Genomic DNA, 72,089 nt, shown 5'->3' with positions numbered 1-72,089 from the left:
CTTATTCCTATTTTTACAATATAATAGGAAATATTCCACCCGTGACCTATAACATGGAGGATAAAGATCCAGTGGAAATAGTGTTAAAAATTAGCCACTCATATTGAGATATCTCAGGGGGATGAAGTGTGTGCCTGGCCTGTGGAAATCCCGAGTTTGACTTCTGGCAACTCACGGGTCCCTGAGCCACGCATGGCCTTAATGGTCCCCAGCACCACCAGGCCTGAGTAGCACAGAACTGCTCAAACATTCAACTGTTTAGCCCACACATCTAGGAATGACTAAGGATGGTGAGGGGGCCTCTATCCCCAAAAAGAAACAGCCATCCACATTGCATCACCAAAAAGAAAAGGTTTAAACCCAATTAATCAACAACAGCAAGAAAACTATGTAAATATACTCTCAGAGAAGGAATCCCTTCCTTTTTTGTTCTCTTTCTTTAAGCATGGCTAAAGGAAAGGAAGAAGGAAGGAAGCACAAGCTTGGCAAAGAACTTAACTTAACAGAAAACTCAGATAAAGTAAACTCTGCCTACTGCCTAGGACTGTTGAGATAATATAGGGCATAAGGCACTTGTCTTCCATGTGACCAACCCTGATTTGATTCCAGTACCACATATAGTCCCTTGAGCACCACCAGGAGTGATTCTTATACCAGGGCCTGGAGGAAGCCCTGAGCATAGCCAGGTCTGGCCCAAAAACCATGAAGAAAACTTCCCAATTTCTCTGCTAGAAAGTACTTTTATAAAAAGAAAAAATCTAGTAAAATAAGAATTAGAGGACAGCACGTTAAATGCAGTCAAGGCCATGCTCTGAATTCATGGAATTTTGGGTCATCTTGCTTGGCACGCAGTTTCCATTTCTTTTCTTTTTCTTTCTTTTTTTAAAATTTGGTTTTCGGGCCACACCCAGGAACTACTCCTGGAAGTCTGGGGACCATATAGGATGCCCAGGATCAAATCCAGTTAACTGCATGCAAGGCAAGTGCCCGACCCACTGTACTTTCACACTGGCCCATTTCCATTTCTTTATCTTTCTTGCATTTGCTACAATTGACTAGTTAGAGGGAAATGTGGACATTCCAGCCATGAATATACGTACTCGGGACACGTCTAGTCAATCCCACCCTATTTCCACCATTCCAGTCAACAAGTGTGAGCCCTGTGGGCTTTCATCTCTCCTGCTGGGCACATGTAGAAGCCTAGGGCACAGTCCCAGATACAAGGACTGTCAGTAATCTCTTACAAAGGAACTACCCTGGAAATACTTTATTTCTGCTTTCCTGACCCCATCTTCATTCCACCTCCAAGATAAGTGTTACTTATTATAAGGAGTCCAACAGCATCTTACTAAATCGTCCAGAACCAAATCTTCTCTACCTCACAAAACTGACATAGAAAACGGAAATAGAAGGGTTTCCCATATACTTAATTCCAAAATCAAATAAGAATAATGCACTAGTGATCTGTCTTCACAGATGAGCAGTAGATCTGTAAATTCTCCACAAAGTATCACTTAACCAAAGAAAGAAAACCAGGCATTTGGAGCTGTCAATTTGATGATCAATGTTAATTTTATTGTTTGGAAACCATGTCAGACTTCTGTATCTGCAATTATATCTACTTTTGGTACTCATCACTTCATCTTGTTTGATTTGGGGGGTAAGCTTGTGGCCGCCTGTGTTGATATTCTTGCCATCCAGCAGAGCTGACAGTGTCAGTTTGATACCTGGCTTTAGGGTCTGAGTATGCCCTACACTTCATTGGACAAGAGTTGTTCCCATTAGCTGAGAACTGTCAGGGTCGATATAATGCTTGGCGGCTATTCTAAAGGGAGTATCAATATTGCCTGTGGTTAAAAGCCATCTCCAACTTCTCGTTCACCTTGTATAAATGGAGCCTTCAAACTCTGTCCCGTCATTTATGTTTATGTGAAGCTGAAACTCATCAGTTTTGTAGTCGACTGTAACACTAATTGGCACCGTCAACTTGGCAGTCTCAAAGTTCATCTGGTGGCCAGCCTGCCCTCATAGCCCAGCACTAAGGCTCCCCAGCCTGACTGTGTTGAAATCCACATCACAGCTCAGGTTGATGTGCTCCGTTTGTGTCCTGTCTTGATTTTATTTATTTATTTTTATTCTTTTTGTTTTGGGGCTACATCTGGTGAAGCTCAGGGGTTACTCCTGACTCTGCACTCAGGAATTACTCCTGGTAGTGCTCTGGGAACCATATGGGATGCCAGAGATGGAACCTGGTTTGGCCGTGTGCAAGGCGAGTGCTCTGCTATAATATCTCTTCAGCCCCATCCTGTTTAGCATCCCCCTGTCACCTCTGTGTTCCCCTTGCACCCCCACCCCACCACAATGTTTGGAGAGAAGGAAGAATCAGAGGACAGCTGCAGGGCAGCCTTGGTGATAGAGTGTGAGAAAGCCACATGTGAGCTGGTCTTCCCGTGATCTTGGTGCCTAGGTGTTGTTTATGTCTTATTTCTTGGTGACCGAGAATATACAGGATACCTAACTCGGAAAGGTTAGGTAGGCAGATCCTCAAGGCTATTCTGATAGCAAAGGTTATTGGGCACAAGCATGAGAAACACCACTTAGGTCTTTGACACCAAACTGGAAATCTATAGGCCAAACTTAGAGATAAAGAAAATCTGCCCATACTTGGCCCACTGGTACTTGGTTTCTAAGCTATCTGTCATCTTGATGGTTCCTGTATTGGCTGAATCTGAACTTGTAAATTCCAGTCCATTCTCGGATTTTGTTTTCAAATCAAGTTTTATTAAGCCAGGGCTGGAGCGATAGCACAGCACAGCGGGTAGGGCGTTTGCCTTGCACACGACCGACCCGGGTTCAATTCCCAGCATCCCATATGGTCCCCCAAGAAACGCCAGGAGTAATTCCTGAGTGCAGAGCCAGAAATAACCCCTGTGCATGGTGGGGTGTGACCAAAAATGAAAAAAAAAGTTTTATTAAGCCAAACCCTTAGCCCTTAGTGAAAACATCCCGGGCTGGTTTGCCAAGCTCAACATATATGGAAGTCATCTGCTTAGAAGTGGTGGTGTGGGGCCCATGGCAGCTACAGTGGGGGTTGCAGCAGGAAACCTGGTTTTGATATCCAGAACTTTATGGTCCCACAGATACTGCCAGGAATGTCTGAGAGAAGGAAGAAAAAGAAAGAAAGAGAAAGAGGGAGAAAGAGAAAAGGAGGAAGAGAGAGGGAGGAAGGGAGAGAGGGAAGGAGAGAGAGGTAGGAGAGGGCAAAAGGAAGGAAGGAAGGAAGGAAGGAAGGAAGGAAGGAAGGAAGGAAGGAAGGAAGGAAGGAAGGAAGGAAGGAAGGAAGGAAGGAAGCAGGGAGGGAGGAAGGAAGCAGGGAGGGAGGGAAGGAAGGAAGGAAGGAAGGAAGGAAGGAAGGAAGGAAGGAAGGAAGGAAGGAAGGAAGGAAGGAAGGAAGGAAGGAAGGAAGGAAGGAAGGAAGGAAATTAAAACTGAAGATCTTGAAAGTTCTCATTACAAAAAAAATTTGTAACTGGATAAATCTAACTAGATTTATTGTGGTCATAATTTCTCAATGTATAGTATATTGAATCATTGTGTTATATGTGTAACACAATATACTATATGTGTATTATTAATATCTTTAAAGGTTTTCTCACCTGGCTCTGTGCTCAGGAGTGACCTTTGGCAGTGCTCAGAGGACCATAAACAGTGCAGGGAACTGAACTGGGGTTGGCTATATGCAAGGCAAGTACATTAACCCCTGTACTATCTCTCTGCATCCCCAACAAGCTTTTTAAAAAGTCTGTTAAGGAAGTATGGATATCGCTGGAGTGGTAGGGTACATGTTCAAAGCCCTGGGTTTGATCCTGGGGGTGCAATATGCACACCCTACTGCCCAGCGGCACAAGGGTGGGCCCGGTGGTCTGTGAGCTCTATTGGACTGAATGTCATCAGCCCCCGCCAGGCAAAGCTTCCCTACGAGTGGTCCAGCTGCCCCCAGCACTGCTGAGTGTTGTCCCTAGAAAAAGACAAAAAATCAATTATGCAGCATTATTTTGATGAAGAGCAAAAGCTAGACAATGTGAGTGGGCAAGAGGATGAAAGGCATGCCCAAGCAGCAGTCACTGTTCCCACCACACCAGCTCCCACCCCTCAGTCTTCCATGACGACAAAGCCACAGAGGAAGCCCAGCTCAGTCCAGTCCAGTCCAGGTATGGCACTGCCAAATCAAACATTAACACTTCGTGTTAATGATGAATATACAGGATGCCTAGCTCAGAAAGGTTAGGTAGGCAGATTCTCAAAGCTATTCTGATAACAAAGGTTATTGTGCGCAACCACGAGAAACACCACTTAGGTCCTTGACACCAAACCGGAACTCTATAGGCCTAACTTAGAGATTTTAAAAAATCTGCATCCAAGAGTAGGGAAGTAATTTGCATAAGTAAGTGGCAGGGCAAAAACTGAGCCCAGGTTCTTTGTCCCTGGTTGCCCTATGGCGAGGCCCAAGAGTCACAACACATTTCCCTGAATTCTCCTAAGTCCATGCCATTAGGTAATTGGCTGAGCTCTTACAAGCCAGCAACTGACTCTGTCACTTTAAATTTGGAATTCGAGTAGATATGCATCAGACACATAGAACATATTTATCTTTATGGGTTTTAAACAGCAAAGGCTCAGAAAATTATTGTCAGGGAGCTGGATATAGTCTCCATTCTAGGGATTCTGCCTGGAGGTGGGCATGGAATGAAGCTAAAACAGAACTTTCTCCCTCCCTCCTTCCCTCCCTTCCTCCCTTCCTTCCTTCCTTCCTTCCTTCCTTCCTTCCTTCCTTCCTTCCTTCCTTCCTTCCTTCCTTCCTTCCTTCCTTCCTTCCTTCCTTCCTTCCTTTCCTGAGGATCAGTCCTATGACCTCACAAATGCTACACATATGCTCTTCCACTAGGCCACGTTCCCAGCTCTTAAAAATTGGGTAGGCAATAGACTCACCAAACCTAAGAATGCTTCCCATGAATCTTGTGTCCCCCAAGATCTTTAAAAACCAAGTAGCAGGTGTTCTCTCTTAACTTGATCAAAATTTTGTTTTTCTGGGACTGGAGTGATAGCACAGTGGGGAGGGCATTGCCTTGCATGTGGCTGACCGGGTTCGATTCTCGGGATCCTATATGGTCCCCCGAGCACTTCCAGGAGTGATTTGAGCACCACCGGGTGTGACCCAAAAAGAAAAAAACAAAAAAGAAAAAAATTTGTTTTTCTGAAATTCTGATACTCAGCAAGTGGATTAAAGTCTAACAGGAGCTGGAGCAGTAGCACAGCGGGTAGGTAGGGTGTTTGCCTTGCATGCGGCCGACCCAGGTTCAATTTCCAGGATCCCATATGGTCCCCTGAGCACCTCCAGGGGTAATTCCTGAGTGCAAAGTCAGCAGTAACCCCTGTGCATTGCCGGGTGTGACCAAAGAAAGCAAAATAAAATAAAATAAAATAAAATAAAATAAAGAACTAAAATAAAGTCTTGACCAGAAATACACAGAAAACGCTACATTCACAGTACGTTTTGCTCTGTATAGAAATTTTATCTCAAATGTTTATCATAACTTTTATACCTTTATCCAATAATACAACACAAGGTTAGTGTGTTTTGTTGAACAAAAAACATTGAACATAAAACTACGTGTCCCTAGTTTTGTGTTCGCAACTAAAGGCTGCAGAACAGAAGTTAGAGTCATGATTTTTGTCTTGGTTCTCTCATGTCCTAACTTAGTGCTCTTGGACCAGAGGCCAATGACATTGAGAGCTCAACCTTCTGAGCCTCTCACCAAGCTCCCCTCTCAATTTGTCGCATGTATTTGCATTGTTTTTTAACCTTTCCTCTGGTTAGACTCCCAGGGTGAATATCAGTACAGGGCTTAAGCTTGGGGCCTGACATTTGTCCTAGCATTTTCTAAGCCATTGAGCCATTTACTGGTATTTTTTCCCCCACCACGGGGACTCCCAATAGCAGTTGTGAATGGCACCAGGGTTTGAACCAAGGACTTGGGCTCAGGGCCAGAGCCATAGTACAGCACATAGGGCAATTGCCTTCCATACAGCCCGCCTGGCTTCAATTCCCAGAACCCCATTTGTTCCCCCCGAGTTTTTCAGGAGCAATTTCTAAGTGCAGACCCAGGAGTAACCCCTGAGCATCTCTGAGTGTGGCCCCCAAACCAAAAAAAAAAAAAACAAACAAAAAAAAAACTCATGCTTGCAGGGCAAAATCTCAAGCCACTGAGTCATCTTCCAGACCGCAGCATTGCTTTTCTTACAGGAAAATTCTGAAGTCACATACACAACTGGTTCTACAAGATCTGATTTGCCTCTGCTAGGTGTAAAGTATTTATCTGCTGCTTTCTCCTCTGTAAAACAGGCATGACTGAAGCAGCATTATCTCATTGTGAGAATTCTACAAGATCATCAGCAGTGAGTGACTCATAGGAAACAGTAAATGTTAGCTATTATCATGACCACGGGCATTGTTAGCAAATGTGGTGTGTCATTTTAACGTGTCATTCCTTGTGTAGCCCAAAGAATCCCTAGAGTTTGGAGCTAAGATCTCTATTTGTCTGAGAATCCCAGTTAGATGGGTCTAAGTCCTTAGACTCCAGAGCAGCTTTGTTTTTTCCTACCAAATCATGAAGCCCCACAGTAACCTAAGGAAATGGCCATTCATTACTGTGGTAGAGATTTTGTTTGAAAAATCTAAGGCCACGGTAAAAGAAAAAAACCAAAATACTGTCTAACTTAATTACTCTGGATAGGCAATGTGTGCTAACAGAAGTCCTATCAGTATGGTTAATCAAATGAACTCTTTTTTGCAATGTATTTATAATTCTTAATAGTATTTCTAAGAATACTATTTTTTCACTAGTTTGCTGGACCCGGGTACCTAGATATACATTTTACATGCCTCCTAGTCAGTCCATATCACCTGAGGTTGGTAAGTGGAGGCCAGAGTGTGTTTTGTTATGAATGCCCTCCTTTGTAGGTTATATAATTCAAGATAGAAAACTGTGGCATTCAAATTTTCTTGAAGAATGTGCCAGAGACATTAACAGTCGTGTGGGTATCTGTGTCCAACCATCAGAGGGCAGAAGAAAGCAATCAAAACAACACCAATGTGGAGCCTGATACGAAGAGACTCGGTGGTTGACTTAAAAAGTCAACATTTACTCCAGCAAAGAAGCCACCCTGAAAAGTCTCTATATAGTAGAATTCCTAGTGAGACCCCAAAGCACTGCCAGGAGTGACCCCTGAGTGCAGAGCCAGGAGTAACCCCTGAGCGTTGCCCAAAAACTAAAGAAGCAAAAGCAAACATACCAACCAAAGAAACTCCAAGATGACACTTAAAACTTAAAATAAAAAAGGAGAGACTGAGTGTGGGAAGTCAGAAAAGGAGAACTGTCAGTTGTGGGGTAAATGAAAACTCTATTTCCAATTTTGTTGTCAACCTAAAACTGTTCTAAGAGCTTAGGTGCCAGAGTAACAGTACTGCTAGTAAAGCACTTGCCTTGCATGTGGCCCACCCAGGTTTAGTGCCTGACATCCCATATGGTGCCCTGAGCACCACCAGGGGTAGTTTCTGAGTGCAAACCCAAGAGTAACCCCTGAACTTACCACCTGTGGCCCCAAAACAAAAAATGATACAAAAAACCCAGAGCCTATTAAATGGGACTGTGGTGGTAGTTCAAAGGGCTGAGCATGCATACTGCTTCTATGGTGCCCCTGCTTCTATTGCCAGCACTACATGGTCCCTGATCACAGCAGAGGAATCACCAAAGCGTTAGGCCAGGAATAGACCACAAACACCACTGGGAGTGACTCCAAATCCCTCCAAAAAATGAAAAGAAAGGGGCTGGATAGATAGTACAGTGGATAAGGCCCTTACCTTGTGTGCGACCAACCTGAGTTTGATACCCAGCATCCCATATGGTCCCTGGAGCACTGCCAGGAGTAATTCCTGAGTGCAGAGCTAGGAGTAACCCCTGAGCACCACAAGTTGGGACCCAAAACAAAACAAACAGAAAAAATGAAAAGAAAAAACATCTGTTAAAAAAAAATTTTTTTAAGCCTATCTAAAACGTGAAACTTCAGCAGTCCAGGGGTATAAGACTGAGGGGCACCAGACTGCACATTCTAGGTACTGGGTTTTGTCTGGCACTGCATGGACTACCTCTCCCCACCCCCATACCCAGCATAGTCAAGTATGGCTTCCATGACAATTTAAGCCACACTTGATCTTAGCCAAAAGCTGAGAATGGATGACAATTAAAACCAAAGAAGAGAGATGTGTTAAAAAAATTTACAGGGCACTTATGGAAGTGACACATATGAAAAGAGGAAAGCATTAACTTAAAAGTGGTGAGTAATTTAGCAACTTGAGAAGCTGAGAACCATGAATAATAGAATCATAGTTCTATAACTATGGTTCTATTATTCATGGATGACATGTGGAGTAACACTGACAATATCTTGATTTATAACCTTTTCAATACCAGTTCCACTGTGTTAGCTAGAGTTACTCACCTCATTCATTTCAGTCATTTTCTTTATTGGGTGTCTTTCAAAAGTGCTAATTCTAAACTTGTTTTAATTTTTTTTTAAATCTATATGCTTAAGCACATATAAAAAAGAGAGGAGGCTGGAGAGATAGTACAGTGCAGAGGACATTTGTCTTGCGCACAGATGAACTGGGCTTGATCCCCAGGACACTATATGGTCCTCCGAGAACCACCAGGAGTGATTCCTGATCACAGAGACAAGAATAAACCCTGATCACTACCAGGTGTGGCCCCCAAATCAAAACCAAACCCCCAAAACTTAAGTATATATATGTATATATATATTATATATATATACACACACAGAGAACAATTGTTAGAGTTTGTGTCTACAACACTAAAACATATATGTGTATATGTATATATACACATATATATGTGTATATATATGTGTATATATGTGTTCTAGTTTGTGTCTACAGAACTAAAACATATATGTGTATATATATACACATATATATACACATAAATATACACACACACACACACATATGTTTTAGTTCTGTAGACACAAACTAGAACCAGACTCTCACAATTGTTCTGAAGGATTCTTTGAGCCCAGCTGGAGGCCAAAACAACTTGATCAGGTGAACCCAGTGGAAATCAGGGTGGTAGCGACATAGCTTTCCAGGGTGCCAAGGAAAGCACAGCGTGGATTGCAGAAAGAGGGGCCCCAAGCTGCCCCCTCACTCCCCGGGAAATGAGTATATGATGAATCCCATCTCTGTACTACTCAGAGCTTTGTGATCCTGGAAAGGCCACAGCTGTTCTGAGCCTCAGTTTCCTCATTTGTAAAACAGGAATCAAAGCTGTGTGTACATCATTGGGTTGTAGTAAGGAAAAGCATATAGTGATGTTTCATGCCAACCTCAGTTTGTTGTAAGTGCTCGGGACAATTTCCCATGCAAATGAATCATGTCAACCTGCTCTGTGCCCTTCCTTCCTCCCTTCTTCCTCTCTTCTTTCCTTCCTCCCTTCTTTCCTCCCTCCCTCCCTCCATCCCTCCCTCCCTCCCTCCGTCACTCCTTTCTTTTTCCTCCTTCCTTCCTTCCTTCCTTCCTTCCTTCCTTCCTTCCTTCCTTCCTTCCTTCCTTCCTTCCTTCCTTCCTTCCTTCCTTCCTTCCTTCCTTCCTTCCTTCCTTCCTCTTTCTTTCTTTCTTTCTTTCTTTCTTTCTTTCTTTCTTTCTTTCTTTCTTTCTTTCTTTCTTTCTTTCTTTCTTTCTTTCTTTCGTTCTCTCTTTCTTATAACCTATGACTCCTTTGTTTAAAATTACAAACTCTCTCCACTCAAATATGTTTTGAATTTTCATTGACTAGGGTGTAGAGTGACCAGAGATTTTCAGTAAGCTGAAGAAATGAAGAAAAGGCTCTATAAATCACAGGGAATAAAAGATTGGATGAGTCAGCCATTCTCAGAAATGTTTTATTGTAAAGGCATCCACATATTATCAGAATCTTCAGTCCAAATTCAGGAAACGAATCAGGAATGGGGAATGGAGCCTAAAATGAAGTGACAGGGTATCATCTGAAAGTGGGCAGAGCATCAGAATAAGAAATCTAAGGGACATATGTCACAGAAAGGTAGTAGACAACTGGAGAGGGGCGCTTTCATTCAGATTGTAAATGTGGGACTGAGTTCTAGAAAACAGAACCTGGCCACAGTCCTTGAAGGAAAATATGAGAGGCAAGAGATCAGGAGAGGAATTTGAGAGTGGTGTTGAGGGCAATGTTGAAAATCAACACATCAGAAGCTCAGGAAGAGAGTGGAGAATGGGGGTAGAGGTGGGTCACCTGCAGAGGCCAGAGGGGACTCCCTGTTAACTCGCTGAATGAATTTCTTTCACAAAGTCTTTGCTTAATGGAGACTAGAAAGCACTTCCTAATATGTTGCAGCAGTCCATGAATAACATAAAAGATTCATCTCTACTCATGTATATGACTTAAGCCAACATGAATAGCCGTTGCAAGGCGAGCTTTAATGCAACTTTTCTGTTATTTACCAGCTGCTAAGGAGCCCTGAAATCCTCCTAGCTGAAGGTTATCAAAGAAGTTACACAACTCAATAAGCCCCTGACTTGTTTAGTTTAAATTCAGGCTAATCCTTTTGTGAGAAGACTGTGGGGGGACAACCTGCTTCTCAGCTGGCAGCAATAAAAGTGAGGAAGAAACCACGACCGGGAGTATAGACAAATGGAGCCTTGGAAATCTGGATCTGCTGGCTATGGACTCTGGTTTCTATTGAAGAGAAGAGAGGATTAAAACCTTCATTTTCCCCCAAGCTTTGAACATTTATTTTCTGAAAAGTTTTCTGAGAGAGCATGTCCAGAAATATTTTTTTAAGGATTGTTGACCAGGAAAGTTAAATCTTGAAAATCATCCCTCCCACCAAATGAGCTTAGAATAGCGATCCGAGTTTGCCTGTCATTTTTTTCTGAGATGTTTGCAAAAGTGTCCGAAATAATAGCATCTCAAAGATTCTCATGGAAGATCCATTTTAGTGGATTCCCTGAAACATGGCATGCTCTTAGAAAGCTGCCACTGAAGAGTATGAGATATAATTTCATTTATGAACCTCTGGTTTGATTTTATCCGGTTTATTCCCATGAGCATCATCAAACATTTATTGATCTATTTCTAGATGCAGCCAGTGTGGTAGGTTTGCAGACTTGAGGCAGTCCATAAGGGACTCACTGTATAGTTGTATAGTTGGACCACCATAAAAAAAAAAAAGAAAGAATAACACGGCTGGAGAGATAGTACAGTGAGGAGAGCATTTGCTTTGCATGTAGCTGACCCAGATTCAATCCCTGGCATCCCATATTGTCCCTTGAGGACTGCCTGTATTATTTCCTGAGTGTAAAACCAGGAATAATCCCTGAGCATTGCCAGGTGTGGTCCCCAAACAAAATAAAAAAGAACAAAAAAGATAAACACTCACTGCCATAGGTAAGGCAAGGAGTAATAAAGTGCTCATGGGCAGTAAGCATTTTGTAAAAGCACTGGAATCCTCTTAAAAATAGGCAGTAGAGGGTTTTGCATAATCTGCTGCCCTCAGCACTACCTCATCTTGGCTAAGCATAGGACTGAGCCAACTTTTTCCATCATAAAAAAGTGTTTGTTGAGCAATTAGGAAGTACCCAATGTATACTTCTTAGGAACTGCTCCACCTACTTCTTTCCAAATAGGGTTTCTTCGGTAGGCCACAGCTATAATCTTTTTTTCTAAGCTTATAAATAAGATAACATGTAAACAAAAAATAGACTATGATGGATCATTCATTCAACCAAGAAGCACTAGGCAGCCTTGGCTTTCACCCATGGCTTGATTCAGCTTTGCTGGGCAGACAGTATTAAGAACTGAGAGCGAAGCAATTAGAGGATGATTTTCACATTACAAAGAGACCCAGGGGGGTTCTTTTTAGTACATCCCAAGAGGATTTAAATATTTAAGTATTGTTTTACAGACCATTAACTCTTGCAGCTGGAGGAGGAGGAGGAGAAGGAGGAAAGGAGAAATGATGTGGGTGGTCAAGAAAAAAAAAAGCAGGTTTAAACCTGCAGGATGAGAGGCTAATGCCAAAAATAAATCAATAATTCCTGCAACTCTTACTTATATCCCACTCATATACCATAGAAAGTCCCCAGAGCATTTTCTCATCATCTTTTCTTTTGTAGTTGTTTTAATGATGGAATGGTAGTTTTAATGATGGTTATGTTACCATACATTTATCCAAACCCACAGAATCTACAAGACCAAGAGTGAACCCTAATGTAAAGTATTGACTGCAGGTGGACCTGATGGATGGATGGAGAGAATCAGGGATTGCAGGGATTACTTTAGTAGTAGGGGGTGCTGATAAAAGGGGGAGTCTCCTTGTGGGGGAGGGTAAGGTGGGCTGAGAGAAAATTGCACCTGTGCCTGGTTTTGCCATGAAAACATAACTCCTTGGGGGTAAAGCTATTAAAAACAAGACTAAAAAATTAAAATAAAAATTTAAAATGTAATGAGGATGAACATTTCAAAAATTAAATTTAACATGAAGATATTTAAAGAGTTGTGACAAAAGATTAAGGAGGAGAGGTAAACAGTCCCCGCTAGCAGAGCTGAAGCTGTAGTGTCCCTTTATTCTCTCCATATTTCTGCACGTGTTGAAGAAGTTGTCCAGCCAACGTTGCATGTGAATATAGAGAAAAGTGTGTATCATTCTGTATGCATGCGAATTGTATGGGAATGCTGGTGCCCAGCATTCCCTTTTTCCTACTGTGAATAGTAGGAAACGGTGGTAGGGGGTGGCAAAGAGAGGCACAAATGCACACACGTTACTGAACACTAGCATGGATCAATGGCCACAAGCCCTCAGCCGCCCGGGTTTTGCAGTCTGGTACTATTGCAAGAGATGAGTGCATAGCCTAGAATTCAAAGCAAAACGGGATGCATACAAGAAAGGGGATCATACAAGAATAGGGGACCAGGATAATGTTTCCTCGTAGTTCTGTGATTCTAACAATGGTTCACCTTTCGGGACGTACCAGGCAACGATCCTGTTGCCCAAGGTTGGACAGCTCGGAGCAGACAGAGGTGGGAGTCTCAGGGCAGTTAGGAGCTCCTTCTGCCAAATTCCTCTTCCCAACAGAAAGGGCTCCCAGTGGGAGGGTCACTGCTGAGACATCCAGCCCCATCTCATTGTTCAGCGCCGGGAGTTTCCTCCTTTGGCAGCGACCCGGAGTGGCGAGCTGAGCGGGAAGGGGCCGGGCCGGGACCGGGCAGGACTCGGCGATGTCTGTTGCTGCCGCTCCTTCCCCTCCCCGGGAGCTCGGGTTTCCCGGGGTGTGTGCGAATTCTCAATAAAAAGGGAAAAGCACGATCCAAGTTAATTTTCCAGCGCCGAGAGGAAATGCTGTTTCCTGCATCGTACAAAACTGGTGCCAACAAGACTGACACAGGAGCCTATTGTCCCGCTAACAATGTGGTGATGGGGGAAGGACGCCTGAGAAAACAGACCTCGGACCGCAGGGAGTGTTTGATCTTTCCCCGTAAGTGTGTGTGTGTGTGTGTGTGTGTGTGTGTGTGTGTGTGTGTGTGTGTGTGTGTGTGTGTGTGTGTGTGTGTGTGTGTTGGAGGGAGACAGGTCAGTCAGTCTGCCCTTTGGCGTGCACTTTTCTCTCCCCGTGAACCTTCCTAAAATGATCAGCTCTGACTTTTACAAAAACCTCCCAAAGGCAACGTGAACAAGTAAAGAATGGCAAGGTAAAGTGCTGTAATGGAAACGAAAGAACGGAACGGGAAAAAAAAAAAAAGACAAGATTCACCCCCAAATTCCTTTCTGGGCTGATTTCAGATCTTCCTCTGGCCCCTAACCAGGCGAATCGAAATTCCGAATCGAGTTTCCCAGCCCTTCTCTCTGTGGACCCGCCGCCGCTCCTCTGGGGAATCCCAGCCTGGAGGTGCAGACTCCAGGGCGTGCAAACTGCAGGGAATGCAAGCTTCAGGGTGTGCAAACTCCAGAGAATGCAAGCTCCAGGGCGTGCAAACCCCGGGGAATGCAAACTCCAGGGAATGTAAATTCTAGGGCATGCAAACTAGGGCGTGCAAACTCCAGGGTGTGCAAACTCCAGGGCGTGCGTACTCTAGGGCGTGCAAACTCCAGGGATGTCAAGTGGCGGCTACACTCGCGCGGCCGATCTTTGTAGGTGCGCGAGCTGCCGGGCAGCGGCTCACGTAGGCGTTGGCGAGCAGCTCGGCGGCGACCCGCAGGTGACTTTGGACGGCGAGCACGGCGCGAGCCCCTCTCCGAGCCGGGCCAGAGTGGCGCCGGGGCCCCGGGCGGGCAGGGCGACGCCTGCCCGGCTGGTGGCACGCGGAGGTGACTTCCGCAGGGCCGGCGGGGGGCGCCGGGGCCCGCGCGTCGCCGTCTGAGTGTCACCTGGGCACGCAGGGGTCAGAGCAGGGGCCTGAGGACACGGCGCCGCGGGCTCCGGAGGGCGCGGGTTCACCCCAGCGCCCAATCGTAACCTCCCCGCCCTTTGCTCGCTCACGTAGTCCCGGGATTCGGGGACACGAAGTGCTGGCGAGGAGGCCGCTCCGGCCACCGCATGGGCTGGGTGATAAACAATCTCACAGGATACACAACACCCTGCACTGTCACAAGTCCCTCGCAGGAAAAGATAAATAACATCTGAGGAGCCGTGGCGCAGCTTCCCCGGGCGGGCGGCACAGAAACTGGGGAGAAGTAAGTAAACAACAGCACGGAGAAGACTCCAGGGGGCCTGACAGCCAGAGGCCACGCCTGAGGGGGCTTCCCTCCCCCCCACCGCCCAGGAAAGCGGGGGAAACTGGATCCACCCGACAGACACACACTGCCCTTCACCCCCAACACACACGGGCAATTTTGTCCTTTACATCCAGGACAGACAGACACACAAGGTTGTATCGTTACCCCCAGCACATATGCACAGGACCTATCTCTCCTTATCCGCCAAGACAGACAGCCTAAATACACACAGACACACAGACACAGACACACACACACACACACACACACCAGACAGCCTCAAGACACACAAGCACACACACTCTTAACGCCCTTCCCCTGAATTTTCCAAAATTTGGTTCTTCAAATACAAATTGGGAAAGAAAAAGAAAAGACCAGGTAACCAGCTTCAGCTTCACAGGTTTAGTATGAAGCACCAGGGACGTCTGTGCAGAAACGAAAAACAAACAAACAAACAAAACCCCAAAACTCACATGACTATAGGCTGTACTAATGTGGAAACTGTGGGTCAGAATCCACTCTGTGTTTACTGGTCTATCAGTACTGGGTTCAGGACTGACCTCCCATATGGGCAAGAGATTAGATACAGCATTCTCCTCTGAGAGAAGGCAGGATGGGGAAGAAACACAAAACTGTCACATGTAAAGATGGTGGAAAGAACTAGTGATGTTTAATCTGGAAGAGAGGAGGCTTTGGGAGAGGTGGGAGCCTTTTAAATCTTTAAAGAGATTTCAGATAAAAAGTAAGAGTTGGGAATTATGCCCGTTCCTCTACCCTAAATATAGACCACTGAGCCCAACCAGCCAGGAAAGAGTTGAGTTTCACAACTGACAATTTCTCGTGACTGTATCTTTTGGTAACAGACAGATTCCTGATCAATATACTGCATCAGGAGAAAGTGAGATTCCCCCAAGAAGGATCAGTTGTACAGAACAAACTGAATTTGAATTTATTGCAGCTAGAATGAATCCAAGCGTTCCATGGACATTCAGTATCCCCACTAACACAAAGCATGTGTTCTTCTATAATCTATGTCGATTTTGCTAAGGACTAACTCTACCTTATATTTCTTAAACCTAATAAAATAATTAAAGAACTTTCATAATGTTTTTGTAAAAAAGAACCCATAAAACACCAAAACTATCATGGAAACAACTAGACAGTGAAGATCTCTGAGCCTCAGCTTGCAGCATAAGAAATTGAAAGATGTCACCATACCATACAATCATCAATTATGATGGTCACCATTACTACAGATTTGAAATAATCAAGATGCGGCTCTTAGACTCAGTGGTAAAGCACATGATTCACATGCATGAGGCCCTGAGTTCCAACACACACACACATATACACACACACAATGCTGATATTTGCAAAAAGCATTGGTGAGGACACAGAACATTTGGAACTCATATAATTGCTGACAGGAGTGCAAAGGGATATAGTCATTTGAGAAAACAGTGAGAAGTATCTTATTAACACTCTCCAAATGACCCAACTTTTCCATCCCTATGTATTGCCCAAGAGAAATGAAAACTAGAACCACACATGCTTGCACTAGCTTTATTTATCCTGCCGAAAATTGCAAGTATGTGTTTATCAGCTAGTGAGTGGATAAGTGATTACACATCCACATGATGGAATATTACTTGGAAATAAAATGGAATGAGTTACTGACTATGAAAATACATGGCGGAATCTCAAAAACATTATGCTAACTGAATGAAAGCAGACACAAACATTACTATATGATTTCACTTATTTGACATTTGGAAAATGCAGAACCATAGGGACTAAAATCAGATTAGTGGTTGCAAGAGGCTCTGGTGAGGAGAGGACTTGGCTACAAAGAGAATTTTTTTAGGGTTGTAGAAATAATAGTCTATATCTTGATTTGTGGTGGTGGTTATATGACATTTGGTAGTGGTAGTCAATACTTGTTAAGTAGATGGAATTATACACCTAACAGTGGATTTTATTGTATGTAAGTGATGTCTTAATAATAGAGACTTTAAAAGTAATTTTTTTTTTGCTTTTTGGGTCACACCCGGCAATGCACAGGGGTTACTCCTGGTTCCACACTCAGGAATTACTCCTGGCGGTGCTCAGGGGACCATATGGGATGCTGGGAATCAAACCCGGGTTGGCCTCGTGCAAGGCAAATGCCCTACCCGCTGTGCTATCACTCCAGCCCCCTAAAAGTAAAAACTTTTAGGCAAAGAACTATATAGTTCAATAGGCTGGAGCATATATGTGCTTTGCATGTGAAAAATCTGGCTTGATTTCTGGCACCACATGGTCAGCTTAGTGACCCCAGAGCACTGAGCCAGGAGGTGTGGCTGTAAAACAAGCAAATAAAGAAAAGCAATGAATAGAATTGAGTGGAAAGAAAGGAAATGACTGTCCTCAATTTCATTAGTTATCTCCTGGTGACTTGTATAAAATTGGTATGTGTTAAATTTGCATGGATGCTTTACTTGAGAGTGAAAATCTTGTACACTGTACAGAAATGAACTTGGTAGAGCGTAAGTGCTCTTAACCTCTGACAATGCTCTGATTCTCATCCCCTCCAGGATCCCATATGATGTGGAGGTGGCGTGGGCAGACTCACTGATGCTAAGAGGAAGCGGTATCACCACTCGGGGCCAATTTTCCTGAGAAAGTCTTACTCATCTGGAACTGGGAACTTCACTCATGAAACTCCCAGAAGACAACCCGAAATGGAAGCACAAGAGCAGCATTTGCGGATCTCCCAGAGCCAGGCCTGGCTGGGGACATCCAATACAAGAGTCCCTGTCTTAGGGCAGCTGAGTATTCCAGAAATAAAAGTGCCACTGTGATGGACCAATAGCCCTCATTGTATTAGTTGATATTTATAGTACAATTGTTTTACTTTATTTTGTCAAACAATTCGCATTTTTTTTTAAAGATCATTTTAGGGGCTGGGTGATAGTATAGCTCATAGAATGCTTGCTTGCATGTGACCAACCTGGGTTCAATCCCTGGCACCGATTTGGTCTCTCATATTCAATAAATCAATGTTTTAAAATTAAAAAAAAATCATTTTATTTACTTGCGGAGGGGGGTGCTGCCAGAAATTAAATACAGGTCTCATGCATACTTAACTACTGAGCCACATCCCCGGTCCTTTTTAGTCATTTCAATTATTTTATTATTATTTATTTATTTTGGTTTGGGGGCTACTCTTCATGGCACTATCGGTTTACTCCTGGCTCTGCATTCAGGTATCACTTCTGCAAGCTTGGGAGACCATATGCCATGCTGAGGATCAAACTCAAATCAGCCACATGCAAGGCAAACACTCTACCTGCTGTATTGTCATTCTGGCCTATCATTAAAATTATTTTAAGAGTACAGATTAATGATGCTAAGGACATTCACAGCACTATGCAATCAATTTCCAAAATTCTAGTTATTTTGTAAAACTGAGACTTTGTTTTCATTAAACAACTCCTTAACCCCCTCTCCCCAACCTGTGGGCAACCATCATTCAATTTCTATGAATTTGACTATTCTAGATACCTGACACATGTGGGAGCATACAGTATTTATCTTTTAGTGTCTGGCTTATTTCACTTACCATAATATCCTTAAGGTTCATCTCTATAATAGCTTGCATCTGATTTTTCTTCCTTTCTTAAGTTCAATAATAAATTTGTTCATTATACCATCATTTCTCAGTGGATTCGTGTCACTTAAGTATTTTGGCTAATCTGATTAATCCTGCTGTGAGGATGGGATAGTTTTGAAAACCTCATTCCAATTCATTTGATTTCTGGACAACACTCAGTGGTGATCAAGGCTTCCTCCTGGCTCTGCACTCAGGGATTACTCCTGGCAGGGCTCTTGGGACCCTAGAGAGTGCTAGAGATTGAACCCAGGTCGGCCACATGCAAGAGGAGTGCCCTACCCACTGTAACTATCTCTCAAGCGCCAAGATTTTCAATCCTGCACATCCTTGTAAACGTTTGCTATTTTCTGGTTTTGAATTTGTGTTGTTTCTTTCTTTTTAACATAGTAACCACCCTAATTGGTTCTGAGGTAGAATTTCATTGTGGTTTTGATTTGCATTTTTCTGATGATTGGGGATATCGAATATCTTTTCTGAGTTTATTGGTATTGTGTAGCTTCTCTGAAGAACTGCCTATTCAAGTCCTTTGCTCAATTTAATATGTTATTAACTTAATTCAATTTATTACTTATTGGTGCCCAGGGGCTATTGTATTTTGCTCTGTGTTGGGGCATTGCTCACTGCAGTGCTTGGGGGACCAGCATGTAAGCCTATTCAACTAACTTTCTGGATCCCTTTGCTCAATTTTAAATGAAGCTGCTTTTCATTGTTGTTGCTGTAGCACTGTAGCACTGTTGTCCAGTTCATCAATTTGCTCGAGCAGGCATCAGTAACGTCTCCATTGTGAGACTTGTTGTTACTGTTTTTGGCATATCAAATATGCCATGGGTAGCTTGCCAGGCTCTGCCGTGTGGGCGGGATACTCTCGGTAGCTTACTGGGCTCTCCAAGAAGGACTGAGGAATCCAATCCATGTCAGCGAGGTGCAAGGCAAATGTCCTACCCGCTGTGCTATCTTTGCACATACTGCTCAGAAACCACTTATCAGACATACGATTTTCAACTATGTTCTCTGTTCTGTGTGTTGTAGTGTGAGGTTCTCTGAGCAACAGATCTTTTGTAACAGAGCCTGTTTTAGAACCTGCTCCCTGGGTGATTCTGATGCAATGCATGGTTTCTGCATCCCCCTTTTGATGTACAAAGGATGAAATTCTTTACTTATTTTTATAACAAATATTAGTAAATGTTAATAATCTTTGAATGTTATAGTAGAAATGAGATCACTTCATCCAAACACTCCTCCCCCATTTTCTTAAATTTAATTTTTTTTTAATTTTTATTTTTTCACCATGTGGAAAGTTACGAAGTTTTCAGGTTTATGTCTCAGTTATACAATATTCAAACACCATCCCTTCACCAGTGCCCATATTCCACCACCAAAATCCGCAGTATAACCACTGCCCCCTCCCCCCACCCCCAACTGTATAACTGATGAATTTCACTTCATTTTCTCTTTACCTTGATTACGCTCCATATTGCAAAACAAAACTCACTATTGTTGTTGGAGTCTTCCCCCAAGAAAGACAACCCTACTAAGGAAGCATTTGATAATTGGTTTTCCATTAAAAGATTGTATGTTTTCAGTTTTTAGAAAAGCTCGGATGTGTCCCAGTCCCGCAAGCCAGAGCCGTGTTAGTTGCTGCTCAGTGTCGCCAGGGCTCTATCTGGAGAAGGTGTGCTGGCTGTACCTCCTCCGTCTGGATCCCCGGTGTTGCTGGCCCGGTTTCGGGTCTGGAGCATTTCTCCGGCCGCGTTGCTCACCAGAATGCATGGCCTCTTCTCTGTTGAATGTGGCAAGATGGCGCCGAGGGTAGGTCGAGGGCGTGACTTCCGGTGGCCAGGACCACTTGGAGGTTGGGCTGGCACCGCCCCACTCCAGTGCCCCCCCGCGGCTCGGATGTGTCCCAGTCTTGCAAGCCAGAGCCGTGTTAGTTGCTGCTCAGTGTCACCATTTTTTTTTATTGATGTCATCATTGATTTGCAATTATATATAGATATATTGATTTTTGGTGCCACACTCAGATGTGCTCAGGTATTACTCCTGCTGGGGCTCAGAGAACCAGATGGAGTGCTTGGGATTGAACCTGGGTTGGCCACATACAAGGAAGTGCCCCACCTGCTATACTATTCCTTGGGCCCTAGTATTACATATATTAGGTGAACAGCTTCACACCTTGACATTGAAAAGGCTATGTCAATCCTCCCCCAACTATCCAGAGCCATAGTACAGTCATATTGATCCCTCTACCAATTCTCCCCACCCCCTTCCTTTCCCTTCAGTAACCACCATTCTTTTTTATATAGTTCTCTTGTTTTTCCAACTTCTTTTGCATTGGTTATTTATAATATACATAAAGGTGAAACCATTGTCTTTTGCTATCTGACCTATTTTGTTTAGCTTAATCACCTCTATTTCTATTTATGTTGCACTTTTGAAATAGCTGAGTAGGATTCCACGGAGTATTTCTAGCCCAGTTTTTTTATCCCGCCATTTGTCAGTGGTGTTTAGGTTAGCTCCAGGTTTAGAATATTGTGAAGAGCAAGCACTTGTTTGGTGATGAACAAACCAAATTTTGACAGAGGAATGAAAGTTTAGACACAAAAGTTCCACTCCCTGGTCATTGTTGCATTTACATCCTGAAGGACTTTAAAATATTTTTATAAAAATGTTGTTGCTATATGACCCTATGTGCTCATTCAAAAGTGAGGCAAACTGGGGGCCAGATTGGAGAGGGCGTTTGTCTTATTTTTTGGGGGGGTTACACCCGATGATGCACAGGGGTTACTCTTGGCTCATTCACTCAGGAACTACTCCTGGAAGTACTCGGGGGACCATATGGGATGCTGGGAATCCAACCTGGGTCAGCCATGTGCAAGGCAAACACCCTACCTGCTGTGCTACCACTCCAGCCCTCTAGAGCATTTATCTCGAACATTGCCAACCCGGATTCGATCCTTGGCATCCCATATGGTCCCCCAACTACCGCCAGTAGTAATTCCTGAGTACAGAGCCATGACTAACCCCTGGGCATCACGGGGAATGACCCAAAAAGCAAAAAATAAAAAAATAAAAGAGAGGCAAATTGTTCTTCTGAAATGAAAATTCTAATAGGTAGATGAAACATGAGCTAATATTTTGCCTGAATGCCACTTTAGGTGAGGTGTTGTTTGTTTCGGGAGATTACCCTCTGTGGTTCTCTGCCAATCATGCCAGTGGTTGAGTATGAAGGCCAAGGATGTGGAGGTTCTTCTTGGACCGTGTGGTGTTGAGGACCAACAGGTTCACCCCAGCTGTATGCAGGGGCCTCCAGAGACACACCAGGTAATGCTCAAGAAGATATGTGGTATCAGAACTTGCATCAGGTGCATGAAAGCATGAGCCCTAACCCCTGTACTATCACCCCAGCATCTAAATGCTCTTTATCTGGCTGGAACTCTAAGGCAAATTAGGGAGTAGAGCTTGAGATAGGTCAAGGAATAAAGGCTTAGTTTCTCCTGCCTGTCCCCATGATTTATGGTTTCACAACCCTCACTCCAGTGCTAGTTGTCCTCCTAGATCTCTAGCAATACCTTCTTAGTTCTCTTGGAACTAACTTACACTACAACTACCCCTTATAAAAAACAGAAGTTCCCATTATTCTGCCCTTAGCTCTCTTCTTTTCTGAGTAAGGACCTCCTTCCTTGCCAACCACAGTACTGCCAGTAACTGCATATTTTGACTCCCAGTTTGAGCAAACCAAACCAGCTCCAAAAGGTAGAACTTGGACCTATTCTGGCTGAAAGATGTGTGCCAAAAGTAGACTATAGATAGAACATGATGGCCACTAAATATCTATGTTGCAAACTACAACACCCAGAAGGAGAGAGAACAAAAGGGAATGCCCTGCCACAAAGGCAGGGTGGGGTGGGGGTGGTGGGAGGGATACTGGGATCATTGGTGGAGGAGAATGGGCACTGGTGGAGAGATGGGTAAATGATCACTGTATGAATGAAATGCAAACACAAAAGTTCATAAGTTTGTAAATGTATCTCACGGTGATTTACTATTAAAATTTTTTTAAAAAAGATAGAACTTGAATCTGTACTTTCTGAAGGACTCTAAAGCACAGCACACAAATACATACTGTCTTCTCTATGCATTTGTATTCATTGAGGATTCCACAACATGTACTCCATTGTACATGTGTGCATTGTACCTCATCCCTTCTTCCCCCCACCATTCTCCCCTTGCTTGAGTCTTTGAATTTTCCAAAGGCAAGAATCCGGCTTCCTTAACACCCCTGTTCACTCATTGCTAATGCTTTCTGTTCAGTAGCTGTCATGTTCATTGATCTTTTTCATTCTGACCTGATGCATTCTTAGTTCAGCAGACAATACTTAAAGAAAAATATGTCCCCACTGTACACATGGGTATGTGCACACATTCGCACACACAAAAGCACACACACAACACACACACAGAGTTGGAATACAAATGAAATTAACTTGTTCTCCTCTAGGTCCTTAAGAGGCTGGATAATCTAATAAGCACCAGACAAATTGATAAGAGAAAAAGTAAGGGAAATGTATTAGTAATATGTATACTCTCGTACATATGAGATAAAGCCAGTGAAGTTTTAGACTTGTGACTTATGATACCACCTTTACACCTTAAATAGACTAAGGCAGAGGATGCTAGAGCAGATGACTCTGAGAAGGCAGAACTCAAGTTATCAAAAGAAGTAAAACAAAGAAATGCTGACTCAAATTCTACCTTGTCCATTGAAAAGAAGAGTAAGGAGAATGTCATAAGGAGATAGTAGGGGGCAGAGCAATAGTATAGCAGGTAAAGTGTTCGCATTGCACACAGTTAACCTGGGTTCAAACCCTGGCACCCATATGAAACCCTGACCCCACAAGGAGTGATCCCTGAGCTCAGAGTCAGGAGTAAGCCCTGAGCACACTGAGCCCCATTCCACCTGTTCTTCCTCCTCCCCCCTCCTCCAGCCAAAGGAGATAATAAGTTCTTCCTGGAGGTGGAGGGGTGCCTTTAAGAAAAATGTTTACATTTAACTAATTTAACCCAAGACTGTTTATGGTTTACTCCTGGATCTACCATGGCAGGTGCAGAGGACCATGGGATGCCAGGGAAGCACCTTATCTTCTATACCATCTCCCCAGTCCTTGTATTTAACTATCTTTTCAAAGGGATTCTCCATTCTGCCTTCATTGCCCTTCCCATGACACAGACACAGATAGGACACACCCACACACCCACACCCACACACACACACCCACCCACCCACCCCCACACACACACACCCCGACACTAGATTGAAGGGAATGGGAGGACAACTTGGTGCTTTTGTTCCTATTTAAGTTTCACAGAGTTTATCTGTAGGCCTGTGAAGCTTTACTCCCCAAACTTTATAGCACTGTGAACCAATGGTATTACTGTCACTGTCACTGTCATCCCATTGTTCAGATTTGCTTGAGCAAGCACCAGTAACGTCTCCATTGTGAGATGTGTTGTTACTGTTTTTGGCATATTGATTATGCCATGGGTAGCTTGCCAGGCTCTGCCGTGTGGGCGAGAGATACTCTCAGTAGCTTGCTGGGCTCTCTGAGAAGGATGGAGGAATCGAATCAGGGTCGGCCCGGTGCAAGGCAAATGCCATACCTGCTGTGCTATCACTCCAACCAATGGTAAATTTTAAAAAACTGTTTAAAAAATAATCTAGTTATGTTCAAACATCATAGTAACAATAGTGAATTTGAAGCTTATTCAACAGCTTCAATCCTATAAAGGATAGCCGAGAGAGCAGAGAAACCATCATAACAATGTGCCCAGCATTGACTTCATCTGATAGCAAAGTTTTAATACATGCACATAGCTTGTATAATGAAAAATTTCTAGAAGAACTCATGGATTTTCTTCTTCTTCTTCTTCTTCTTCTTCTTCTTCTTCTTCTTCTTCTTCTTCTTCTTCTTCTTCTTCTTCTTCTTCTTCTTCTTCTTCTTCTTCTTCTTCTTCTTCTTCTTCTTCTTCTTCTTCTTCTTCTTCTTCTTCTTCTTCTTCTCCTTCTCCTCCTCCTCCTCCTCCTCCTCCTCCTCCTCCTCCTCCTCCTCCTCCTCCTCCTCCTCCTCCTCCTCCTCCTCCTCCTCCTCCTCCTCCTTCTTTTTCTATTTTTTCTTTTTGGGTCACACCCAGTGATACTCAGGGGTTAACTCCACGCTCTGCACTCAGGAATTACTCCTGGTGGTGCTTGGGGGATCATATGGTACTTATTTTAATTATTTTTTTATTTTATTGAATCACCATGTGGAAAATTACAATGCTTTCAGGCTTAAGTCTTAGTCATACAATGCTGAAACAAACATCCCTTCACCAGTGCCCATATCCCACCACCGAAAAAAAACAAACAAACAAAACAAAACAAAAAACTACAGTACGCCTCCCATCCCGCCCACCCCCGCACCCCCCCTTGTAACTGATAAATTTCACTTTACTTTCTATTTACTTTGGATACATTCAATATTTCAACACAATCCTCACCATTATTGTTAGGAGCACCCCACTAGAGTCAGACCTGTTGTGAAGGGAAATGAGGTCCGCGGCTGTGCGGTTTTGGATTTCTGTACTTTAACAACTAAGTCCAGGGATATTTCTTCCGGATATTGGATCATTGCAAGCTTGTAAATCCCATCTGTGGTTGTCATAATATGGCGGTCCCCACACCCTTCATCCCCAGGAAGGGACAGGCGAGAGAGAGAAATACCTATCCCCTCCTGGGCGGGCATTGGGTCACGGTTTGGTTCTCAGGCTGGAGACATTCTGCAAGTAGCTGCCCATGTTGAATTTGGTTCAGCTGGGTCTGGATTCACACTCGTGCAGCTGCGGAGGAGCCGCACATGCGTGCGGCCTTGGGGGACCATATAGGATGCCGGGTATTGAACCCAGTTCAGCCTCATGCAAGGCAAATGCCCTACCCGCTGTACTATCGATCCAGCCCCATGTTTTATTCATTTTTAAAGGCTGGTATATTATTTTTACATCTTTTATATATGTGTATTATAATAAACAGAAAGAAAACAAAATGTTCATTTAAAATATACATTTAATTTTTTTAATCTATGCACAGAAATGCTTTAATGTATTTGAACAAATAGATTTTTTTTTTGCCTTTTGGGTCACACCCAGCGATGCACTGGATGCACTGAGGTTACTCCTGTCTCTTCTTCTTTTTCTTCTTTTTCCCTTTTTTTCTTTTGTTTGTATTGTTTTGTATCTTACCCAGCCATTCTCAGGGCTTTCTCCTGGCTCTGTATTTAAGTATCACTCCTGATGGGACCTGGGAACCATATGTAGTGCTGGGGATTAAACATGGGTTGGCTGTGTGCAAGGCAAGCACCTTAACCCCTGTATGATCTCTCTTGACCCTAGATATGTGAATTTTAAAGTTTATAATGTTTTTGTAACTTCAGAGGTTTTCATTTTGTATTTTTGTTGTTTAGGTAACATGGTTACAATAGTGTCAGCCCCATGGTATTAATGCATACAGGCACCTCATGTCACCTCCACCAAGTACTCTCCACAGTCCCTCCATGGCTTCTCATCCACCTCATCATCCCCCTCATTTACTCTAACATTTATTGGTAATCTCAGTTTTATAATCCTGGATCAAGAGTTTGCCAACATTTGATACTGTCTGTTGCCTCCTTCTGTCAGTCCCTATGCCATGAATGAATGAGATCATATGGTATTTGTCCTTCTCCTTCTGGTTTGTTTTGTTTAACATGACACCTTTAAGAAGACAACTTTGAACCTCAGGGGACAAGTGAAAATATCTAAGACTGAGTGGAGGTGGAAATACGCTTCAGGCATCTAGTGGGTAGAGGCAGGGAGCTGCTAATCATGTTACATACCATGCACAGGGCACTCCCACCTTCTTCCCCCCATCCTCCCTCTGTCCCCAGCCAAGAATTACCCTCCTCATCTGGTGAACAGCAAGAAATCCTACCTTAAGGGTATCCTGAGATTTTTGTTCCCTTTCCAGATCTCTTTTGCCTGGAGCACGCAACAGACCCCCACCTGCCAAGTGTTGGTTGCTAACAGTTGCTGCTCTCTGCACCTGCAGGCACCACCTGAATGTCTGTGATGTTACCTGGAACTAGTTACCTCTCCAACATGGCAACCTCAGCGAATGATGGACTAAGATAGGATAAAAAAAGTCCAGATCTTTTCTTGAAGTAAACAACTCCAAACAGTGCATCGTGTTCAGACTAGACTTCAGCCAGAGCTACTTAAGCAGATTCCCATCCCTTTGTACGTCCCTCAGCTCCCTTCAGATTCCTCTTGAGAGCACTCTCCCAGATATCACTTATATCAATTATACCAGAATGCTCATTTCAACTTTACCAGAACCTTCGTTTCAACTTCTCGGAATCCCCATGTAAGAGTGAGGCACGCCTGCCATTCCTCTTGCGGAAAAAGCAAAGTTTGAAAAGGCTTGTTAAGCATCGCCTAGAGCTTCTCTGCCAATCACGATGGCTCCCTGGGAGCACAAGCAAACACCGACCAATCAAAGCCATCCCTTAGAGAAACTGATGAATAGATGACAAATACAGGGACATATTATTCCACAAATCAGGTTGTAAATTGAAGATGTTGCTTTTCTTAGCTGTTTGCCTACAATCAGTCTGCCCTTCCTCAACCAGATTCTGCCAGCTGGGTTTCTCTAGAAAGGTGATATTTAAGGGAAGCCTCCAAAGATTAGATGGAGTCAGCCAACTGGAAGGGAGTGATCTCTAGACAGAGGGAAGAGTTTGTGTAAATGCCTGGAGGCAAAAGAAAAGACCTCCACACCTCCACAGAGAAGCCCCAGGAAGCCCGTTAGGTTGCCTGTGGAGGAAGCGGAAAAGGAGGGATAAGTGGATAGAAAGGTAAGGGCCAGACCAGGCATGGCCTTGTAGGAAAGGCATGTGGGTCTTATCTGAGATATGATGGGCAGGTTTTAGATGTTGATAAAGCAATCTGTTTTCTGTTTAGAAAAGATTAACTGACCAAGTCTTTCATGCTAATTGAAAAACTAAATTTGAAAGAAAATATATTGAGAATCTTAAAGGAAAAAAATTACTTTTCCATGCATGCTTTCCTGAAATTGTTAAAAGTAATTTTAATTCTTGTGATGATATAGGATTCTGGAAGATAGATGGTTTTGTGTTTTCAAAAGTAAATCAACAAAACTCCATTGGTAGGTATGAAAAAGTTTTGGGAACATTTTCTTTCTTTTTTTATACTGTAGCAAAGGTTGAACATTAACTGAACAACTTTTTTTATAAGTAATTTCAGGCAGACCTTATATCCAGTGGATTTTTAGGGTATTTAAAATTTTGTGGTACCAGATTGTAGGATTACATAGCTTCAGATATCCATAACAGGGGCTCAGTGAAGTGTGACACATATTTTACCATTTATTTACATGTCCAGCTATATATTACATATAGTTACTGTGTGAAAGGCTTTGGTAATCATTTACAAGGATCATGCTAACCCTACAATTATAAAGTTGTTTGCACATATTGCACATTTTTTAAATGACATCTACTATTTCAAAAGCCCAAATTAGGGCTGGAGCAATAGCACAGTGGGTAGGGCATTTGCCTTGCACGAGGCCTACCTGGGTTCGATTCCCAGCATCCCATATGGTCCCCTGAGCACCGCCAGGAGTAATTCCTGGGTGCAAAGCCAGGAGTAATGCCTGTTCATCGCCAGGTGTGACCCTCCCCCCAAAAAACCCCCAAAAGCCCAAATTAATGTATTAGAAATATTTTTTAAGGGTCAGAGAGATGGTACAGAGGTTGACACTTGTCTTAAATGTAGTCAAATCCTGTTGGATCCCCGGCACTCCATCTGGTCCCCTGAGCACTGCCAAGGTGATCCCTTAGCACAGAACAGGGGTAAGCCCTGAGCACAACCATTTGTGGTTTGAAAACCAAAAAACTAGGAAATAGTTTTTATACAAAGGGGAATAAAATGGTGTGTACACAAATTCGATTCAATGAAAACATGAGAAAGATGAAGAATTTTTATTAAACAAATTTCCACTGTTAAAGTGTGTGTGTGTGTGAGAGAGAAAGAGAGAGAAAGAGAGAGAGAGAGAGAGAGAGAGAGAGAGAGAGAGAGAGAGAGAGAGAGAGAGAGAGAGAGAGATTTTGCATTTTGCCCCTTCGCTTTCCAGGACTCTGTGGAATTAAGAAAAGCTAAGAAAGGGGGCTGGACAATAGCATAGCAGGTAGGGAGTTTGCCTTGCACGAGGCCGACCCGGGTTCTATTCCCAGCATCCCATATGAGAGCACAGCCAGGAGTAATTCCTGAGTGCATGAGCCAGGAATAACCCCCGTGCATCACCAGGTGTAACCCAAACACAAAAAAAAAAAAAAAAAAAAGGAAAAGCTAAGAAAGATCAGGGTGAATCTTGTAGTTTGTAGAGTGTGTCACTTGTCCCATCCTCTGTCTGAGAGAAGCTGCTCTGTGGCTTTCTGTTGGCTCTGATTGACTCTTATCAGAGCAAAGAGGAACCTTCAGAACCTTTTTTGTTGATCAGAACCCTAAGGCCCTGTCTGGTCAGTCCTGCCAGTGGAAACTGCACAGTAGAGCCCATTTCAACCTTTGGTCTCCGTGGAATTTATTAACACAATAAACTATACACCCTTGATGCTATTTTCTCCATTTTTTTCTGTACATGTATGTTCCTCATTTGCATGTGCTTGCTGTTCTACCTCATGAATATTTCTGAATTTCCTGAAAAACTCCTAGAATAAATATAAACTGTTACTTCATTCTACCTCTGCTGGGCATAAAATCAGACTGCCATGTAACTCCCTCTGTTTGAAGCTGTTCTCAAGCTCAAGCTGGTGGAAATCATTCCCAACTTAAGTTGTTTTACGGTCAGTAAAACCCTCTCTTCTATTCAGTTGTTCCTGTGATTTTTCTAATATGAGACTATCACATCTTTAAAAATACTTCCTCACTTGTAATAACAGATAAAATTGTTCAAGTACAAGCCATTAAAAATTGTGTGTGTGTGTGTGTGTGTGTGTGTGTGTGTGTTTGTTTTGGGGCCACATGTGGTAGTGCTCAGGGCTTACTCCTGAATCACTTCTGGTGGGACTTGGGACTGGCCATAGATGTTGCTGGGTGTCAAACTTGGGTTTGCTGCTGCTAAGGCAAGAAATACCCACTATACTATCTCTCTAGTCCCTAAAATAAGATTTTATTGGCAGTCTATTTTAAATGTAGTCTTGTAATTAGTCATTTTAATAGTAAAATCGTTTCTTTTTTTGGTGCATCTTGAAAGTTGGTAAAAACTATCATAATTTCAAGCATTTTGCTTCTTAAAAATGTCCTCTAATCCCATCAAAAAATGGGGAGAAGAGATGAACAAAAACTTCATCAAAGAAGAAATACAAATGGCCAAAAGGCATATGAAAAAAATGCTCTATATCATTAATGATAGGGGAAATGCAAATCTAAAAAACAATGAAGTATCACTTCATGTCAGAGAGACTGGCACTTAGCAAAAAAGAACAACAGCAACCAGCTTTATGTGGGGGAAAGGGGACTCTCATTCACTGTGAGTAGTAATGTTGACTTTTGGAAGACAATATGGACATTCCTCAAAAACTAGGAATTGAGCTTCCATATGACCCAACAATTTTAATCATAGGATTCATGCCAAGGGCCCAGAAACATAATGCTGAAAAGACATTTGCACTCTTCTATTCATTGAACCGCTATTCATGATAGCCAAAATCTAGGAAAAAACCCAAGTGCCTGAGAACTGATGACTGGATAAAGAAGCTCGGGTCCATATACACAGTAAAATACTACTTTTCTGTAAGAAAAGATAAAACCATGCAATTTGCTGATACCTGGATGGATCTGGAGAGTATCATACCGAGTGAAATGAGTCACAGGGAGAGGGACAGACACAGAATCATCTCATTTGTATGTGGGATATAAAGAAACATAATAGGGGAGTAACTAATGACCAAAGGCAATAGAAGAAGAGCGGGAGAACTGGTCTTCAGTTGGAATCTTACAACTGTGGGGGGGGAAGGGGATACGTCAGGAAAGAGACCACTACAACAAGGATGGGGAAAATGGTTCACTCTGGAGGAAGACTGGGTGCTGAAAGGAGGGAAAGTGAGATGTACGATACCCTATCAGTAGCAGTATTGTAAGCCACTGTGCCTAAAAGGAAAAAGATAAAGTGAAAAATGTGCCTGCCATAGAGGCAGGTTGGGAGAATGGAGGGAAACTAGGGACATTGGTGAAGGGATGTGGACACTGATGAAGGGATTGGTGTTGGAACATTGTACTCCTGAAACCAAATTATGAAGAATTTTGTACCTTTCTAATTCATGGTGATTAAATAGTAAAAAATTCTCTTCTGGCTGTTTTATAGAGAGTATATTTAGGTAGCAGTGAACTTGAGATGAACCTTTAGGCCATTGGGAAATGATAGGCAGGAGATGATGGTGGCTGAAAGATTATGTGGGTGTGGTGCTGGTGAGATGTGTGTATATCTGGGGGTGGAAGTAGGCCTTGCTTATGTCTAGGATATTAAAGGGAATTGAATGAGGGAGGAATTCTAGATAGTGGCAACATTTCTGAATGGAAGATATGGCTGAGGAGTCACCAGTTAATGAGAGGAATTACTGCGGAGACCAACTGATTTGCTTGGAGGTGAAAGAATCAAGATTTCCATTTCAGAAATTTTTACGCAAGGGCTTTATACAAATGAAATTGCTAAATAGGTTGCTAGATGGGAGTTTGCAACTGTGCCTGTGTGGAGGGAGGCAAAGAGAAGCCTGCATAGGTCCTGAGAAAGAAAAGAGAAGTGGGAGAGAAAGTAGAAAAAGCAGAATCAGAGGAGCTAGAATAATGTGCCTTAAGAATGAGGAAGTGGGTAGGTAAGCTAAAGGCAAAGGCCAATGAGATACCAAGAAAATAAGTGTTACTTGGACTTGTAAAGTGGAGGTGCTAAGTGCCTTTGACAGGCATCTTTTGGGGAAGTTGTGAGGACAGAAATTTGATTGAAGTGGGTTTTAGAAGCAAGTGGGAGAGAGAGCTGTGGAAAACTCTTGAGAAGTTTTGCATCATCAGGGCCTAAGGTGGGTGGACTGGGGAAGAAACTCATAGATAGTAGAGGAAGCAGGGACTGGGAGTGATGATTCAGTGGGTAGGGCCTGCTTTGTAAGAGGTTGACCCAGGTTTGATCTCTGGCACCCCATATGGTCCCCCTAGGCTCTCTTAGGAGTGATCCCTGAGCTCAGAGCCAGGAACCCTGAGCATTGCTAGATGTGAATCCCCTGCCCTGCCACTCGACTGCAAAACAAAAAGATTAAATAAATCTTGACTAACAGAGGAAGCTGTGGGTTAAGACAATGTTGTGTTGGTCTTTATCGCCCAGCCCTGGAAAACCAAAAATCTTCACCAGTGTTGGCATAAACACTTTCAGCACAGCCTACTTCAACCTACAATCAAGCAACTTCCCGAATTCCTAAGGGTCTGTGAGCCAGCATGTGATTGCCTTGCCTTCAGGAGAGGCTCTTTGTCAGGATGGGGAATATTCAGATATAGAGGTCAGGTGATGGGAATGATATGAAGGAAAAGAGAATTATTCCAGGACAATAGAAAGGTAACCAAAGAGGTGAGAGAAAGGTGAAGGTGTGAGGAATTGACATAAGGTCAAACAATGTGGGGCAAAGAAGAGTGCAGGCAGCATTTGAAGACCCCTATTCTCTCAGTGAACTAGGAGACAAGGCCCTGAATAGAGGATGAAGGATGATGATGGAGTGGAAGGATTTTGAAGTTGAGTAGATGATTAGGTGCATTAGCAGGATAGGAAAGAGTGGTGGTTGAGAAGGATTGAGTGGTAGTGATGATGGTGGAGTTGGTGGTGATAGTGATGGAGGTGGTGGTGGTGGTGATATTTTTTTTTTGGGGGGGTGTTATGATAATCTTATGTAGGGTGTGACCTTGAAAGAGGCTGTAATTGAAAGTGTTGCATGGTTAAGAGCCTAATTGGTCAACTTGATGGATGTTTGTTTTTATGGATATTAAAGTGGGCAAAAATGCTGCCAGACTTGGGATGGGGTAGTAGGGTAGTAGGCAGGTGCTCAGGACTTCATACATGAGAATTGTGTGTATGTATGAGTGGTGCAAAGGGATGTTTCTGGAAGTCTGTGCATGACATCTATCATGAGATGGTGCCTGAGAGGTATGAGCCTCAAAAAGCTGGGATTTGTGTCACAGGGAAGAGAGACATGGTCTATAAGTGACAGTCTTAGCCCACAAAAAATTTTGTTTGCTTCTGGTCTAAGATCCAAGAAGTTTGTGATAAGTAGTCCACCTGCTTGGGCTGGAATATTCTCAATAGCATCACAGTAGCAGAGTTGGAGCTGGAAAGGTCAAATGAGTGAAAAGTGCGGTGTGTTTGTGTGCATGTGCATGTGTGTGTGCGTGTGTGTATGCATATGCAGTGGAGGTTGGGAGATGAAATTGGGTCTTGGGGCAACAGAATTTGAGGGTATGATTCTAGGTGGCCCCAGGGGCTTGAATTTCTGGCAGTGATTGTGATAAGAACAGATCTGAGGCATGAAACCTTGGTTGAATATAACATATTCCATACTAACATATCTCCAACATTATCAAAAAATGTCTGCCTTGAGGTTCCATGAGACATTGTCTGATTTAACCTCTAAGACTGAAATTCTACCAAGCATCCCCCCCATTGCTGAGACTTTAATTTCTCCAATTAGGAACTCTTGGGATCTTAAGATTTCTGGCTTCCAAAATAAATTTTGATTCTCATAATTATTTCAGTCCTTGGGAATTTTTCTCTCTTAAATTTAATTTCAAGTATCTTTTGTATGAAACTCTTCCTTCCTTCCTTGATTGCTTCCCTTCCTCCATTTTTTCTTCCCTTCCTCCCTCCCTCCCTCCTTCCTCCCTCCCTTTTTCCTTCCTTCCTTCCTTCCTTCCTTCCTTCCTTCCTTCCTTCCTTCCTTCCTTCCTTCCTTCCTTCCTTCCTTCCTTCCTCCCTCCCTTCTTCCTTCCTTCCTTCCTTCCTTCCTTCCTTCCTTCCTTCCTTCCTTCCTTCCTTCCTTCCTTCCTTCCTTCCTTCCTTCCTCCCTCCCTTCTTCCTTCCTTCCTTCCTTCCTTCCTTCCTTCCTTCCTTCCTTCCTTCCTTCCTTTCTTTCTTTCTTTCTTTCTTTCTTTCTTTCTTTCTTTCTTTCTTTCTTTCTTTCTTTCTTTCTTTTTTCTTTCTCTCCCTCCATTCCTTCCTTCTTTCTTTTTTCTTTTTCTTTTTGTTTTTGAATCACACCCAGAAGTGCTCAGGACTTATTCCTTCCTGGCTCTGCATCTGTCAGGGATTACTCATGACAGGTATCAGGGAACAATGTGGGATGCCAGGGGACAAACCTGAGTCAGCCACATGCAAAACAAACACCCTACTCACTGTACTATTTCTCTGGCCCATCCCTTATGGATTAATTTTCCCTTAATTATCAGGGCAACTCACCACAGTGGTAAAGATAACAAAAACTGTATTACTGTATCACTGTCATCCCATTGCTCATCGATTTGCTTTAGTGGGCACCAGTAACATCTCCATTGTGAGACTTGTTGTTATTGTTTTTGGCATATACAACAAAAAAACAAAATTAAAAATTGGGATTATATCAAATTAAAAGCTTCTGCACAGCTAAAGAAACATGAGTTATGATAAAAAGACATCCTACTAAATGGGAGAAAATATTTGCACATAATTCATCAGATAAAGAATGATATCCAAGAAAGCACTTGTAAAACTCAACAACAAAAAATCCAACAACTCTATTCACAAATGGGGTGAGGACATAACAAGTACTTTCCCAAAGAAGACATATGGATGGCCAACAGGCATATTAGAAAATGTTCATAGCCACAAATTATTAGGGAAATACAAATTTAAAAAATGAGATATCATCTCAAGTCAGTGAGATTGGCATATATCAAAAATATGGAAATAGCCAGTATTGGTAGGGTTGTAGTGAGAAAAGAACGAATCCTCACCCACTGTTGGTGTGAATGTTTTATGATTCACTCTCTGTGGAAGCAATATGGAGATCTACCCAAAAAATAGAAATAGAACTGCCATACACCCCAGTGAAAACACCTCATGGCACCTATTCCCAAAACACAAAAACATTAATTCTAAAGAATATATACACACCTGTATTCATTGCCTCATATAATATTATAACCAAGATATAGAAACAACTCCAAATGCTCAACTACAAATGAATAGATCAAAATTTTATGGTATATATATATATATATATACACAATGGAATACCTTCAGGTTTAAGAAAGAACAAAATTATGCAATTTGTAGTAACATTGGGCTGGAGTGGTAGCACAGCGGGTAGGGTGTTTGCCTTGCACTTGGCTGAACCGGGTTTGATTCCTCCGTCCCTCTCGGAGAGCCTGGCAAGCTACTGAGAGTATCCTGCCCACACAGCAGAGCCTGAGGGCAAGCTACCCGTGGCATATTTGGTATGCCAAAAACAGTAACAATAAGTCTCACAATGGAGACGTTACTGGTGCCCGCTTGAGCAAATCGATGAACAATGGGACTACAGTGCTACAGGAGTAACATTGGATGGAACTAGAGGATATCATGCTCAGTAAAATCAGTCAGAAAGAAAGGGATGATCTCTCTTATATGTGTGCTTAAAGATACATAGCAAACAAAGGCCCAAAGGCAACACAATGGGAAAACTGATCCATACAGTTGAGTTGGGGATGGGGAGGTTTGGCGTCCTTGAAGGAGAGAGGTGTGTACACTATAAGAAATATGATGTTAGGGGCCGGAGCGATAGCACAGTGGGTAGGGCGTTCGCCTTGCACGCGGCCGACCCGGGTTCGATCCCCGGCATCCCATATGGTCCCCCAAGCACCGCCAGGAGTAATTCCTGAGTGCAAATCCAGGAGTAACCCCTGAGCATCGCTGGGTGTGACCCAAAAAGCAAAAGAAAAAGAAATATGATGTTAGATTTTTTGCACAATAAACCATAACAATGTTGTAAACCACAGAATCTAAAACAGTAAAAGTAGCACTATGGTCCTGTTGTTCACCGATTTGCTCGAGAGGGCACCAGTAACATCTCCATTGTGAGACTCGTTGTTACTGTTTTTGGCATATCGAACACACCACGGGTAGCTTGCCAGGCTCTGCCATGTTAGCGGGATACTCTCCGTAGCTTGCTGGGCTCTCTGAGAGGGACAGAGGAATCGAACCCAGGTCGGCCACGTGCAAGGCAAACACCCCACCCGCTGTGCTATCGCTCCAGTCCAATATGTGTATACACATATATGTACATATACACATATGCATATATACACATATACGTATATACACATATACATATATACATAAATCCATAAAATATCCATAAAATATCTTCTAGAAATTATTCACTGTAACATTGTTTTTAATAGCAAAAGAATAAGGTACTAGCTAAATTATGATGTAGCTAGATAGCAGAATACTATGTAGCTGTTTAAAATTTTTAAAAAGGGGAAAAATGTGCTTTGAACTTGAAACAGCAGGATGCCTGGGCAGTCTCGGGCCGGGGCCGGTGCCGGCTCAAGCTCCGCCGAGATTCGACCCGGTTGGCCATGCCTTTGCACAGCCACTTTGTTGCTGAACGAGCAGGATCCAGAGCCAGCTATATAACTTGGGGTTCCAGTGAGTGCTTGCAGCCATGTCTCCAGACTGTGAACTAAGTTTTTGCTCCATGCTGCCCCAGGAAGGGAAATGATTCAATTTCCAACTTAAATCTCCCTGGACTTAATTACTAAAATACAGAAATCCTAAAACTGCGTGGCCGCTACCTCGGCCGCGCGACTTTATATCTCTTCATTCTCATCAGTGGAAAGCTAATTATCAAATATTTCCCTGTCAATAGGGCCGTATTCTTGGGGGATAAATTCTAACAAGAATAGTGAGTTCTGTGTTGAAACTCCAACAACAATAGTGAGTATTGTGTTGAAATATGGAATGCAATCAAAGTAAAGAGAAAAGGAAGTGAAAATTTTCAGTTATGCAGGGGGGGTGGTTGGGGGGTGGGGTGTGGGATGTATACTGGGTTTTTTGTTTTTTTCTTTTTGGTAGTGGAATATAGGCACTGGTGAAAGGACAAGTGCTTGAGCATGTATAACTGAGACATAAGCCTGAGAACTTTGTAACTTTCCACATGGTGTTTCAATAAAATTAATTAAAAAAATAAAAAATAAAAAATCACCTTGATATCTCCTTCCCCAGTTTCATTCCCACACTTTTAAAAAGACTTTTATTACACATTTTTCTAATTGAGGCAAGGGTATTTATTATAAATTAAGGGAAAAAAGGAAACAGGGCTAATTTGGATTGATATTAGTATAGAGACAGATGAAATGTTGCTGTGATTTTATTTTGCTTTGTCCTACGCTTATTTTAGCTAGATTGCATTGGGGCTGTGTTTTGTTTGGCAGAGAATGCAAAAATAGTGAAGTAATCAATAATGCAATTTACTGTGGCCTAAAAATTTGAAAAAAAACTTTCAGTATCGAACTACTACTTGGTCACTTAGTAAATGTATACGTGAATAATGAATATGAAATACTTTATGTATTATAATTAATTTGTTAAAATTCTAATTTGAATTGATATAGTACAAAAATAAACTGCCTTTAAAGAAAAAAAACAAAAAAATAAAATTTTTAAAAAGGAAAAAGTTTAAGTCATGTATTATTTGTAAGACATAGCCATTTTTTTGGTGGAAAGGAAGAATAGTAAGCAGGAGGGAAGGCAAGCTTTCTCAGTGCATGGGCTTTTGGATGATTTTTAAATGGTGTGTCTGTTACCACTCAAAAAACACCTTTTTTTTACGTAGAGATTTTTCACTCAGAAATATTTTAAACCAAGAATGAAGTTTGTTCAGAGGAAAATAAGTAATTTACAGGCTAAATAAAAATACTGGTTGGATTAATTAAATCTATATTTGAGATGGAAATATACTTATCTTTTGCATAAAACATCATTTGCTTTTTTGTTTGTTTGTTTTGTGGTCATACTAGGGAACACTCCTGGCTTTGTGCTCAGGGACACTATTCAGGAAGCCGGGGATCAAATCTTGTCTGTCAAATGCAAGGCAGGCATCCCACCTGCTATATGATCACTCTGGCCCCGAGACAGCATTTCCATTTGTCAGCTCAATTCAAAACACATTAGTTTCAAGTGTATTTTCTTTAATTACTCCAACTTTTCTCTGTTGAAAAGTGAGACTCAAAGACATTCATTCTAGATCATCTAATCTCCTTGGTTCATGTGCAGTATTCATAATAAAAAAGTGGAATTCCTAATTTGTTTTACAAGTACTTGAACAAATTATCATTCATAGAATGATTGTACTCATTTGTAGTATATGAAAAAGTCATAGTATGAGACTAATACCCAAGGACAGTAGAAAGAAGGGCCAGAGGACTGGTACATGTTTAGAAGCTTGTTATAAGTTTTTTGGGGGTAAGTGGGGAGCCGGGACAGGGTGGAGGGTAATTAGGATACAGAAGGAACCACAATGACAATGATAGCTAGAAATAATCACTCTGGAAAAGAATTGAGTACTAAAAGTAGGTAAAGGGCTATGCATAATAACCTTTCAGTCTATTTTGCAAACCATAATGAGAAAAAGGACAGAGAGAGAGACAGAGACAGAGAGACAGATATAGAGACAGAGAGAGACAGAAAGAGACAGAGTGAGAGACAGAGAGAGAGACAGAGAGAGAGAGAGAAGAAAAGTGCCTGCCAGAGAGGCAAGCAGGGGGTAGGGAAACTGGGGACATCGGTGGTGGAAAATACACACTGATGAAGGGGTGGGTGTTTGGAACATTGTATGACTTAAATCCAATCATGAACAACTTTGTAACTATCTCATGGTGATTCAATTATAATTAAATAAATCATTGTCATCACTGTCATCCTGTGGTGACAAGCGGGCATCAGTAACATCTCCATTTGTCCTAGCCCTGAGATTTTAGCAGCCTGTCTTTATTCATTCTTCCCAGTGGTGCCACATTGGAGGCTCTTTCAGGTTAAGGGGAATGAGATCCATCATTGTTATTGTATTTGGCATATCGAATATGCCACGAAGAGCTTTCCAGGCTCTACCACATGGGCAGGATGCTCTCGATATCTTGCCAGGCTCTCCGAGAGGGAGAACTAGGCTATAAAAGGTCTAAGCTTACAGGAGCGTTGTTTTATAATCTCTGGATCTTGGCCAGATGGGCTTACACGGTGCCGCCGAAGGGAGTCTGTGGGTATGGCTGCCAAGCTACTGGAAAATGGGGGATCTGGGTGGAGGAGGCCTAGTCCTGAAAAATTGTCATTTAAAAAAAATTTTGGCAATTTTCTCTCTCCCTTTTTTATTGTACTCGCAATGATGGGCTGGGGGCAAGGGAGTCACCTGATTGTGGTTTTAAAACACATATTGTTGTGGCATCCTCAGTGCAAATGACAGTGTGCCAGACTTGGCCTTGGGCATCTGTGGGCAGGAATGGAAGCCATGGTCCTATTCCTGCAAGGTAGGAGATTTCCCATTCTTTCCTGCCCAGACCTGGAGTCTTTGGAAGAACAGCAGAGGGAATCCATTGACCACAAATATTTTTCTACAGAACTCAAAAGAGTTTTAGTAATCAGTCAAATCTGATGATGCAGTTTGCTCAATTTGTGTAATTGCTGCCGAATCCTGTTTCAGAGTGGGGGTGGGGGCAAGTAATAGCACATTCTGTGGAAGACACACAATTTCAGGTATTTAGTGGTCAAAGCCGGAATTTTCCATCTCTAGAATCTAGTCTCTGGAAACCAGAGAGATGGTTTCTCTGCCTTTGATTTTCTCTCTTTCAGGATGGTGACATTCCATGTAATAGTTATTAAAATAAGAAGTGCAACAAAGTTACAGGAACTGTTGATAAGCAATATGATTTGGCGTCAGTTTGATGTAGGTATCATTAATGTAAACATTTTGTTCTACATTCCTTAAACCAAGTGAGTTCTCTGGTTAATTTTTTGTGCTTTAGAGCTTTATTTGTTTTGGGGCTACACCCAGCAGTGCTTGGGGGTGGCTCCTGGGTTGATGTCAGGAGTCACTTCTGGCAGTGCTCATGGAATCGTGTGGTGCCAGGGATTGCATCCAGGTCTCTGCATGCAGAGCCTTTGCTTCAGCCCTTTGAGCTATTTCCCTGGTCCTGTGCTTTAGAAAAAGGAACATTGGGTCCCTAATCAAATTGTTGAAAGGTATTAAACAATTGGAGGATAATAATCATCTCAAATAACACTTCCTTCGGTGCAGTTACTGCCTGACCCCACTTACTACGTTCACAAGCCTGACTATATCTTAAGTACCTAAAAGATAAGGTATTTCTGGTTGTAGTATAAAATCCCTTGTTTTGATATTGTTTGAGATCCACAAATCAAATACGTTTTGACCATCAAGTTTTCTATTCACATTTATTGAGTGTATATGCAAGGTACGGTAAAAGGATTTATTGCTTGGGGTGGGGGCGCAGGGAGATAAGGAGGAAGCATTAATTCTTGTAAATAAGTCATTATGATATGAAACACACATGATAAGAAATAGAAATAAGTCCACATGTTTTGGTAGTTTAAATAAGGGAACATTATTTCTTGCCAAGAAATGAGAGAAGAAATCTTAGAGGAAGTGGAATTTGAGTGGTGAGTCAAAAGGAATAGTAGGTTTGGAACAGAACAAGGCGAAGAGCAATCAAAGCAGGGTGATTAATGAGATCACAGTTATGTTCTTCCCTTAAGAAATGCCAACTACTCAGGCTCAAGATACAATAAAAGAACTGAGAGATAGTACAGTGGGTTGGGCGTTTGTCTTGCATGTGGTTGACCCGGGTTCAATCCTCAGCACCCCATATTTGTCCCCTGAGTCTTTCCTGGAGATAGCCAGAAATAATCCCTGAGCACAGCTTGGTGGTTCCTCCCACCCACCTCCCTGCCCCCCCAAAAAAAGTAACAGAAAATTTGTTTATGGCCAGACTTGTATGTAGGATACTAGGTTAAGAAATATGGTCTTTAAAGGTCGAGAGAGATAGTACAAGCATCAGTTACTTGTCTTGCACACATTTGATCCTGGTTTGATCCCTGGTTCCCGAGTCCTACCAGGAGTGATCTCTGAGCGCAGAACCAGGAGTAAGCCCTGAGCACCTTTGGGCACGGACCTCATAAAACAAAACCAATTTTAAAAAAGTAAATGAATGAAGGTGGTGCATTGTTACCATGAGGTTCAACAAGAGGTAAATCTTCTACCTGCACGATTTGAGATCTCATCTCTTCCATGGTCCTGAAATACTCAGACCTTTTTGAAATACACAACTTTTTCTTGAAAGTTCTTTCTCTTTTTTCTTTTGAAACAAATAGATTTTATTTGGAGGGTTTTTGAAAGTGTGGAGGGGGAAAGAGTGAGAGAAAGAGAGAGTATCGCGCTCAAGAGAAAATGCAGGCTTCTTCCAGGGCAGAGAGAGCCCTACGCACATCCCAGCATTAGACAGGAAAGCATGAAAATACACTTCTCAAGAGGGGAGATGCAGGCGACACATGTGCTCAGGCACCACACGTGCTTGGGCACCACACGTGCTTGGGCACCACATGTGCTCGGCCATAAGCAGCACATGGGCTTAGGCAGCATATGTGCCTTGAAAGTTCTTTTTGAATCACAAAGACCTCTAAGACTATCTGAAAGGAACCTTGACCAAAATTTCAATGGTTTCAATGTCCATATGTATTCAGAGTGTATTGCAGGGAGGCAGAGGATTCACAGACTTTTGATTTCTGGGTTAAGTGTATATGGAGCTAACACCTGATCTTACAAAAAAGAAAAAAAGAAAAATCAAGATGTCTTTAAAATCCTCACAGAGATAGTCATTTGGACAGTCACATTTAATGGGGTTGCAAGTCCCCTCCGACCCTTTGATGGGAACTAGCTCAGGACAGGCAAATCTGAACTGTAACTGAAGAGTTGCTAGAGTCTTAGCGTGGAGAAGTCTGAGAAAAAACAAAAACAAAAAAACTCAGTGAGCACCTAATCTCTAATGGGAATTCTACACTCTGAGGTGTCCTACCAAGTCCTTCTCATAGGGAACATCAGTGAGTTTCCTCCTCTGCTTCCAGCAAGGAGAAAGGTTTGAAATACATCAGAAGTTGGTTCTTATTGAGACCTGCCTTCAGGGAAAACAAGTTAGTCAGCACCTAACCTGGTGGGCTTTTATTATTAGCCAGGAGAAGACAAATACCCAGCTCCAGCCTTATCCTCTCCCACGTAGGTGGAGAAAAAACAAACAACAACAAAACTGAGAGTGAATTTACCAAGAGGCAGTAGCTTAACATGCTTTGGACAATACATCTTCCTTGAAGAGCAAAGGATACTTCATTCCCCGTCCTACGCCCCCACCACCACCGTTTAGGTTCAGAGTCATGAAAGCAGAGAGCTGGCAGATATGCATTGATACTAAGGGATCTGGATTGGAGCTATAGCACAGCGGGTAGGGTGTTTGCCTTGCACGCAGCTGACCTGGGTTCAATTTCTCCGTCCCTCTCCGAGAGCTGGGCAAGCTACCCAGAGGATCCCGCCCACATGGCAGAGCCTGGCAAGCTGCCCGTGGCATATTCTATATGCCAAAAACAGTAACAACAAGTCTCACAATGGAGACGTTACTGGTGCCTGCTCGAGCAAATTGATGAGCAACAGGGTGACAGTGCTACAGTGCAGTGCTACTAAGGGGCTCTAAGAATCAAAGCAGAAAAGAGGTGCAGCCCCAGTCAGCTGCTTAGAGAGTGGGGGGAGGGTGCAGGTGCTGGGGGTTGTGGTGTGGTGCTTGTGTTGGTGGCTGGTACATGGTGTTGACTTAGAGTCAGATCCTTCTCTCGGGTGGATTATCTGCCAGGGGGTCTGCAACACAGCATGAGAGGGGTCCAACTATGGGATCTTCATCCTCATTACTTAAGACAAATGCTTCACAGATTCATCTAGGTGGCTGTGGATCAAACCTGAACACAGGCAGAGAGAATCAAGGGTCCTAGCAGATCCTTTCCTGCTAGTGGCTATCAATGACTTGATAAGGCAGATGAGAAAGGGAGTTGGTAGTTCTATTTTCTGGGGAACAATTTAGTAATTCATTTATTGGCAACAACACATATTATAAATCTTTATGCACTTCTTAATTTTAGTCCACACATTCCAATTTGTGAATAGATCGAAGGAGTTCAAAATAAAATACTATAACTCTTAAGTAGTAATCTAGTAATTGACATTTGTTAGTTATTTTGCCTTGACTACACTTCACTTAAACTACATAGATCAGAGAGATAGTACAACTGGTAGGGCATTTGATTTGCATGTGGCTGACCATGTTTCATTCCCAGCATCCCATATATTTTCCCAAGCATCACCAAGAGTAATTCCTGACCACAGAGCAAGGAGTAACTCCTGAGCACCACTGGTTATGGTTCCCAAATAAACAACACCCCCCAAAAAACCTCAAATCTCAATCCTGCAAGGTACATACCAATGTACCTTGTATTCAAAGTATAAAAGAAATTGAACATATGCAACTTATATGATGTGATGAGCCAGGATTACCTAGTCTTAAGTATTTTGCAATTTTCTCAAGCATAAATAAATAGTTTTTTTTGGGTAGAGAGTGGATAAAAAAACTTAGGCCCAGTGAGAAAATATAGGCTCTGTGTGATCCTTTTAAAACACCCCATCCTACTGATTCTAATCTTCAGCAGTTTTCAGACTTATTAAAATAAGAAGTGCAGACCCATTTTGGCACCCAGAGACTTTTAGAAATGCATCTAGACTGTGAGCTGAGCTACGACTACAAGCGGCCCGGGGAGGGGGAAGGATTCTTTCTTCCAACACTTTCTTTCTATGGTGATAATAGCGGCAACTGGAGCAGCAGCACCCACGTGGCATCTGCCATCTTCTAAGACTCACAACCCAGAGATACTTGCTTATCGTGATGTAGTGTGCAAGGGATCATGGGATGGGGGTGTTACCGGCACGCCCTTGGCCCAGATGAGATCCAGAGCAGCCGGGAACGACACGGCCGTCTCCTCTGCTCCTTAAAGGACTATGAATGATCCAGGAGGTCTACTAACCCATTTTGGCACCCAGAGACTTATAGAAATGCACCTAGACTATAAACTGAGCTAAAACAACAGAAATCCAAAACCTATATAGCTCCTGTAATCTTAATTCTCAGCAATGGAAAAAAAAACCTATCAAATGAAGCCTTTTCAGCAGGTTTGATTGTTGGGGGAAAATTCCAAATAATAATAATCAGTTCTCTGTTGAAATATTGAATGTATCCAAAGTATAGAGAGAATACAGTGAAGATCATTGGCCACTCAGGTGCGGGGGGTGGGTGGGAGGGGGGTATATTGGGGTTCTTGGTGGGGGAACAGGTGCACTGGTAAAGGGATGGGGGTTTGATCATTATATGACTGAGACTTAAACCTGAAAGCTTTGTAATTTTTGTCATGGTGATTCAATGAAATAAAATTAAAAAAAAGAAGTGCAGTAGCTTTCTTAGACTTGTTTGCAACTATACATGTGGCGCTGAGCAACGATGTGGTGTTCGGTAAACACTGGTCGAATGAATGAACAAATGAAGTAAAGGAACTTGAATCTAAGACAATAGACCAGAGGAAGGGAAGAGAACAAGGCACAAGGTGAAGTTGTAAAATAAGTTAGTTAGGCATCACAGTTTACTTGCAAGGGCTAGAGAGTGGGGTGGTGGGTGACACCTGGCAGTGCTCAGGGCTTAGTCCTGACTCTGTGATAAGGACCGACCCCTAGCAGTGCTTAGGTGATCTTTTATGGTGCCAGGGATCACACCAGGATCACCTGCATGCAAGGCAGCACATGACTCTTGGATATTTCTCCTGGCAGATTTTGCTTTGTACTGGTATATTTGATGAAGAAAAATAGCACAAAACTTAAGCCGCTCACTCAACTCTACTGCAGGTGGAGGAGCAAGTATTGTATCCTTCCTGCAAGAAAATGCCTCAACCAAGAACTTTTCGTTCCTGGGTCCCACTGGAGGAGCTTCTGTACAGAGTAACCAACCAGCCATTGCTCTGTTTCTTTGTCAGGTTACACCTTTTAGCATGTAATGGGTGAGGATAAGAAACACAATAGCATTTTTACCTTTGGAAGCAGGAAGCTTTCATTTCTGTCCTTCCTACCTGAATTGGATGCACTGCACTTCATCAAACCTCAGCAATTGTCTACATAAAGAGTGAGATTCTCATGCATAGCCTCATGGCCAGAGACTCTCTTGGTGTTGAAACTTAGGCTAGGCTTTGTGATCTCCAATCAGTAGTGCTTTGGCAGATTCCCAGGAGGAAGAGTTTGTATTCTAAGTTAAGGTTAATGGTTCCTGTATTATTTTGCACTTCCCTATTACAGTAAGAAATAGTAAGCATGCTTGAGGCAAGACACAGCATGAGTTGAAGTATTAAAACAAAGCAGGCCCGTCCAATTTGCAAGAAAGGTGAAAGCTTCATCTGACAAAAAGAAGGTGCTAATCTGCTGGCAAGCTTTCTTATAATTTAAAGACATGTCTAGTGGGGCAGAGCAATAGTACAGTGGATAGGGCACTTGCTATAGGGCTTTTGCGCTGCATGCTGCCAATCCGGGTTGGATCCCCAACATCTCAGATGGTCCCCTGAGTCTGCCAGGAGAGAATCCCGAGTGCAGAGCTCCGAGAAATCCCTGAGCCCATGCTGGGTACAAATAAAAAAGAAAACAAAAAGAAAATGTTAGTAATATCACCCCCTACAAAAGTAACTTCACTTTCCTTAATATTCACCATTGTGTTTGGGGAAAGCTTATCCACTGTAAACAAATTTGTGTTAGAGACAAATTTAGAAAATCTTAGAAAAAATGTTTGGGGACATGAAATCTTTGTAAAATACACAGAAAGCCTGAGAGAAGAGTCAAGGAAAATGCCGTGCACATCCCTTCTCCCCCCACTTTTGAAACAAGATTTAGGAAGAGATTTTAAAATAAAGTGTTCAAAACATCTGGTTCTTATTTGAAATATAATTAGAAATGTCTCTTAATATATAAGGAATTTTAAAAGCAAGAGGAAGTACATTGCTGAGTAACCAAATGTCTTGGATGATGTCATAATCACGGCATGAAGAGAAATACCAAAGACTCTCTGGCAATATTTTGAGAGATTTTCTCCTTATGTGGTTTTATTAGTTTTGTGAAAAGTTATTTATAAAAGAAATGAGAAGGAAGAGGGAAAAATACCTTGTCATACATGTATTTAGGAATGAAGGAATTCCTGAACCTAGATGATTAAATGAGAAAGGAGGATTGATAAGACCTGGTTTCAAAATGCTAAGCAATGTAAAAACAAATATGTGCTGTGTTTTCTTTCCATTCCTTGCCCTTTTCCACTCCCGATTGTTGTTATTTGGTCTATTTTCTACTCTACGAATAATAAGGACAAGGAACATGTGTTTGGTTAAAGAAACAAAAAGAATAGATTCCCTTCATCTAGTTCCTCATCCTAGCACACTCACCTGTCTCTCCTTGGATAACGTTTAAGACCCTGGTCTTCAGAGTTAATATGTTAGACTTCCTGGAGGTTGGCTCGGCACCAGTTTTGTTTGCTAATGAGGATAGAACCACTATCCTCAGCTCTGCAACATCCGGGGTGCCAGGGCAATATCCAGGAGTATTTTAACTTTTGTTCATAGTGCAGGCACATTTCCAAAAGCTCCTGGGGAAACAAGATCTTTGTGTGTGTGTGTGTGTGTGTGTGTGTGTGTGTGTGTGTGTGTGTTTGTGTAAATTGAAGTGAAATGATATTTATTTTATTTTTATAAAGTTGTTCAAAATAATTAATTAAATTCAATATTCCAACACCAATCTTACTACAATTACACCTTCCCACCATCATTATTTTGAATTTTCCCAACCACCACCCAAGCCTGCCCAAATAGCAGGCCCTAAATAATTTGTTTTGTACTGCTTATAGATGATCTGCTAAAAATCATCCAAAAAAGTTTCTTTAGAAGGAAGTGAGTGAAGATTGTTGTATCTCATCCTAGAGCCATTAAGCCTTTTTATAAATGATTACTAACATGTTGTTACTATATATATATATATATTTTTTTTAATTGAGGTGGGTTGCCTTCTACTTTACATCCCATCCAATGTGGTGTGCTATTCTTGGTACATCAGTGGTGTAGAGTATAAGATGTTGCAGCTGTGTGTTCCAGAAATTCTAAAATTTTAAATACGGTGATACAACTGGAGTTAAATTTTTAACTGGATGGTGACTTTGAGGTGTGGAGGCATCTCTGCATCTTATTGATCTTTTCCAAGATTTACTTGTGAGTCTCTAGATCGTGGCCGTTAATGAGCTTTTATGGCGCCAGAAGCAGTGCATGGGCATGACTGCCAGGCTCCTGGAAGAGCCTAGGGAAATGTAGGGAAATGTCACTCATTCCCTACTCCGTGAGACCCTGAGCTTTTTGGCCGATTCATTCATGGATGAGGCATGTGTTTAGCCTGTGGAAATTAGCCATGGGCATGGTAGTGATTGGGTTCTGGAGAATATCAGCTGCCGGGGCTATTTGGGTGGGTGTTGGGCTCACCTGCCCCTTCAGGGTGTCCCAGGTGAGACTCAGCCTGGTGTGAGATCTGGAGGCATCTCTGCAGCTTGTTGATCTCTTCCGAGATTTGTGAGTCTCAATGAAATCTATTTTGGCTTGTGAAAGTAGTAAAAACAAAAACTGCCATTTTTATTATCATCATTTCATGAAATGAAGGACTTTTAAATATTGAAATAAAAGGACATAATCTGAATATTCAAAAATATTCAAAAACTGGATATTTACTCTATGCCTGACTCTAGTTAAGATATATTGAGTCATTTCATTCTCACAACCCTGAAAAATAGGTACTTTATTATATTTATTTTATAGATACAGAAACAAATTACAAAAGCTTTCGGCAATTCTTTCCAGGTCATATTATAAATGATGGAGCATGACTTGAAACCAGAGAATCTGATTTCAGAAATCTACTTTAAAAATACACTGGGATCTCCCACTCTGCCATTCTGAATATTCAAAAATATTCAAAAACTATAATGTAGTCGAAGGCCATGTGGGGGAAGGGAGTTTCGGGCTGAATGAGGGCTAGAGACTGAGCACAGTGGCCACTCAACACCTTTATTGCAAACCACAACAGCTAATTAGAGAGAGAGAACAGAAGGGAATGCCCTGCCACAGTGGCAGGGCGGGGTGGGGGGAGATGGGATCGGGGAGGGTGGGAGGGATGCTGGGTTTACTGGTGGTGGAGAATGGGCACTGGTGAAGGGATGGGTTCCCGAACTTTGTATGAGGGAAGCATAAGCACAAAAGTGTATAAATCTGTAAATGTGCCCTCATGGTGATTCACGAATTAAAAATAAATAAATAAATTAAAAATAAATAAATAAATAAAAATTAAAAAAAGAGCTAAAAGTGTATTAAGAGCAAGTGGAAATAAATAAATAAATAAATAAATAAATAAATAAATAAATAAAATACACTGGGATCTCAACAATAGTGCTCAGTAGCCCAGGGGTCATTCTAATGATACCCAGGGTCTCTCAGTTCCTTACTCAGGTCTAGCCATGCTATGGACCATCAGGGCCACCCTGAAAATGTTCACGGTGGAATTGAAGAATAAATTAAAGCATTAAATGACTCAATTAAAACATGGACAAAGATTGTAATTGTACATCACAGTGATTCTCTAATAAAAAATTAAAAAAAAAATGTGGGCAAAGATTCTGAATCAACATTTCTCCAAGGAAATTACAATAAGAGACAATTAAGTACATAGAAAGATGCTCCTTGTGACTAGTGATAGGGGAACTGCAAGGCACGATGAAATGATGAAATAATCCTTCATGGTTATTAGAATGGCCTTCATGACAAAGACAGAGAGGTAAGAAATATTGGCAGGAAGTGGGAAAAAGAAACTCTCTACACAGTTGGTGGGAATGAAAATTAGTAAGGCTACTTATGAACTACATTATGGAGATTCCTCAAAAAATTTAAACTCGGGGCTGGAGCAATAGCACATCGGGTAAGGCGTTTGCCTTGCATGCGGCAGACCCGGGTTCGATTCCCAGCATCCCATATGGTCCCCTGAGCACCGCCAGGAGTAATTCCTGAGTGCAAAGCCAGGAGTAACCCCTGTGTATCGCCGGGTGTGACCCAAAAAGAAAAAAAAAATTTAAACTCAAACTACCATATAACCCAGAGAGTCAACTTCTGACAATATATACAAAGGCAACAGAAAGTCTAACTTGGAAATGAATCTGCACTCCTATCTTTTGTTGTTCTGTTGTTTAATGGAATATTATAGTCAGAGGAAATCCTACTGTTTACAACATGATGGATATGTAAAATATTCAGCACTACTGAATGATATGACACATGTGAGAAGTCTTAGAGAAAACGAAAAACTAAAAACAACAACAAACAAAGTCGTGGAACAAGAGACCAGATTTACCATCTAACCAGAGGTAGAGGATAAGGAAAAAAAAGGGGAGAATTGGGACTGGAGCGATAGCACAGCAGGTAGGGCATTTGCCTTGCACGTGGCAGACCTGGGCTTAATTCCCAGCATCCCATATGGTCCTCTGAGCACCGCCAGGAGTTAATTCCTAAGTGCATGATCCAGGAGTAACCCCTGTGCATCACTGGGTGTGACCCAAAAAGTAAAAAAAAAAAACAAAACAAAACAAAGAAAAGGGAGATTTGAGGATTAGAGGAAGGTGGTCATAAAAGATATGGTCAAAATACAAACTACCAGTTGTAAGCTTAATGAATGCTAGGGATGTATTATAACATGGTGACCATAGCCAGCACTGTTATATGTGGAGAGTTGTTAAGAGAACAAATCCTAAGCATTTCAATGGCAGGGAAAAATTATTTCCCTCTTTTTCATTTATTGTTTCTTAATTTTCTCTGAATGAGAAGATGGATATTGATAATGAATAACAATTAATTCTCGATAAAACTGGTGAGAAGAGAAGAAAGGGATAAAAGAAATGAAAAGAAAAGAAAAGAAGATAAAAGAAGAAAAAAGAAAAGAAGAGAAAAGAAGAAAAAAGAAGAAAAAAGAAAAGAAAAAAAAGAAAAGAAAAGAAAAGAAAAGAAAAGAAAGAAATGAGCTTGATTGATCAAGTATAGAGTCATGAGAGGCCTTGAATGCCATGACAAATCCTCTTATATTTCACCTGGGAGGCAATGAACTCTTAAACAATTTTAAGAATGGAATGACTTGATCACCTTTGCATCTCAACATAACTTCCCCAACCGATGACTACTACTGGGAGATTAGGACGGGGGTCAGGTAAAAGATCTTAAAATGAGGAAATCTCTGTGGGGACACAGATGAGAGGTGAAGAGCCACCAATGGATGATCATCATGTCTGATGAGCTTGGGGGACCAGGAGAAAGGAAGAAGAGTGATAGTGATATATTCCAGTATCTAGTTATATATGTTGTGCTCTCCCCAAGACAGGGACTTGGAGGAAGTCAGGAAAACAACAGTTCAACTGTGATTAGGTACGTTTTGAGGTGCCTGTGACTCTTGTGCTCTATAGTTGGCCCTTTTGTGGTTTACTGAGCTAGGGACCAACTCTAGTAGTGGGTCACTAGAGTCTCCTACAAGTGCCTGTGACAAGTATCCTGCCTCATGTGTACTTTCTTTCTTTCCTGTTCTTGGGCGCTGGCAGAGCATCAACTGAGACTTTAGGAGTGGTTTGGCTTCCCTGAGAATCACCAAGCCCCTCCTGCACACCCATACTCCTATATGCCACCACCACTGTAACCAGTTCTGCCAGTTTCTCTGAGCTTTCAGTGTCTCCTTCTAGATCAAATCATCTAGCCTGCAGGCAAACCTGTTCTCCACTTCCCCCACCCCCCTTTCCTCTATTCCTGCCAAGAAGCCACATCCCTGCTATCTAAGATCAAGTTTCCAGCTGGTTTATTATGTCTCCCATAGACCTATTAGGGGTCAGTTCTGCCTGGAGCTAGCAGATTAAGATAACCCCACTGTAACAGTTTAGAAAGTGTGCTCTGGTTTTTAAAGCAAGCATTTAAGGCTATCAGAGCTATAGTTTGAGCTATAGCTTGAATCAGAAGGCTTGAGACTCTTAGCTTCTCCCCAACTCCAACCTTCTGCCTCAGAATCCAAGCATGACCAAGAAAGATGCCTTGGAATTATCCCTGTTCTCTCTCTCTCTCTCTCTCTCTCTCTCTCTCTCTCTCTCTCTCTCTCTCTCTCTCTCTCTCTCTCTCTCTCTCTCTCTCTCTCTCTCTCTTTCTGACTCTGTGCCTGGCTTGTGAGAAGATGACTAGATTTAGGGGTGATCTGAAGATCACAGATGCAGCTAATTTTGGTAGACACCCAGAAAGGCTAAGTTGAAGATGAAACCGAAACTCAAATTTCCTCATGGACCTTGCAAATTGGAGATCCTGTCTACTGAATGAGTCACTTGGTGTTGACCAAGACCAGCAAGGAGGTTGGCAGTGCCAAGGCAGTCTCCTAGGAGATGGGGTGCCCAGTTCATTCAGCTCTAATTTTATATTCCCAACTGGGAAGCCCCATTCTGATGTGAATTGATGCTTACATATTGGTTATAGACTAAACTCTGTTCATGAAATTGCATTAATGGGGGCTAGAGTGATAGCACAACAGGTAGGGCATTCCTATATGGTCCCCCAAGCACTGCCAGGAGCAATTTCTGAGTTCAGAGCCTGGAGTAACCCCTGTGCATCACTGGGTGTGACCCAAAAAGAAAAAAAAAAGAAATGGCATTAATGGCATACAAAAAATGCCACAAAGGGTGGACGCAAATGAGCTTCCTGCCCCATATATCACTCTATCACCACCCCTCTACAATGAGGCATGCCAGCCCAGCCCAGCAAAGAACCCCGAAGTGACAACTCCAACTCCCACCTCTTCTTATGCCTCTGTTCCCCTCCAGGTTTGCCAAGTCATAGGAAGAGTTTTTGAATTGAGAGTTATGAAATCAAGATCCTTGTTCTTATTCTGACTTTTCAGCAGGATTGTGTGGATAGATCCCTTAAATTTCCGCATTTTCTTGTCTAAATGACACTTTGTTGTTTGTCAATTTGCTGTCCCAAAAGATGTGGGGAAAGTATCACCTCACTATTTTTTTTCCTTTTTGTTTTTAATTAGTGAATCACTGTGAGACAAAGTTACAGACTTACAGATTTTCATGCTTACGTTTCAGTCATACAATGATTGAGTACCCATCCCTCCATCAGTGCCCATTTTCCACCACCAATGTTCCCAGCATCCCTCCCGTCACCCCCACCCTGTCCCCTTCACCCCACCCTGCCTCTGTGGCAGGGCATTCCCATTTGCTCGCTTTCTTTTTGGGTGTTGTGGTTTGCTACAGACCACCTCAGTACTCTTAACATTTCCCCAAAATATTGGTATCCACAGTGTCTGTTTGACACAACTGAAAAAGAGAAGCATTTTCTCTGGTACCTTACCCACTGTTAGTGACACTGTGACCCCAAAATAGCTAAAGGGAAATGGAAGACTAATTTAGATTTGTTAAAGAAGAGAGCTAGGAGGTAGATCTTGAGTACTTGAGGTAGAAATAAGAAAGATCATTTATAAAGAGATAGAAACCATGAATAGTTTCTGAGTGTAATGCAAGAGGAATTTTCTGCTATGCCAGTACATAATCTATTTGGTCTCATCAAAATTGCCCCTCAATAGCCATTTGATGACTTGGACAGCCGTTGATGCCAGACAAAAGCTCAAATGAGTCCAGAGTGGAATTGATGTAGGCAGGTAGATAGGGAAGGCCCCCTCCCAAGGCAATGGCAAAAGCCAACCTTGCAGAAAACAGGAAAAACAGGAAAAAACAGGAACCAAGGCCTGATAAGACCCTTACCTGGCGCCAGCAACAGACCCAGAGAAGCTCCTGCAGAAACAAGGCCAGGAAAGGAATTTCAAAGAAGACCACTACTCCCAAACCCTTCCTGGAAACCTCCTTAGCAACGGACTTTGACCTAGGTAGAAGCCCCACACAAGGGCAGGTTGGAGAAACCCTATAAAGGCCACCTTGAACAAAGGAAGGGCACACATATGCTGCCTGAGCCCATGCGCTGCTTGTGCCCATGTCGCGGAGCACATATGGCACCCAAGCACATGTGTCGCCCACATCTCCCCTCTTGAGATGTGTACTTTCGTATTTTCATGTGTAATGCTGGGGTGTGTGTAGGGGCTCTCTTCACACTTGGAGAAGCCCACGTTTTCTCTTGAGCGCATGACTTTCTCTCTCTCTCTCTCTCTCTCTCTCTCTCTCTCACACACACACACACACACACACATACCCCATACACTCTATTCCCCTCCATATCTTCAAAAGTCCTCCAAATAAAATCTGTTTTACTTCACTGCTTGTCTACTCCTGAAATTCTTTTCTGCAAGGCAAGACAAGAACCCAATAACCCTGGGTTCCGGGTGGCAGAGGCGGATGGAGAGAAAGTGACTGTCTTTCTCCTCCCCACTCCTCATGAGCCACCCATGGGGTTCCCCGACATCAGAATGACAGAGTCAACAGTTTCTGCCCATCCCACCTTCGCCCCAAGCACATATTCTCAGCCTCCTTGTTCTGAGGCTAGATAATACACCTACATAACAATGGAGGTTGTGTGGGGAAAACATTCATATGAGGTGGAGGGAAAAGTCCAGGACATAAAAAAGGATGGAATAAAGGTGCTTTGGGGCCAGAGAGATAATAGAGCTTGTAAGGACAACCTGACTTCAATCTCCATACCACAGATGGTTCCCTGAACCTGTCCAGGAATGATCACTGAGCACAGAGCAGGAGTGACTCCAAAACCAAACCAAAATAAAATAAAACATGCAAAGTTCTGGTTCCACTACTGCTATGAGGGACAGAGGTCAGTCACACCAGAGAGAGCTTTATTGACTACAAACTGGCAACAAACTGGCATGTTGAAAGATTGAAGACTCAGGTTTACAAAGCAATCATCTTGTCTTCAGGTGACAAGACAAGACTTTTTAAGAGAAAGAATAAGGAGTAATTTTTTTAGGAAAGGGTGAGTTTCAGACCAGTGGATGCCAGGATGAACTATAAAGCCTTTGTGGGTGGTCATCTGAGATGCACTCTATCTTTTTTTTCCTGAAGTGTATATTACATTTATTTTTAAAATTTTAATTGTTTTTGTTTTTCTTAATTTTATTTTATTTTTATGAAGTTGTTCACAATAATTTATTACATTCAATATTCCAACACCAACTCCACCACCATTACACCTTCCCACCATCATATTTCAAATGTTTCCATTCCCCCAAACCTGCCTCCAAGGCAGGACCTAAATAATTTATTTTGTATTGTGAGTTATGAATAACCTGCTAAAAATGGTCCAAAAAAGTTCCTTAGAGGAAATAGTGTGAAGATTGTTGTATCTCACCCTGGAGCCATTAAGCCCTTGTATAAGAGATTACTAATTTGTTGTTATAGGTTGAGCCTTGTGTGCTAAGATATATATATATACACACATATAATATACATAAAATATATGTATATTTGATCCAGATTGGTTGCTTTCTACTTTACACGCCATCAAATGTGGTATGCTACACTCAGTACATCAGGGACATAGAGTATGAGATCAGATGTATTCACAGCCACGCACTCCAGGAATTCTAAAATTTTTAATAGGGTGATACAGCTGGAGTTAATTTTTTACCTGGATGATGACTTTGGAGTCTGGAGGCATTTCTGCAGCTTACTGATCTCTTTTGAGATTTATTTGTGAGTCTCTGGATCAGGCTGTTAGTGAGCTTATATGGTATCTACAAGCAGCTTCTGGGCGTGACTGTCAGGCTCCTGGAAGAACAAGGAGATGGGGGGGAGGTCATCCATTCCTGACTCCATGTGAGCATGAAGATTTCAGTCACAAAACCCTCATACCTGAGTTTTTCAACAGATTCATTCATGGATGAGGCTCATGTGAGGTCAACTGTAAGCATAGCCAGTGATTGAGTTCTGGAGATTTGGAACTGGGGCTGGTGGAGTCACCCACTCCCCTCCAGGTTGCTGCTGATTTGAGACAGCCTGGTTCGGGGACTGGAGGCATTTCTGCAGCTTGTTGCTCTCCTCTGAGATTTATTTTTGAGTCTCTGGATCATGGCTATTAATGAGTTTCTATGGGGTATACTACATCTTATCTGTAAACCTAAACCAAAAGGGAGGAAGGCTAAACTGAGAACAAACTGTTCTTTTTTTTTTTTTTAATTTAAATTTTATTGAATCACCATGTGGAGGGTTACATAGTTCTCAGGATTATGTCAGTTATACAATACTCAAACACCCTTCCCTTCACCCGAGCCCATATTCCATCACCAACCACCCCATTATACCTCCCGCCCCATCCCGCCCCCCCCAGTCCCCGCCCTTGTAAGTGATAAGTTTCACTTCGTTTACGCTTTATCTTGGTTACAGTCCATGTTTCAACACATAACTCACTATTATTGCTAGGGTTTCCCCCCAAAAAAGAAAAGACAGTCCCACTGTCAAGGAAGCATTTGATGGCTCTCCATTGCTGAGAATGTAGAGATATTAAGTCCCGCTGTTTGTTACATAACTTTTCTATTTTTTTCCCCCCCTCGTCCCGCGCCACCGAGATCACGCCTGTTTAGTAATCACCACGCTGCCTGACAAAGGGAAAACAAACCAAAAGAGATGGTTATTTCTCGTCATCAGCCGGCGTGGGGCTCTGGCTTAGTTGATAGTTTGGTAGAATGTCTGCAAGCAGTTTCTGGAACCAAAAGTAATACGCTGGTATCGGCCCCGGCTCGAGATTCCACCAGCGTCCCGCTGTTCCAAGTACATAATAATTTATTCCCTTGTATCCCATTCCCACGCCACCAGGTCCGTGTCAGCTTAATGGACATCATACTATGGTTAACGCCACGCCGCGTTTCTTCCCGAGAAAGAAGGATATTTCTTCTCAGCCGGCGTGGGGATATGGCTTAGTTCAGTCTATAGAGATGGCTACCACTTTGGTAGCCTTCAATATTTCAGCAAAAGACTTACTATTCTTGTTAGGATTTCCCACCAAAGTCTGACCCGTTAAAAGGGAACCATTTCATATTGGTGATGATTAAATGACAATAGGTTGTGCGGCCATGGCAGCGGCCTTGTGGCTTTGAATTTCTGTATAAAGTCCAGGGAAAGTACAGCCAGAAATTACACGTCGCTACAAACTTTAACCCTATTATGGTCCCCCCAAAGTCCAACCCATTACAAAGGACCATTTCATATTGCTGATGATTAGATGACATTAGGCTGCCGAGGCCGCGCGGTTTTGGGTTTCTATATAAAGTCCAGGGAAAATTCTGCCTAAAATTCTATCGCTACAATCTTTTACCCTTCAACAAAAAACTTAGTACTATTGTTTGGAGTTTCCCCCCAAGGTAAGCCCTGCCAAAAAGGAACATTTACACGTTGCTGACAATCAAGAGATATTAGGTCGCGCGGCTGCGATAGCCGATGGGCCAATAGCTGTGATAGGTTTTGGATTTCTATATGAAGTCCAGGAAAAATTCTTTTGGTAATTGCATCACTCGCTGGCAGCACCTGGGTCAGAAGCTCCGAGCACACAGTTTGGAGGCATTTTGGGGGCGCCGCTCGTGTCCAAAGTGGTTCAGTTGCCTCCAGGGTCGATCTCGCGTGGGGCCAGAAAGGAGCGTCCCCACATGGCTCTGTGCTTAAATGTCGGCCGGCACGGGGCGGATCCGGAAGTCCCGCCCCATCAGCTTTCCCGGGCTTCCTGCATAGTCTAAAAACTGGCTATTGCCTCGCTGCGTTCAAAAAGAAAGAGTTGAGAGAGAAAAGACCATACCCTGCCGGCAGCGCCTGGCCAGAAGCTCCGAGCACACAGTTTGGAGGCATTTGGGGGGCGCCGCTTGTGTCCAAAGTGGTTCAGTTGCCTCCAGGGTCGATCTCGCGCGGGGCCGGAAAGGCCAAACTGTTCTTATTTGTAGGTTTTGGGGCAAGGACAGTGGTACTTGTCTACTATTGACCTCTGGCTTGGTTTAAGGGGACTATAGATAAATAGAAGGATCATAATTTATTTCAGCTCTACCAAAATAGTGCTGCAAAGAAATTTTAATGCAATCATTACCTTTTATTAAGGGAAGCTATTGTCTCTCTTTTGGTAAAAAAAAAGGAAATACAGAACAACAAAATATAGTTGCTTTGACTAGGTAAAAATTGTGCTCTCTCTCTCTTACTCTCTCCCTTGCTCTCGCTCTCTCTCTCTCTTGCTCTCTGTTTCTCTCTTTCTCTCCTTTTCTCTCTCTCTCGCTCTCTCTCTCTTGCTCTCTGTTTCTCTGTTTCTCTCCTTCTCTCTCTCTCTCTCTCTCTCTCTCTCTCTCGTGCCTTCCTTGTACATGGCTGATCTAGGTTTGAATCCCGACACCACATATAGTCCTCTGAGCTTTGTCAAGAATAAACACTGAGTACTACCAGGTGTGTTCCTCAAACACAAAATAAAATAACGTTTAACCAGTAAGGAGTAAAGATTATTCAAAATTGGCAAAGGACATACCAATTTGGGGGAAGTAAGGAGATATTTTATCCTAGAAGGGCATGTATATACACACATACACACACAAACGCACACACACACCTTTTATATTACTATTGACTGTATATTAAAGTGACATTTATTCAGATGATGAGGATCAGAAATCTGGAATAGCTTTTCTTTTAAATTTTATTTATTTATCTATTTATTTTGGTTTGGGGGCCACACTGGCAATGCTTAGGACTGACTTACTGGCTCTGCACACAGGAATCACTCCTGGTGGTGCTAAGGGAACCATATGGGATGCCAGAGATCGAACTGGGGTTGGCTACATGCAAGACAAGCGCCCTACCAGCTGTACTACCTCTGCCTCGGAAGAGGGTCTCTTTAGCTAATAAGCACAGCCTCTGGCGCAATCAAATTCGATTGCCTCCTAGAGATATGAAGGAAACCAATCTAGTTTGCAACAGAGGCTGGAATCCTATTCGGTTTCTCTTTTTCAGCTACCATTCATGTTTCTGTTTCTTCACCCCCACCTTGATTGCTATTCTTGATTTATCATAGTATTCCTCACAGATCCTGCTCTGGGATCTTGAGCGTAGAAAAGGTTCACCAAGTACTGCTAACTGCCTTCTTGGCCAGGAGATTTTTTTTTAAAACCAAGATGACCTGATCTGTCTGGCACTTGGAGAATAGACATGAGTCAAAAACTGCCTTAAAATATAGGTCTGGAGACTTGTGCCTCCCCAGACGCCGGGCAGCTCCGTGCACGCCACGAAACCAGGGTTCAGCCGCCGTAGGGGCGGCTTCGGGGGCCGCAGGGGCTTCGGAGACCAAGAAGGACGCAGTGGTGGCTGGGGTGGCCGCAGGGGCTACGGGGGCCGGGGCCACGGTGGAAAGCGCAGAGGCCAGTCGGGCAAGAACGTGGTGGTGGAGCCCATCGGCATGAGGGGGGTCTTCATTTGCCGAGGGATGGAAGATGCTCTGGTCACCAGGAACCTGGTCCCGGGACAGTCGGTGTACGGAGAGAAGAGAGTGTCCATTGCGGAAGGAGACGACAAAGTCGAGTACCGGGCGTGGAACCCCTTCCGCTCCACGGTGGCAGTGGCCATCCTGGGAGGTGTGGACCAGATCCACATCAAGCCTGGGTGCAAGGTGCTCTACCTGGGGGCTGCTTCAGGCACTACTGTCTCCCACGTCTCTGACATTGTAGGGCCGATGGTCTGGTCTATGCAGCTGAGTTTTCCCACCGCTCTGACCAGGAGCTCATTAACTTGGCCAAGAAGAGGACCAACATCATTCCGGTGATTGAAGATGCCCGGCACCCGCACAAGTACCGCATGCTCATCGCAGTGGTGGACGTGATCTTCGCCGACATGGCCCAGCCAGACCAGACCCGGATTGTAGCCCTGAATGCCCACACCTTCCTGCGTAACGGAGGACACTTTGTGATTTCCATCAAGGCATTGACTCCACCGCCTCGGCAGAAGTCGTGTTTGCCTCAGAAGTGAAGAAGATGCAGCAGGAGAACATGAAGTCCCAGGAGCAGCTGACCCTTGAACCCTACGAGAGAGACCACATAGTGATCATGGGCGTGTACAGGCCGCCCCCCCCCCCAGTGAAGAACTGAGGCCCAGCGCCTTCTAGATTCTGAGATTGTGTTGCTACTGTTACACGTGCGTTTTTATATTAAAAGACTCCTCCGTCAAAAAATAAAAAAATATATATATATACATACATATACATACATATATATATATGTCTGGGCCAGAGCCTGGTGCAAGTGGTAGGGGCTAGATAGATTCTGGTTTCCTTCTCTCTCTGCCTTCCTTTCCTCCACAGCATCACAGAGTGGATCCCTCCCAGTCCCCTATCCACTCCCCTGAAAAAGTAGGTCTGGCTCTGAGAAGATGAAGAGAGAACAAAATAAAACATGCCTGAGAGGGTCCAATGGTGTGGTCTGACAGCCCCAACATTTATTCTGCCTTATTCAAACAAATCGATCACTTTAACTTGGAAAAGAGAGCTGAGTTCTCACTAAGGACTTGGAATTCAGACATGATTTTTCCACTGGAAAAGTCATCTCAAATTCTTATATGCTTGTGCTGTTCTCTTACCATTTTCTGTAGAGTGTCTTTGTTTTTGTCTGTATATCTTAGTGTCTATGTGCCCATCTGTCTCTCACTTCCATTCTTATTACTTTAGTATTTTGATAATTCTAGGTATGGCCTATCTAATCTCTAGATACAATTTGAGGGTGTCTTCCAAGATTTGTTATTCTCCTACATATTTATGTGTCTTACTTTTCTGTTGGTGTCAGAATGGAGCCTAATTACCAAGTCCTAAAATGTTGTGCAAGTGTGAAGAGCTAGGCAGGGTGCTGGGATGCAAGGAGATCCTCAGAGGCATCCTGGAGGACCAAGGAAAGGCTGAGAACAAATTAGTTCCAACTTTCCCAAACTCTTTGCCTCTCTGCTACTGTCTTTTGGCTTGGGGGTTGTGCTTTTGGTTGGTTTTTGTTAAACATTACAACCTGGTGATATTCAGGGGTTACTCCTGGCTCTGTACTGAGGAATTACTCCTGATGGTGTTCAGAGGACCATATGGGATGGTGGGGATAGAACCCAAGTCAACTGCATGCAAGGTAAATATCCTTTAAGCTATCTCTCCAGCCCCAGGAATGACTCTTGTTTGATACCACAGTCCTCTACTTTTCCCCCTTTGCGTCATTTCTCCTGGTATTGTTCTTCCAATCTTCCTGAAACAGGTTCCAGTTCTCCACAGAGTCCTTGATGAAGATGCCTGGATCCAACTAGAAAGGAAACCCAGGATGAACACTCAAGTGTCCCTCTACCACATGACACAGAGTGAGGCCTTCCTTCAACACATGTTCTCAAGGAAGGGGAAACATTTAACACATTTCTCACATTGCCTTTGTGGAAATGGTTTCAGATGGTTCTAGTTTAGCAGCATAACTAGATGACTCATAAAAGAGTCTTTATTTGTGACCCTTTCTTCAGAAGACTCAATGACATGACTCACACCCTATTTACTAGATTTTATTGGGAATGTTAGGTGAAATCCTTTTCCCTGGGAACAGGAAGGGTTGTTGATGTTTCTGATACAGATTGAACACCGCTGGGGAAGCAGTGTCCACACTGCTGCTAGATTGGCTTTCAGTACTCTGCAGAGCGATGTTGCTGGGAGGGTGACATGTTATTTCTCTTAAAAGGCATCTTTGATATTAGTACAGCTTGAATAATCCAAATTTCACAGAGAGTAAGATGGGACAAGATGTTTCCTGTTGTGTTTATTTGGGAGAGAGGCTGAGAATAAAAGTATTGTGGGGGAACATTAACAAAAGGCTTCAGCACTCAGTCTTGGGCTTCATTGATTGTGAGGTCATGCAAGTGGAAGATGCTAACATATCTGCAACTAGTGGGACAGAGGGGAGAAAAATTAAGTGGGAACAAGGCTTACATAGGTGAGGCATTGGGTTGGATTCCAACACAATCCATGCAAAAATAGATCAATAAAGAATAAAATGAGGATAACAGAATCACCTCAATGGATTTTTCTAATGATGCCATAAAATGGGGTAGAAAAAGTCTCATAGAATTGCTTACTCCATCCTTATGAGTCCTTTGGCATTTTCTCTTCCCAGGATAGAGTAAATATATTCAGATTTGTTTCTTATTTTTGAATCCAAAGCAAATATATTTAGGGCAGCACTAACCGATAAATTTTTCTGTAAAAGAAATCCTTCCCTTGTATTGCAGCTGCTTGGATAATCTACATGATATCCTGAACTCTAAAAATCCAGAAAGGCTTAAATGTACTTAAATGTTCTGGATCATCATTCTTTTTTTTTTTTTTTTTGCTTTATGGGTCACACCCGGCGATGCACAGGGGTTATTCCTGGCTCTACACTCAGAAATCACCCCGGCGGTGCTCGGGGGACCATATGGGATGCTGGGAATTGAACCCAGGTCGGCCTCGTGCAAGGCAAATGCCCTACCCGCTGTGCTATTGCTCCAGCCGCTGGATTATCATTCTTCATTAGCTTTCCCTTCAGTGGTTAAGATAGTGTCTCAATATTTGTGTTTGCAAAGTTTTGTCCCTATGCGGAATTTTCTCCAAAGTTCAAGTGGCACGGGTCCAAACAGCCTGCAAGTATGTCCCCTGGAAGGACTCACCCTTACCTCACCGAACACTCCGTGTTTGTTTATTCCTTCAGCAACTATGTATGGAATGCCATGAGGTGCCAAATCCTGTGCTGTGACCCATGGTTTTCGGCTAAATTAGAAACAGTTCACTCTGCAAGGAGTTCTGGATCCAGGAGGAGAGAGGGTTATGCAATGATGCTGGAGTAAGGGATGAGCTAGATTCCAAAGAACTGGGAGGAAAAACATTCAGGTGGCTGCCTGAGAATAACAAGAAAAGAAACCTTTGGACAAGACAATGTGCCACCCCCAATCTACGGAGGGTCTTATCACTTTCCCAGGATTGCCAGGTTCTGCTGGGTGGCAAGTTTACCAGGAATTCCTGGCTCACACTCTCCTTTCTGCAGACATAAAGTGAAGCAATCCCAGCCCGACACAGCCTGGGAGGCAGACAGGAGAGAACATTCCACTGGGATTCTGGCTTTGTACAAGAGCCAGCTCTCATGAAGTGTGAGAAGCAAGATGCAGAATTCAGGGCATGGGTGCTTAGGAAGAGGAGGTGAACCAGGGGAAGAATTGAGAAGCTGAAATGCCCCAGCCACTCTCACTGTGTGTGCAAACATGGGACATCCAGCACTTCCGGTTGAAATAATTGGCAGTAAGGGATGCTGACTGCCACTCAGATATGCACCTGGCAATCTGAATCAATGGGATCTCAAAACTCAGAAAAGCTGTTATGATTTGTTACTTTTGTAACTACTGAGGAGAACTCACAAAAGAATGAAAAGCATAAACATGTGAAGAAACCTATACTATGAAAATGCCAAGATCCATCTTTTTTTTTTTCCTGTACTGAGACTTTTATTTATTTATTTATTTTAATTTAATATAATTTTTAAATTTTTTAATGAAACACTGTGAGGTACAGTTACAGACTTACAAACTTTCATGCCTATGTTTCAGTCATACGATGATCGAGTACCCATCCCTCCACCAGTACCCATTCTCCACCACCAATGTTCCCAGTATCCCTCCCCCTCTCCCCTCCCCCCTCTCCACCACCTCTGTGGCAGGCACATTCCTTTTTACTCTTTCTCTGTTTTGCTCCTGTTCTTTCATTTTTTATTTATTTTTTATTATTGAATCACCATGTGGAAAATTACAATGCTCTCAGGCTTAAGTCTCAGTTATACAATGCTGAAATACCTATTCCACCACCAAAAAAACCCCAGTATACGTCCCATCCCTCCCCCCACCCACCTGTGTAACTGATAAATTTCACTTTACTCTGGTTACATTCAATATTTCAACAAAAATCTCACTATTATTATTAGGAGTTCCCCACTAGAGACAGACATGCTGTGGAGAGATATGAGGCCACGATTGCGGCTGCGCAGTTTTGGATTTCTGTATTTTAGCAACTAAGTCCAGGGAAATTTCTTCCAGAAATTGGATCATTGCAAGCTTGTATCTCTCATTAGTGGTCCTCATAATATAGCGGTCTCCATGCCCTTCCCCCCCAGCAAGGAAAAGGCGAGAGAGAAAAACCTTTCCCCTCCAAGGCAGGCATGGGGCCGAGGCTTAGTTCTCAGTCTGGGAGACATTCTGCAAGTTGCTGCTGGTACGAAAAGGATTATAAATGCCAGCAGCTGCTGCATTTTGAGATTGGTTTCTGTGCCTCTGGGATAATGGACACCCAGGGGTGGCAGAGCCATTCCTGAGCATATATTTTGTATATCAGGAAAGGTCTGGTTTGAGGTGTCCCAGTCTTGCACACCAGAGCCATGTTAGTTGCTGCTCAGTGTCACCGGGGCTTTATGAGGAGAAGGCGTGCCAGTTGTACCTTCTCCATCTGGCCCCCCAGTGTTGTTGGCCTGGTCTGGGGTCCGGAGCAATCTCCAGCCAGCGGTGCCCACCAGAGCGGCCCAAATTCTTCACTGCTGGTTATGGCAAGAAGGCGCTGAGGGTGGGCCAAGGGTGTGACTTTCAGAGGCGGGGCAAATCGGGAGCTAGGCTGGCGCCGCCCCCCGCTCTCCCATGCCCCCCATGGTTTGGAGGTGATCTATTCCCACACACCAAGTACTGAGACATTTCTAAAGAAGGATGTTTGAGGTATTTGAGAATGCAAGTAATTGGAGAATGGATATGAATATGATCCATCTTTTTTTTTTCAGTCTCCCCCAAAATCACATTCTCATGGCTACTTAATAACACGGCAGAGCAAAGAAAGCGCAATCTTTGGGGTCAGGCATTCTGGATGAAGTCCCTGTTCTTACTTGAAGTTACTGAGTAACTTGAGCCTCAGTGTTCTGATCTATAAACTTGGCTTGGGTGGGGAGAACCTCTTAGAATTCACGTAAAAATATGGAAGTGCGGGGCTGGGGTGATAGCACAGTGGGTAGGGCATTTGCCTTGCATGTGGCCGACCCAGGTTCGATTCCCAGCATCCCATATGGTCCCCCGAGTACCGGCGGGAGTGATTTCTGAGTGCATGAGCCAGGAATGACCCCTGTGCATCGCCGGGTGTGACCCAAAGTCCAAAAAAAAAAATAGGGAAGTGCCTGGGATGAGTAAGATGTTCAACGCACACATGGTCATTGTTGTTTTTGTTTTGGAGCCACACCGGGCAGTGCCCAGGACTTCTTCATGGTTCTGTGCTCTGGGATCACTCCTGGTAGTGTTCAAAGACCATATGTGGTGCCAGGGAATAAACGTGGGTGGGCCATATGCAAGGCAAGTGTCTTACCCTCTGTACTATCTCTTTTTCCAATTAATGGTCATTAATGAATATTGTTATGATAATCCTATAGAAAGCCATGTCTCTTTTCACTCTGCTTGGAATCCCTAGTTGCACCCTCTGTGATCTCTCTTTTTCTTGTCACTCTTGCCTTTATTCTCACCAGTTTTCCCATGGAAGAATGATATGGCCTCCACTTATGCTTTCCTCATTCTATATGCCCCAGAAGATATGGTAACTCATCTGCAAAGCCTCACTCAGATCAGCTAAAGAAGGACTAGGCTACTTTTGAGTACAAACTGCATGTTTATAAATTCTTGTGACACCTGCCCCATTCTGTCTAACATGCTCATGTTTCAATATCATCACTAAGTCTATGGGCTGGAGCGATAGCACAGCGGTTAGGGCGTTTGCCTTACATGCAGCCTTACAAACCCAGGTTCGACTCCTCCATCCCTCTCGGAGAGCCCAGCAAGCTACTGAGAGTATCCCACCCGCACAGCAGATCCTAGTAAGCTACCTATGGCATATTCGATATGCCAAAATCAGTAACAACAAGTCTCACAATGGAGACGTTACTGGTGCCTGCTCGAGCAAATTGATGAACAATGGGAAGACAGTGCTACAGACAATGCTACAATGCACTAAATCAATGTTGAATCAGTTCTAAGTCTGGAAACCAGCCTTTTGAGCATTCAGCACCTGACAGAGTAGCCTGACCAGAAAGTGCTCATTATGCTTGGAATGTAACTACAAACAGTCAATACATATAGAGTATAAATATGCATGAACAAGTGAATGAAAGTTTTTATCCTTTATCCTATCCTACAGTGCTTTGTACCAAGATGTGGATTAACAAAGATGACCTAAATTGATTTCCCATGGCCCACATCCTCAAGATGCATGTATTTCCTACCAAAGTGTATACTGTGTTTATTGTGAATAGTGTGAGTTTTAGTTTTCTGGAATTTACACTGTAAAACAAACCCGATGCCACATTCTAGGATTATTTCAAGTCAAATCTTGATCTATGAACTCCAAGAGATCATGAAATACATTATAAAAAAGAAATCTTCCATTAACAAACTCTTGGTCAAGCAGATCTTCTATTATAATTTAATTCTGTTTATGGTATTAGTAGCAAACTTCACAAATTCCTGATGATGTTGTTGGCAAGGAAGATGGAAGGAATTGTTGGAAATATTGTTGGGTAGAAAGTGTATTAAAGGTTATGGAAAATGCTACAAAGGAAATGAAAGAAGGGTAGACAGAAGACAGAATGGGATGGAATTTTGGTTGAGCAGTGCTCTATTCTATGACTAAGAACCTCCTTCCCCTTGGTGCCTCTTTCCTGAACCTTGACAGGCCTCAAAGATGACAGCAAGGGTGATATAAGAAATCTAGAAAATGGAGCAGGCTGGTGGGAGACATATTTATGGACTCTTCTGTTTTTTTCCTGTTCTAAAGATCTTGAAAAGGGTAGGTCCAGCTTATCTAAAAGGATTAACATAAAAGCCTTTCCTTCTCGTCCTTTTCAACTAATCTATAGCACTGAAGCACTGTTGTCCAGTTGTTCATCGATTTGCTCAAGCAGGCACCAGTAAAGTCTCCATTGTGAAACTTGTTGTTACTGATTTTTGGCATATTGAATATGCCACGGGTAGCTTACCAGGCTCTGCACTGTGGGCGGGATACTCTAGGTAGCTTGCTGGGCTCGCTGAAAGGGATAGAGGAATCGAACCCAGGTCAGCTTTGTGCAAGGCAAACGCCCTATCAGCTGTGCTATTGCTCCAGTCCTTCAACTAATCTACATCCTACTAATTGAGATCTCTTCAACTCTCAACAAACAAGTGGTAATTTTTTGTAGGATAACATTCATTTGTGCTTTCTCCTCTGCCATAGGAGTGTAAGTTTATTGAGTAATACCCATCACAATGCTCCCGAAGCACTCCTATTTCCTTGGTATCCATATTTAACTTCTCTGTGCTCTGCTTTCTTTACCTGTTAATCACTCACTTCTCCTAAGCAGTACCTGTGACTTGTAAAGTGACTTGTAAAGCCAGATTCCTCAGAAATCTCTGATTTTGTATTTGTAAGTGAAATATTGTTTTTCTCCTTCTTAGGTCCTTTCAGACAGTTTACTTCAGAGCAATGTTCTTTTTGTATAGACACAAGAAAACAATTAATAGTATGCTTTTGTAACTTAGGAGTTAATTGACTCTGGATAGTATTCACTTTTGGGCATCTGTTTTCTCTACTTAAGCCTCAGTTTCCTTTAATTCCTAGGATCCCAAAAGCAGAGTCCCGACAAGGGACTGGACGGAGCCAGGGTAAGCTGTGAGCTACCCTGGCATCAAAACGGGCCAGGCTAAGAGCCATAATATTTAACTATAAGTTAAGAGCATGGTCATGGACAAATTCTGTCATGATCCAAAGAGTAACAACTGTATTAGGACCCTGCTAGGGTTAGGAAAGATTAATCTGGCCTGAGCATTGTACTCTGGGATCTATACCGAGATGTCCCCAGGAGAGCCACCCTACAAGCCTAATGTATCTCTTTTTGCATCCATACAAAATGGCTAATATTAAGAAGTAGAATTAAGATGAATGTTTAAATGGTTATTGTACTAAGGAAAGGAGAAACACACCCTAGGTGGTATTTTGTCCTTGAGCTGATCTCCTGGCTGCAGGAGATCAAGAAGGGCTTTCATACGTTGATTGTGCTACAGGACCTAGATGTGGTTGATATCCCCAATACTTGGAGGTTGGGGCTAGACAGAGGCTGTGGGATGGAGTGCAGAGAGACTAGCATGGGGACAGGAAGAGACAGGAATGAGGGGCAGTGTAAGACTGGAGTGGGGTACTTAGTGAGATTGAACAGGTACGTGGGGAGAATGGAATAAATGGGAACTGATCACCAACCAGCTTGGTGGTCCTATTCCTTTCTTCATGCCTTTGCTAGTGGAGACTGCAGGCCGGGGAGAAGGAAGCGGCTCATGGCCATCGAATGCCGCCTTCACTCAGTTATTTTGTGATTACACAGTTTTTCAATAGAATACATTTGAACTTGTTAAAATGATGCACGATGTTGGAGGCATTGTTTCCAATCCGTGCCATCTTAGGTTGTATTTTGTACATTTGAGCATGAGGTTAGTTTTGCCATAGGATTTCGACAGAACATGATGTGAAGGCTGGCTCTGTGGGCTCAGGGGTTTCACCCAGCCATTGTGTTTCTCTTACACGCCCACCTACATGTCTGCTAAAAGAGACTTAGGTGCAGACAGAACATGGTTTATTTGACTTAAAAAAAAAAAACAAAACCAAGAAACAGAAAAACAAAAAAACCCCACAACACTACCATGCCCCGGGGCATAAGTGACAGACAATAAAATAGCAAATACCACAGTGAGCCTTTGGGATTTTGCTAGGGCACAGATGGAAACCTACTTACACTTAATGAACAAGGCCCCAGGGCTGCATTGGATAGGAAGTGGTACATTGGAGGAGGGGCTAGAACAGTGAATAATGTGTTTCATCAATAACTCGTGATTAAGAAGTGGATTAACTGCAGTCTATCCTGATTAAAATGTCTATACTGACTTGTACATTACTCCTGGTTTATAAAACCCCTTGACAGTTCTTGTTTGACCTCGTAGAGGAACCATTTTAACTTGAGATGTTGCCCATGGGGGGTGTCTGTGCAGATGGAAAATGCCACTCTTGTACTTCCCTGTGCCAGACTCCATTGTCCTTCTCTGTGCCAGACTCATGTTGCTGACGCCACCAGGTTTTCCTGTTGTAGAAAGTCTCTGGTGAGCACAGGGGGATTCCCTGGGCCAGCAATAAGAACCAGGGGGCTGGAGGGGGGACAGGAGAAAATTACAATGTAACCCAGTGGAATCTTCTCTCTTGAGGCCTTTGCTGTTTATTTTCTCACATTCCTCCTGCCCACCACCTCATAACTCATCTTCTCTTTTCTCTCACACCCGTGACACAAAGCAGAACTAGCAGACATGAACAACAGACATGAGCAGAAGGTCACAGATGAAGCAGGCTGAGGAGAGGCTGGGGAAATTTGTCATCAGCTAGGTGGAAAGGGCAAAGCACAACATTGTTTGAGTCAGAAAGTGGGACTGTAGGGTTATTGCTGGTAAAGGAAGAAGCAGGATCCCTGGCTGGGAATGAAAGACCCATGCTAACACTCCAAGAGATGTATCAAGGAAAAATTTATTCCCTTCAACCTAAATTCATTGATTTATTGATTTGAATGAGAAATGAAGGTAACAAAAATTAAAAACTGGTCCAGAGAGATATACAGCAGGTAGGGCTTTTGCCTTGCATGCAACCAACCAGGTTCAATACCCTGCATCCCATATGGTTCCATGAGCCCTGCCAGGAGTAATTCCTGAGGGCAGAACCAGGAGTAATCCCAGAGCATCCCCTGGTGTGACCCCAAAACAAAAAAGCAAAAGAAAAAAATTTAAAACTTAGCAGACTGGATTAGCTTTGAAATCTACTCACAAAAGCACTTCTTTCTCACCACCTGTGCATCACAGTCAGGCAAAGTGTGATAACAAAGCACCTTTTTTTTTTCAGATGAAATAAAACAGACTAAAACATATTCCTTTCGATCAAATGGAGATATTGGGTAGGGATAGGTTGGAATGAGGGTGGGTAGTTAGAAAGACAAATTTTCGGGGGGAGATTCAGAGGGGCATTTGTATCTTGTGATGCTCTGGGACTTACTACTAACTCTGTGCTTACAAATCAGTCCTGATTGTGTTTTGGGTACTATATGTAATATCAGGTACCCAACTGAGGGCAGCGGTGTGCAAGAGCCTAACTCTTGTATTATCTCTCTGATCTCAGTAAGTTAAACTTTAAAAAATAAAACAAAAAAGCCTGAGAACTTTGTAACTTTCCACTTGGTGATTCAATAAAATAAATTTAAAAAATAATAATAAAACAAAAAACATTAAATCCCTGGGGCCCAGGGATGAAGTGGTAGTACAGAGGGTATGGTGCTTGTCTTGCACACAGCTGACCCAGGTCCCATCCCCAGAACCACCATATAGTTCCCAGAGCCCATACAGCATTGAGTGATCTCTGAGCACAGATCCAGGAATAATCCCTGAACACTATCAGGTAGGGACCCAAAACAAAGAGCTGACTAAACAAACAAAAAGCGTTAAAACTCTGACTGCTATTTAAGAAAAAGGTTGAAGTGGTAATTACTTGACTTTACAAATATTAGTTATTTACTTATTTATTGATTTATTGGGGGGAGGGACACATTCTGCGGTGCTCAAGGGCTACTTCTGGAGAGTCTGCTGGTGCTGGATTCCTTGGGGAAGGGAGGGTTCTCACCCTCCCCTTTGGGGTACCCTGAGTGAAAACAGCCTAGTGCGGGATCCGTGGCATGGTTATTGGGGCCTCATTTTATACTCCTGTCTGGGAGGAGCAGCCGTTGAGATCTGGAGGATGGCTGATGAAATTATCTGGTGTCCGCAGGGTGTGGCAGAGTGTGGTTTATGGGTGTGATCCCTGGGTCACCAGAGATTTGGGGGTAGCAGGCAGAGGATCTCTGCTCCTGGGTCCCATTGAATTCAGAGTCCAAGGTCACAAAGTTCCGCATTATCTGGGTTCTGTGGGACTTCATTCATATGTGAGGCTCAGCCAGAGTGTAGGGAAAGTGGCCTGGAGTGTGGCGGCAGTTGGGTAGTAGAGGTGGGCTGCCGGGGCTGGGTCCCTTGGGGTGGGGAGGGTTCTCACCCGCCCCCCTCTGGGACGCCCCCAGTGGAAACAGCCTGGCATGGAATCCAAGTAGGTGACCAATAAAATTCCTTATTTTGTTCTTGTCAAACAAATATCTTATAGCCTACTTCTCCCTCTGCGAGAACCTGGCAAACTACTGGGAGTTTCCTGCCCATATGGGAGAGCCTCGAAAGGTCCCCATGGTGTACTTATATGCCAAAACCAGTAACAAGCTGGGTCTCATTCCTCTGACCCTGAAAGAGCCTCCAGTACGGCATTGTTGGAAGGACGAGTAGAGAGAGGCTTTTAAAATCTCAGGGCTTGGATGAATGGAGATGTTACTGAGACGCTCCAGAAATTCGACAATCAATGGCATGATGATGATGATGATGATGATGATGATGATGATGATAATGATGATTTTGTTCTTGTCAATGATCATGAATGGTGACCAAAAGAGAGAAAACACAGGACAAAAACACAGAGGAAAGTGTTTGTGATACTAAATATGACTGTGGATTTCAAAGATTTCTCTGCTAAGGGACTGGAGTGATAGTACAGTAGTGAGGGCATTTGCCTTGTACATGACCAATCCAGGTTTGTTCCCCGGCACCCCATATGGTTTTCTGAGCACACTAGGAGTGATTCCTGAGCCCAGAGCTGGGAGTAGCCCCTGAGCACCACCAGGTATGACCCTGCCAAAACAAAAACAAACAAAAAAGAATTTCTCAGCTAAGACTTTTTTTAAAAAAATGCAGAAGTGAGCAACTTTTTAAAAAATGGACTATATTCCAAAATACTATGCTTCAAAGGACACCAAAACCAGAGAAAAGACAGCCTAATAAATGTTTACAAATCACCTATCTGATTATGCTCTACTCAACATCCCCAAATAATACATAAATGGCCAACAGGCACATAAAAAGATGCTTGATATCACTAATTATTGGGAAAATTCAAATCTTATCTTCTGCCCAGATCTCCCATTTTCCAGTAGCTAGGAGGTCACACCCAGGGACTGCCCCAGCACCGTGTAATCCCACCAACAGTCAACATCCAGAGACTTAAAACCAAGCTCCTAGAATTTTGAGGCCGCTTTGAGGCCTCAAGACATCTTATGGCCTACTTCTCCCTCTGGGAGAACCTGGCAAGCTACCAGGAGTTTCCTGCCCACAAGAGAGAGCCTCGCAAACTCCCCATGGTGTATTCATATGCCAAAACCAGTAACAATGCTGGGTCTCATTCCCCTGACCCTGAAAGAGCCTCCAATGCAGCATTGTTGGGAAGGATGAGTAAAGAGAAGCTTCTAAAATCTCAGGGCTAGGACGAATGGAGACGTTACTGAGACCGCTCAAGAAATTCGATGATCAACGGGATGGTGATGAGGATGAGGATGAGGACGATGAGTCTACAACAAGATATCACCACACACATCCATAAGGATATTTATTTTTAAAAATAAGCAAGGCCGGGGATTTGACTCAAGTGATAGAGTACATGACTTGCATGTTCAAGGTCCTGGGTTCCATTCCTGGCATCCCATGATCCCTGAGCACTGGCAGAAGCAGCTCCTCCCAAAATAATTAAAAAAAAAAAAAGAACAAAAGCAAGCATAGAGAACATATCCAGGGTTGGCAATATTATAGAGAAACTGGAACCCTTGGCCACAGTGGAACTGTGAAAAGACCCAGTCATTATGGAGAACAGTTCCAATGTCCCTCAGAAAGATTAAAAATCAAATCACCATCCAATCTATCAACTTTGCTTTTGCATACACACACACACACAGACAGACACACACACACACACACACACACACACACATACATATGAGCAGCTGAGATCTCTAAGGCTGCTCAGATCGGGACTGGGCCTCCTGCACCCAGTCTAACTTTGGATAGAAGATTTTGAGCTATTTTAATTTTTATCACAATATAAAGGAGAGGGAAATAATTGTATGTTTCACCCCTTGAAAAATGATATACAATCATCTATAAAACAGTCTTTCTAAAAGTATTCAACCAAATTATATCAGATCAAGCCTCTGAATTAATTACCAATTTACCAAATCTTGTAAATTTATAGCGACAGAGAAACGTGGTAATATGTCACATGGAAACAATCAGC

At 42.9% G+C, this 72,089-nt stretch overlaps 1 pseudogene; it reads left to right on the top strand.

Moving 5' to 3' along the window:
* Window positions 1–21,739: 21,739 nt before the first annotated feature.
* Window positions 21,740–58,938, top strand: LOC101543978 (rRNA 2'-O-methyltransferase fibrillarin-like; annotated as a pseudogene).
* Window positions 58,939–72,089: the final 13,151 nt, after the last annotated feature.

This window comes from Sorex araneus, chromosome 1 (genome assembly GCF_027595985.1).
Source record: "Sorex araneus isolate mSorAra2 chromosome 1, mSorAra2.pri, whole genome shotgun sequence".
Classification (NCBI taxonomy): domain Eukaryota; kingdom Metazoa; phylum Chordata; class Mammalia; order Eulipotyphla; family Soricidae; genus Sorex; species Sorex araneus.
The sequence above is the reverse complement of the archived record's forward strand: the minus strand, read 5'-3'. Positions and strand labels throughout refer to the sequence as shown.